This window comes from Eleutherodactylus coqui, chromosome 9 (genome assembly GCF_035609145.1).
Source record: "Eleutherodactylus coqui strain aEleCoq1 chromosome 9, aEleCoq1.hap1, whole genome shotgun sequence".
NCBI lineage: Eukaryota > Metazoa > Chordata > Amphibia > Anura > Eleutherodactylidae > Eleutherodactylus > Eleutherodactylus coqui.
Window position 1 is genome coordinate 101,408,179 of NC_089845.1, and position 69,766 is coordinate 101,477,944.

The 69,766-nt window shown below is 44.1% G+C and overlaps 1 protein-coding gene across 1 annotated transcript; it reads left to right on the forward strand.

Annotated features, from left to right (window-relative positions):
* Window positions 1-16,022: 16,022 nt before the first annotated feature.
* EPPK1 (epiplakin 1) lies at window positions 16,023-59,415 on the forward strand. Its single transcript, XM_066578154.1, has 2 exons — window positions 16,023-16,090; window positions 36,922-59,415. The coding sequence occupies exon 2, from the start codon at window positions 36,989-36,991 to the stop codon at window positions 58,772-58,774; it is 21,786 nt and encodes a 7,261-aa protein (XP_066434251.1). The 5' UTR covers window positions 16,023-16,090; window positions 36,922-36,988; the 3' UTR covers window positions 58,775-59,415.
* Window positions 59,416-69,766: the final 10,351 nt, after the last annotated feature.

Here is a 69,766-nt window from a genome sequence, read left to right on the forward strand (position 1 = left end):
GTCCATCTGAACTAATGCATTGTAAACCATTGCATCAGATGGGCAGTGTATACCGTCTGTCCGTGAAAGCGCGGCCAATATACGCTTGTGTGAATGAAGCCTCACTGTCGGAAAGTTTTTTGTAATAGAATTGTTTGTCAAAATGTGTTAGAATTATTAAAAAAAAACACTTTCTCCATATTTATAATAAAAAGTCAGAACAAAATAAAACCAAAACATTTGGCATCACTAAATCTGTAAAAATATGATCTATCAAAGTAACGCACTATTTATCCCACACAATGAACATCGTCAAAAAAAAACAAAACAACACGACGCCTGAAACTTTTTTTTTTGTCATCATGTCTCCAAGGAAAATAGCAATAAAAAGCTATCAGAAGGTCATATGTACATGGGCCAGTGGGGCAATTCCCCTCTCGCCTGCTGTCCTCCACGCTTACTCTCTTCGTCAATATGAGTACTTCAAAGGGGCGCTCACTAGCGGGTCTGTTTTTAGATGCGACTCGTGATCTTCTAGATTTATATTATCCATGTTAATTCTCTTTGCTCAATTGAAGTAACTATTGAAGGGGCTTAGTTCTCTTTCTGTACACCAAGTTATCGTGTTTTATGTACCAAATTTCTGTTTGTTGAGCTTTGCTTGTATGTAGAATGTACATACTTCAATTAAACAAGTTTTTAAAATGTATGTACCGTATTTTCCAGCGTATAAGATGACTTTTTAACCCAGGAGAAACTTCTCCAAAGTCGGGGGTCATCTTATACTCCAGGTATAAGCTGTAGAAAAAAACAAAAAAACAATACTCCCCTCCTGCGGCGTTCTGCGGCACTGCTAAAGGCTGACGCTTCCTCCTCCACGCCGACAGAGTATTGCTTTCTGGATGCGGGGCTTGACTCAGTTCGGCGTCAGCCAATGAAAGCCGGCGCTGCGTTAGCCAATCACAGCCATTCAATGACATAATTGAATGGCTGTGATAGGCTAACACAGCGCCGGCTTTCATTGGCTGACGCCGCACGAGTTAGCCAATCAGAACATTAGCTTTCTGGAGGCGGGGCATTCAAGCCCTGCATCCAGAAAGCAATGCTCTATTGGTGAGGAGAAGGGAGCAACAGCCTGCAGCAGCGCTGTGGGGGTGAATATTTAATTTTTTTTTCTACACCGTATTCCCAGCATATAAGTCGACAGTTGGGGGTCGTCTTATACGCCCAGTCGTCTTATACGCCGGAAAATACGGTACTCCCAAATGGTACCAAGAGAAAGTACAGAACATCCTGCAAAAAACAAGGCCTCACAACTATGTCGGCAGAAAAGTAAAAAAGTTATGGCAGTCAGAAGATTGCGGCAGAAAGCAATTTCCTTTTTTTTTCGAAGATATTTTATTTTTTTTAAGTAATGCAGCAAAAAAAAAATGATAGATTTGGTATTGTAATCATACTGACCCAGAGAATAAAGTTATCATGTCATTTTTGCTGCACTGCTTACGCCGTAAAGACAAGACCTCCAAAAGGTGGCGGAATTGTTTTTTTTTCAATTCCACTCTACTTGGTAATTTTTAAAGGTTTTTCATTACATTACATGGTACATTAAATAGTACCATTGAAAAATACACATTGTCCTGAAAAAACAAGCCCCGGTACAGCAACGTCGATGGATAAAACATGAGATACATTTTTTGATAGTAGGGAAGAAAAACTAAAAATGAAAAAAGGTCTGCATCATTAAGGGGTTCAAGATGTGCTATAGGCACATCTTAATAGCAGAAATACAAGGCAGCCATGGGGGCCTTCAGAAGCCCCCAGACTGCCTTGACACCCAGATGGCACCCCCACGATCTTATCATGGGCGGATCGTTCAGGACATTTAAATGCCGCTGTCAGAATTGTCAATGCCCATTGTGTATGGAGCGGGGTCGAGAGCCGAACTCGCTTCATATAACACATATAGTGTGGACGGCTATATACGTGCGGTATGTGCAGTTAGGACGTATACAGCCATATGTATGTTAGGAAGGGATTTATATATAAACAGCATACAAAAGTCGTTGCGAGACATGTTTATAAAGATCCTCAATAATGTCTGAAAAAAATTACGATAATACCCGTGTACAGTAGGCTTTTACAAATCCATGAAAACATTGTTGATAAAGTGTTGGTACGTGGCTGAGGCATTACTAAGTCCAAAATACGTCAAGATATCTAAAGTGTCCCTAGCACATCCTGAAGGCGGTCTTCATACACCCCCAGGATGAATTCGAACAAGGTTAGATGCTCCTCTCAGACGGAGCTTAGTAAATATTTCAACTGTACAAAGCCTTTCAAGTAATCAAAGGGAAAGGGTGCCACTTTGTAACTGCGATGGCACTCGGCCCCCTATAATCAACGCCAGAACATAATGTGGAAGCTTCCTTCTCACCAAAGAACAAACATGCCCCAGCTGGAGATACGGATAAAGCCATTTTTATTTTTGTCCAAACATTCCCGTAAGACCTTTAGTTCTGGTTCAGAAGGAGAGTACATATGAGGAAAGGCTCTTCTGGCTCCAGATAACTGCTCTATTGTGTAATCATATGGGCGCCGTGGAGGTGGATTATCTGCATTCTTCATATCAGAGACATTCTAATGTATTATGGAGATAAAGTTCAGAAAATGAATGTACTCTCAGGAAGTGAGGACTAGGCTTAGGCAGATGACAGCATTCAGAGGCGAGCTATATACAGCGAGAGCCCCAGTTATTGGATGGATTGTGAGTGCCGAGACAAGGAATGCCCCAAATAACTGGAAATTCCAGAGAAGTAACCTGTGCAAAGTGGATAGCTTCATGAGGATCAGACTTGATGATTACTTGAAGCTCATGAGTAACCGGTCCTGACGATAACGGTGGTCCAACATTTTTCCATGTCTGAAAATTGTACAAGAGAGCAAAAAAACTCTGCTCTTTCCCTGACGAAGAAGCCAGTTTTAGATTTCGTAACTTGTAGGAATTTTTTGGGCAGCAGCGGTCATTGTAGCCAGCCACCTGACATCACACTTAAGCTCGCAGTTTTCCTTCACACCATCGCTTCCGGCCAGAGCGGTTTGTGATTTTGCGAGTTAGTGCCAGCATGCATTCCTTTAGTACTGTACCTAGCACGCAGTGATAACCACCCCTAACAAAAACTGTGAGGATCAGTTCACACCAGACTTCTTTCTTCAGGGGGGTACAAACTGGAACAACATCACTATACAGGACTTCTCTAGAGATGAGCGAGCATACTCGCTAAGGGCAATTGCTCGATCGAGCATTGCCCTTAGCGAGTACCTCCCCCTCGGGAGCAAAGACTCGGCTGCCGGCGGCGGGCGGGGAGCAGTGGGGAAGAGTGGGGAGGAACGGAGGGGAGATCTCTCTCTCCCTCTCCCCCCCCCCCCCCCCCCCCCGCTCATGGCCGCAACATACCCGTGCCAGCAGCAGAACCTTTTCTTCCGAGCGGGGAGGTACTCGCTAAGGACAATGCTCGATTGAGCAATTGTCCCGAGTATGCTCGCTCATCTCTAGATTTCTCCGAAAGGCATCTCCCTGGTGACTAATGTCCATGGGAGGGTGGGAACCGTATGCGAATGTTCGCATCAGGAGACCCGCGGAAATGAGTTTTAATTAATTGTGGGAGATCGCAGCGCTGTTTTGGCTCTGCTATGCATGCAGCGCTGTTTGGGCTCTGCTATGCATGCAGCGCTGTTTTGGCTCTGCTATGCATTCAGCGCTGTTCGGGCTCTGCTATGCATGCAGCGCTGCTTGGGCTCTGCTTTGCATGCAGCGCTGTTTCCATGACTGCAAGTCCTGATGAAAGTGGTAGTCCATCAATTGTTTCTATGGCTGCAGGTCCTAATAATAGTGGTGGTCCAGCAATTGTTTCCATGTCTGCAGGTCCTGATAATAGTGGTGGTCCATTAATTGTTTCCATTTCTACAAGTCGTGATGATAGTGGCAGTCCATCAATTGTTTCCATGTCTACAGGTCCTAATGATAGTGGTGGTCCATCAATTGTTTCCATGTTTGCAGGTCTTAACAATAGTGGTGGCTAATCAATTGTTTCTATGTCTGCAGGTCTTCATGATAGTGGTGGTCCATCAATTGTTTCTATGTCTGCAGGTCTTCATGATAGTGGTGGTCCATCAATTGTATCCTTGTCTGCCGGTCTTAACGATAGTGGTGGTCCATCGTTTCCATGTCTGCAGGTCCTGATGATAGTGGTGGTCCATCAATTGATTCCATGTCTACAGGTCCTGATGAATGTGGTGGTCCATTGTTTCCATGTCTACATGTCCTGATGATAGTCGTGATCCATCAATTGTTTCCATGTCTACAGGTCCTAATAATAGTGGTGGTCCATCAATTGTTTCCATGTCTGCAGGTCTTAACGATAGTGGTGGTCCATCAATTGTTTCCATGTCTGCAGGTCTTAATGATAGTGGTGGTCCATCAATTGTTTCCTTGTCTGCAGTTGCTAATGATACTGGTGGTCCATCAATTGTTTCCATGTCTGCAGGTGCTAATAAAAGTGGTAGTCCATCAATTGTTTTTATGTCTACAGGTCCTAATGATAGTGGTGGTCCATCAATTGTTTCCATGTCTACAGGTCCTGATAATAGTGGTGGTCCATCAATTGTTTCCAGCAAGTCCTGATGATAGTGGTAGTCCATCAATTGTTTCCATGTCTGCGGGTCCTAATGATAGTAGTGGTCCATCAATTGTTTCCATGTCTACAGGTCCTGATGATAGTGGTGGTCCATCAATTGTTTCCATGTCTACAGGTCCTGATAATAGTGGTGGTCGATCAATTGTTTCCATGTCTACAGGTCCTGATAATTGTGGCGGTCCATCAATTGTTTCCATGTCTACAGGTCCTGATGAATGTAGTGGTCCATCGTTTCCATGTCTACAGGTTTTGATGATAGTGGAGATCCATCAATTGTTTCCATGTCTGCAGGTCCTAATAATAGTGGTGGTCCATCAATTGTTTCCATGTCTACTGATCCTAATGATAGTGGTGGTCCATCAATTGTTTCCATGTCTGCAGGTCCTGATGATAGTGGTGGTCCATCAATTGTTTCCATGTCTACAAGTCCTGATGATAGTGGCAGTCCATCAATTGTTTGCATGTCTACAGGTCCTGATGAATGTGATGGTCCATCGTTTCCATGTCTACAGGTCCTGATGATAGTGGTGATCCATCAATTGTTTCCATGTCTACAGGTCCTAATAATAAAGGTGATCCATCAATTGTTTCCATGTCTACAGGTCCTAATAATAAAGGTGGTCCATCAATTGTTTCCATGTCTGCAGGTCTTAATGATAGTTGTGGACCATCAATTGTTTTCATGTCTGCAGGTCTTAATGATAGTGGTGGTCCATCAATTGTTTCCATGTCTACCGGTCCTGCGGATAGTCATAGTCCATCAAATGTTTCCATGTCTGCAGGTCCTAAAGATAGTGGTGGTCCATCAATTGTTTCCATGTCTGCAGTTCCTAATGATACTGGTGGTCCATCAATTGTTTCCATGTCTACAGGTCTTGATAATAGTGGCGGTCCATCAATTGTTTACATGTTTACAGGTCCTGATGAATATGGTGGTCCATCGTTTCCATGTCTACAGGTTTTGATGATAGTGGTGATCCATCAATTGTTTCTATGTCTACAGGTCCTAATGATAGAGGTGGTCCATCAATTGTTTCCATGTCTGCAGGTCTTAATGATAGTTGTCGACCATCAATTGTTTCCATGTCTGCAGGTCTTAATGATAGTGGTGGTCCATCAATTGTTTCCATGTCTACCGGTCCTGATGATAGTCATAGTCCATCAAATGTTTCCATGTCTGCAGGTCCTAAAGAAAGTGGTTGTCCATCAGTTGTTTCCATGTCTGCATTTCCTAATAAAAGTGGTAGTCCATCAATTGTTTCCATGTCTACAGGTCCTAATAATAGTGGTGGTCTATCATATTTCCATGTCTACAGATCCAGACAATAGTGGTGACCATCAACAGTTTCTATGTCTAAAGGTCTTGATGACAGCAAGGATCCATCATCTGTTTACATGTCTACATGAAGCAGAAGTTGGGGGGGATCTGCACACCGTAACTGATTGTAATCGGCACTAGCAGCTCCTGGATCTCCCATTTGGTCATTGGTTACTGATGGAGCATTTTGGTCCATGCATGTAGGTGAAGACCCCTCAACTTCCTAACCTACACAAGATCGGGCTACAGGACAGCAGGGACTGTTTTATCTATGATACGGCTGCAGACTGTTCCCATTCAATGACAGCAAGCAGACATCTTGAAAATAGTGACGAATTTTTAAAACAAAGTCTATTAGAAAGTTGCAGAATGTTTCCTTTTACCACCATAAGGTTTAAATTACATAGGACTGCACCACCCATTGTAGTGAGGGTTCATTAATGTCATGGCCTGGAATGAGCCCTATAATAATCTGCCCCTCCTCCCATGCTATTGCATTGGCACTGTGCTATGCCACAAGTGCTCTTGGCCTCCATGGGTAGTGGGTATTAGACTCTGGGGTGACTTTCTCCAGGGTTCACGTTACAGACAGTCACTGTCTGCTTTCACATTTAGCGTTGCGTGACTCGTGTACGTGAAAATGTGCCCCACCCTCGCGTGGGGGAATCGATAGTGAGAATTAATTAGAGCTAATGAGACTTTCACCTTCGGCCCATAATCATTTGCACATATTTGGATGTGATCCCAGGAGTATTACATCAGATCGCTCCACTCTTAAAGGGACAGGCGCACTGGGAGCACATACCGCTCCTCATGTCAGATCACTCATCACATCCTCAGACGGTAACTTTTCTTGAGGAGATTGATCGCTGCTCCAAGACCCTCAGAGATCCATGGAGTACTGAGCCCTAAATATGGCCGTGTGACCCTCCAGACGCCTTCTATCCTCATATCTTCTGGACCCGAAACGCGCAGTTTATGCAGCATGAAGGAATAAGAACCGGAGGAAACCCCTCAGCATTCACGCAGGGGGTTTGTCCGTCGATGTAACTGACGAAATACGGACAGCACCAGGACCCCCGCAAGTAATTTGGTGTATTCAGCTGTTAGTTTTTATGTGGACTGATGGTCAAGGTAAAGAAAAACAAAAAACTGCAGAATTGTGGCCCGTATTCAAGGACCAAGACCGCGCAAAAAAGTCTATGGGAATGTAAAAAAAATGCACTGAACATGCGTGTGCGCTGCGTGTTTTTATGCATGCTGCCAGAAGACAATGATCACAAAATGACGTCACCGGGGTCTTCTTGCGTTTTTTTTTTTTTTAATACGTGAAAAACAAATGACACATGGATGTTAGTCGGTGACTGCAGCCGCGGCGTCTGCTACAGTAAGGTCACAGTGATGGGACACCGGCGAGGACTACTACTCCCAGCAGTTCACTGCGATGCCCTTCCTGCCCCTTAGGGGTCACATCAGAGACCGTCTCCTCTCCAGTGGCGGACAGTTTACGGCACTTCTGTTTCGCCGCTTACCCTTTAATCAGGGCTATCCCAAAAGGTTCCAGCAGAGGTGTGACAAGCGCCCGACACAGCACCTGGGAGCCCCAACATGAACGGAAAGGGCCCCTCACACTGACAGGGCGGCAGCTATATGCGCCCTGAGGGAATGCACAGTGTTATACATGGCAGGAGCGGCCTAGAGTGTAAGCTCCTGGGCCCAGAGGGTAACTGCAGAAGATAGGACCCTCCCAGGACAGATATGAGGGCTCCTCACACTGCACGATATCATCTGTTCTAGGGACCCACAGTTAACCCTTTTTTCATTAGGGTCTACAGATTTAACCTCTTCCTCAACAGGTTAACTCTTTCCGGGCAGGTCAGCTTCTTGCAGCCGCCCAGCCCTGTTGAGGAATGTGCCGGCGGAGACACGAGAAGCCCCCCGCCTGTGTCCGCACCCCTCTCAGCCTGAGTTGACAGTCAACGCGCTGCTGCCCCAATCACTGTCTACACCTGGAGACTGACACTAATCAATGTTATCCAGAGCGCCCCCAGAGGTCACCGTGAGCAGCTCACCCTCACCTGTCCGCAGACCCGCGCCCCCTGCTGGCAGTCATCCAGGGGCGTGGCTCACCTGGTGGGGGCGTGGCCAGCAGTGAGCGCTCAGATATAATGTCCAAGGAGGCCACTGAGGAGATGAGAGAGGAGACGGGACCGCGGAGAGAGGTGAGAGCCGCTGGACCGCAGCTCAGGGGATGAGATACACTGTACCGCCGCTCAGGGGATGAGATACACTGTACCGCCGCTCAGGGGATGAGATACACTGTACCGCCGCTCAGGGGATGGGATACACTGTACCGCCGCTCAGGGGATGAGATACACTGTACTGCCGCTCAGGGGATGGGATACAATACACTGTACCGCCGCTCAGGGGATGGGATACACTGTACCGCCGCTCAGGGGATGAGATACACTGTACCGCCGCTCAGGGGATGGGATACACTGTACCGCCGCTCAGGGGATGGGATACACTGTACCGCCGCTCAGGGGATGGGATACACTGTACCGCCGCTCAGGGGATGGGATACAATACACTGTACCGCCACTCAGGGGATGGGATACACTGTACCGCCGCTCAGGGGATGAGATACACTGTACCGCCGCTCAGGGGATGGGATACAGTGTACCGCCGCTCAGGGGATGAGATACACTGCGGAAAGAGATACAATGTACCGCACGGCAGCGGATGAGATACACTGTATCGCACGGCAGCGGATGAGATACACTGCTGACTGTGATGCACATGAGATTAGATACAGTACCGCCTGTACCACACATGGAAGGATTACATACACTGCTGATTGTTCCACAAATGAGAAGCTTGGATACAGCTCTGACTACCATACAAGCGGGGCTTAGATCCATCCCTTCCCGTATCCCACATCGGAGGCTTAGGTACAGTAATGCCCATACCACACACAAGTAGCTGAGATCACAGAGTATTACACATGTGGGCTTAGATACATGACTGTTAGGGCTCGTACACAGGCGTATGCATTTTTGCGTAACCTCAGCGCTGTGTATTTGCGTCTTGTATGAGGCTTTTTTCGTGTGCGTATCGGCGCATCTTACTGTCTTCTCTGCGCCCGCAGGACATGATCATTTGCGCAGCAAACAAACGCGCCCCAATATTAATAGCCGTTTACCTTAATTTGTTCCCAATCAGTTCTTTTTCCCGCTGAATTCCGCATCTCTTCGCGTATTCGCTCACCTTTCCCCGCCGTTGACTTCTATGGGGACTTTTGGTGCCCAAATGCACACGAAAGTAGAGTATGCTGCGTCTTTGTTCCGAACGCGCGGAATGCGCACGCAAAAACGTGAAATATGAACGAGCGGGTTGAAATCAATGGGTTCTATTCTTTGCATATTACTTAATTACGCAGAAATGCACGCTAATACACCCGTGTGAAGGAGCCGTGGATCCCCCATGTAACCCGCTGCATGATGGGGGTTGTAGTCCTGCACTGTGGACTCTCCTGCTGCTCTGCTGTACATAATCGTTATATAATGTTACAGTCTCTTCCTCTGGAGTTTCGTTTCCCGCTCACAGCTGAAGGCTCGTTACAGTGTGTTCCGGCTCACAGCCTGCAGGCGTCACACATGCATTATATGTGGTCACTCAGCAATATAATGAGGGGGAGGCCGGGATCTGGGGACTCCCATCCACTGACAGCAAGCAGAGGTCTCAACAATGGGGAAGAATTAGCTGAGCGCTGTAATCCCCATGTAGTGTGCACCGTATACCTCAAGAATGGGATCCCCGTCCCGGACCCCGCGCCCCTCCGGGGTCCACACTCACTATGCAGGAGCCCTGTGAGACTATAGCTCAGTCACATGGCCGCATTTTTGGTCCGTATTACACGCAGAATACAGACTGCATAAACTCTACTGACCGCATTGGCTTGTGCAGACGTGTGTATATGCAGTGCGTTCTACTTTGGTCCGTATCTCGCATCCTGGACCAAAATTGCTCATAAAGCCTATTGGATCGCGTAAAAACGCAGCAAATACGCAGTTGCTTGAGTATCCACTGCGTTGTTATGCGCTTGGCGGGAGATCGTTATGAAAATAAGCCCTTTTGTGTTTTTTGTTTTTTTTTTACGTGCGTGAAAAAAATGTAGTGAATATGTGCGCAAAAATAAAAAAATGCAGCAAATACACCCATATGCACATAGTTACAATGCTGTGTATGTGGTGCCGGTGTGAATGAGCCCTAAGGCCATAGCAATCCACTAAAAAATCAGATTTTCTGTGCAATTTTCATTCTTTTTAGTTTGTTTCCAAATGTTCCATCCATTTTTGAAGCGCATTAAAAAAAAAAAAAAAGGTATTTCTAACTTTTGACTCTCTTTTTTTTTTTTTGTTAAGGGGCTCATGTTGAAATGTTAAAAACGGATCGCCCGTGCATTATGCGAAAGCAATTCGTTTTTTTACATTCTCTTCTTAAAATCAGATACAAATAGGTCATGCTGTGTTTTTTTTGTTTTTTTTTTTCACCCTGATTGTCCGTCTGATTAGAAAGCGCCCACCTGTGTATCCGCATGCAAATCAATGTGTTCTATTTCTCTGCGATTTTTGGCCCAATTTTTTTTTGTTCTGAAAATCGCATGAAAAAATCGCCTGTGTGACTGCAGCCCAGGGGCGCCTGTGTGACTGCAGTCCAGGGGCGCGCGTGTGACTGCAGTCCAGGGGCGCGCGTGTGACTGCAGCCCAGGGGCGCGTGTGTGACTGCAGCCCAGGGGCGCCTGTGTGACTGCAGCCCAGGGGCGCCTGTGTGACTGCAGCCCAGGGGCGCCTGTGTGACTGCAGCCCAGGGGCGCGTGTGTGACTGCAGCCCAGGGGCGCGTGTGTGACTGCAGCCCAGGGGCGCGTGTGTGACTGCAGCCCAGGGGCGCCTGTGTGACTGCAGCCCAGGGGCGCCTGTGTGACTGCAGCCCAGGGGCGCCTGTGTGACTGCAGCCCAGGGGCGCCTGTGTGACTGCAGCCCAGGGGCGCCTGTGTGACTGCAGCCCAGGGGCGCGTGTGTGACTGTAGCCCAGGGGCACGTGTGTGACTGCAGCCCAGGGGCACGTGTGTGACTGCAGCCCAGGGGCGCGTGTGTGACTGCAGCCCAGGGGCGCGTGTGTGACTGCAGCCCAGGGGCGCGTGTGTGTGACTGCAGCCCAGGGGCGCGTGTGTGACTGCAGCCCAGGGGCGCCTGTGTGACTGCAGCCCAGGGGCGCGCTCACGCAGGCGTAGTTTTTGTCTGTATATTTCCCTGGTCTATTATAACTTAGGAGGCTTTTCACACGGACTGATAGTTTGTCCTATTTTTGCCGGACTAGAGTCGGCCACGTGATGGTCACTGCCATGGGGGATGGGACAGGCGTTGTCTGATGCAAGTTGTGCCCATGTGCATCCGGCCTAATAGTGATGTCATCGGTTGTGTCTAGAGAGTGGTGATGTCACTGGTGTCACATGACTCGCATTGACTATACAACCCATGAGGTGTTGTTATTCGGTGCCCTCAGGGGTCCTCTGTCCTTCAGGACTGACTGGTGACTCCACAACCAACCTTTATCTAAATTCATCAAGTAATGCCGGTCCTCAGGACGGGCAGGACTTTCCTGTATGGCCTAAGATAGTGGCTGCTCCCAGGGGTCATTGCAAAGAGTAGCATTCCTAAAGAAACATATTCTAATTCTAGTGTTTTCTGTTATCAGCCAGTACAGAACAGAATGTTTTTCGTTGAAGTCTATGGATAGTAGAGGGGAGGAGAAGGCAGAGAGTCTCTGCTGTAGCTTGTAGTAAGTGTTTTCTCTCACCCCGCTGCTGGATTTCCAGCTACACTGCTCAGTACTGCTGTATTGCTGTTCTGGGATAAGACATGTTTGCACATTTTCGGATGGTTTATGATATCGCCATGTAGCTCCGCCCCCGGAGCCTGATCTGTGTTCACACTTCACAGTCACAGTTCGGTGGATTTCAGCCACTCTCTGTACAGCTCTGTGGCTTCTGTTATTGATATTGGTCCTATGTGCCATGCATAGTTTGTGACCCCCCCCCCCCCCCCCCCAGAATGTGACTTTGACCGCATGTCACGTGTTGTCACTGCAAGCTGATGGCGCTCATCAGATGTGACTAAAACGTAGCACATGATGTAACGTTAAAACTTGACCGTGGCTTTAGATGTGACTAGAGGACGAGGCATGATATAGCATTAGAATTGTGGCTGCAGCTCTGGATGTGACTGGAGTATGACATGAGGTAACTCCGGATCAGTACAAGGTGTGTACATAGCTCCTCGCTGTTATCTGGCGGTTATCTGTGGATTGGTGGTTACAAATCATTCTTGCTGCCTGTCAGCGGTTGTTATTAGTTGTGCTGATGAATGATTGATCAGCGCAGTTATTACTCCGGTCGGTGGGTGTAGCTCGTTCTTCCAACGGTGACTGTGTGATCTATTACAGAAGAAATGTGCATACGACCCAGCGGCGAGGGCGGGGGGGAATGACAAACTGATATATATATCATGTGTGTGCTGTATCTGGAGGGCGGTGATGTCACGGCTGGAGATTATACTGATACTGTATATAAAATGTGTATTTAGTATCTGGCGGGCAGTGATGTCACAGCTACAGATTACACAGGATATACACTCACTATCAGCACCAATCCCTCCCCTAGAAGTTGTCGGAGGGAATGAAACTTTCTCTGTGTGATTGTAACGTTGATACAAGTGATTACACTATCAGAGCAAAAGCATCATTCATTGTGGAGGACTGACCTCTTGTAGGGAGGCTCTAGTACCCTGTTGTACCACCTCTAGCTTGGATACATGATGTAATACGGGTGGGCATAGCTGCTCTAGTACCCTGTTGTACCACCTCTAGCTTGGATACATGATTTGATATGGGTGGGTATGACGGCTCTAGTACCCTGTTGTACTGCCTCTAGCTTGGATACAAGATGTGATATGGGCGGGCATGGAAGCTCTAGTACCCTGTTGTACCAGCTCTGGCTTGGATACAAGATGTGATACGGGTTTGGCATGGAGGTGTTGGTACCCTGTTGTACTGCCTCTAGCTTGGATACAAGATGTGATATAGGCAGGCATAGAGGATCTAGTACCCTGTTGTACCACCTCTAGCTTGGATACAAGATGTGATACAGTTGGGCGTGGAAGCTTTAGTACCCTGTTGTACTGCCTCTAGCTTGGATACAAGATGTGATACAGTTGGGCGTGGAAGCTCTAATACCCTGTTGTACCACCTCTAGCTTGGATACATGATGTGATACGGGCAGCATGAAGGCTCTAGTACCCTGTTATACTGCCTCTAGCTTGGATACAAGATGTGATACGGGCGGGCATGGAAGCTCTAATACCCTGTTGTACCACCTCTAGCTTGGATACATGATGTGATATGGGTGGGTATGACGGCTCTAGTACCCTGTTATACTGCCTCTAGCTTGGATACAAGATGTGATACGGGCAGCATGAAGGCTCTAGTACCCTGTTGTACCACCTCTAGCTTGGATACAAGATGTGATACAGGCAGGAATGGAGGCTCTAGTACCCTGTTGTACCTCCTCTAGCTTGGATATAAGATGTGATACGGGGAGAATGGAGGCCAGACAGTTCTGCTCTGTAGCGTCTGGTCTGATTGTTCACAACATCACTGCATACAGAGGCGGCTGTGTGTGTCAGAGTCCGTACATGTAATGGATGTAATGGGGACCGTGAGACCAAATATTCTTCAGCCAAGAGCCTGGAAATGGCACCGACAGACACCGGGGTGTAACGATGGCGTCACCTGTCTTTGGATGGCGGACAGCAAAACAGTTGGAGCTGCTGGTCCTTGTCAGTCGATCAGACTATCCTCTCTACTGGTGGTCTGTCGGGGGTCCTGAGCCCGGTCACCTTGTGTGCCCCCACACATCTGTTGGTCCCAACACCTCCTACCAGTCTGGTCAGAACGGCCGGTGGGGGACAATTCATGGATACGACCATCCAGCTACTCGCATCCCAATAATGCGCTCCTCTCAGAGGGGTAACGGGGTGACATCTCCTCTCTGCGGATCTGCATCAAAAATTGCTGCAAAATTTGCATGATTGGTGATGATGATGCGGATTTTGACTATCTTTTTAATGTAGATTTTGGTGTGGATCTTCACCATTTTCACTCTTACTGGTCCTGATGCTTCAATCACAACCAGAGCTGCATTCAGAATTCTGCTCCTGCATGCCGTAGTCACATGTAGAGCTGCAATCTGTTATATCATGTCTTAGGAACCATGTATATAACATGATGTAACTCGGGATTCCCACAGTAGAGGATTTACATACTGATTGATATTGATGTCATTAGTGGCGGCACCTCTGGATGAGCACATAACGAGCTGGTGATGTCACTGACACTCGGGCGTCTTCTCGGTGGTGAATGAAGAACATTCTTTTCCGTGAGTCAACAGATTTATGTCAGAAACCTCCTATCTTGTACTGAAGTCACATCCAGAGCTGCGGCCACAATTCTGCGGTGACATCAGGTCTCATGCTCCAGTCACATCCAGAGCAACAGCTATCGTGTCTTCTCCAGTCACATCCAGAGCTGCGTAGTTCGGTTGCTTTTCTATAAGCATAGAGTCGTGCATTGTGGGAGCTCAGATGACAGTTGCACGGACCGTTAGAACTAAGCTGTTGGGTCACATGACAACTAGATTTCTGCTTCCAAGGGAAACCTGTAGAGTCTTGTATGCAGCTTTGGCTGTGACTGCAGTAGTTACTGTTGCTCATTCCTTTTGTACACTGTTTGTACTGTATTAGCTCCATAATTATACGGTCTCAGACACAATAAAAGGAGACGACCGGGTGAAAGCGGCGGTTCTCTCGCCCTCGTCACCGCGCCCTGCCCCATTCTGAATCACTACACTTTGTTCCCCATATTTACCCACAGACCGCAATAACCGAACAAATTACAGTCTGCCACTTGTGCCTCGGCAGCTGCCAGCATCAACACCACAGGGGCGAGAGATCTGGCAACGGATCGCCACCCTGGGTCCCCCTGCTGACACGGCGCGTCCAGGTATAATGCCGTGGCTCCTCTGGTCACACCCCGATTAGGTAATCCAGCAGGTCCCGATACTGAGATCCGCAAGAACAGTGATGTCATCGCCATGATCGCACTGGCGTCGTGTTATATTGTTATAATAACACACCTGATACTGGGAATGCTACATCCCATAATACACTGGAAACATGACGTTCCTTAACCTTTTGCAATCCAATTTCCCTCCCACTCCCCAGCTCTTACTTATTTTAGTTGGGAAAGTGCCTTGTGGATTTCCTGGAATTACTCAACAGAAACGCGTAAAAATGACGTAATGATAATTTTATTAGCAATTGTTCGAAAATGAACAATTTCCAATCCAGTGTCGGCCCTCGTCCAACATTAAGATTTCCCTGCATAGCTCCGATATCGGACGAGATCAGACATGTCTCTAACACTATGCAGGACAGCGCTCCGATGTTAATGGTTTGATGGAGCGCTGTGGTGCATAGTGTTAGAAACATGTGTCTGACCTCGTCCGATATCGGAGCTATGCAGGGAAATCTTAATGTTGGACAAGGGCCGACACTGGATTGGAAAGGGGTAATACACTGACCGCAACCCGATAGTGGGAATACTACATAATATAATAGGAATATTATATCCCATAGTCCACCGTCCGCAACCCAATACTGGGAATATGGCATCCCATAATATACTAGGAATACTACATCCCATAGTACACCATCCACAATCTGATACTGGGAATACGACAGCCCATATTATACCGATCACAGCTTGATACTGGGAATACTGCATCCCATAATACACTAGGAATACTACATCCCATAGTACACCATCCACAACCCGATACTAAGAATACAATATTCTATAACCTGCTGACCCCCAGAACTTCTCCGGTTCTTGATCACTTTTTCTGTCTTGCAGGACCCCCGGACCCGCTCGGTATCTAGCAGCTCCAGGAACGGATGGTACCGCGATCCCTCCCTGATACAGGTAACCTCCGTGTGTAGATACTTGCACTGCAGATGAATGGTACATGTGTGCTCACACAGCTGAGGATTTGTTACAGTGTATCAGTAGTGATGAGAGCTCTGGGCTTGCAGGCCAGGCCAGGAGAAAGTGCCTACACTGATACATTGTTACAAACGCTCATCTGTGTGAGCACAGCTAGGTCAGGATGACTTCTAAGATCTCTGGAAAATTTGAAATATCAAGTCTATTAGAAAGGTGTAGAACTTCACTACAATAATTAAGCCCCTCCCCTTTCAGAGCGCCGTCGCTGCCGGTCTCATCCCCGGCCCTCTGTACACAGGAGCAGATGTAACCGCCGTGCTCCGCAGCTGTTCACCATATCTGATATCTCAGGCTGGGTTATTTGTAATACAGAATGGTAATAAACTCTGTAATGAGGGCACAGCTGGCGGGCACAGATATGGTGGCGCAGGCTGTGTATACGACCGCGGGTCCAGAACACTCATTACTGACAACCACTCTGGACTCCGTTGTGGAGTTTGCCAGGTGTCGCTTCACTTCCTCCTCTAGTCCTGGAGAGAAAAGCTTGAAGGCCTACTCACGCGAGTGTTTGCTAATTGTGTATTATGCGCATAAGCTTTGCGCCCGTAATGCACTGTAACAAAATCGCATGGGCAGCCATGTTGCCACTAACACAAATTGCAAATATTACGCGTATAGGAAAAATCGCAGCATGTTTTATCATGCTGTGTATTACGCATGCATACACGCCAAGATAGCACATGGCAATGGATGTGTTTTGTTTTTATAATTTTTTTTCATGCAAATAGGGGCAAATGTGGAAAAAAGTTTTTACACTGAATGCTAACGTTCAAATTCTACCAACTTGGCGTTTTTTTTTTTTTTTTTAAACTATAAGGCCCCCCTCACACAGACGTTTGCATGCTGCGTTTACTGCGGTTTCAGCAGCGTTGTCATGCATTTTGCCAGCGTTTTGGCTGTGTTTTCCGCACATCACTCGAGGAACCAATCAGAGCAATCTCTTGCTGGAGGCGGGGTCTTAAAACCCTGTCACTAGCAAAAGTTGCTCCGTCGGTGATGACAAGTACCCGGCGAGCAGCAGCAGGGACCCGGACGGCGCCTGCTATGTGAGTATTGTTTTTGTTTTTTTTCTGGTAGTGCAGCTAACACTTGCGTTTAGCGCTGTGAAAAACGTGGTACCAAATTGTGTCACATTTTCAGCAGTGCTGAAACCGCTGCCCATTCATTTCAATGGGTGATGCAGGGCTGAAAACGGCCAAAGATGGAACATGCATCACTGTCAAGGCGCAGCGTTTTGCCGCTTGTGTGAGCAGCCCCATTGAAATGAATGGGAGCGTTGTACAGCATTTAGTGCAGCGCTGAAAACGCACTGCTGAACGCTGTACAAAAATGTCTGTGTGAGGGAGGCCTAAGCATTCCATCTGAACGCACCTAAAACACAACCCTTTCTATGTATGGAAACACTTCCCCAGAAATCCTAAGGCCATGTTCACACGAACATCTCATCCACATGCTGCGGAAAAAATCCACACAAAAGCTGTGGGGAAATTGACATGCGGTGCGAAATTTAAATCCGCAGCATGTCAGTCTTATGGCCACCTCTTCTCAATGAGGGGTTAAATTTTGCACAAAAATCTGCATTAAAAAAACACGTGAAAATCTGCACCAAATGGTGTGGGTTATGATACTGACTTTCAGCTGCAGACATTTCGCAGTGAATCCACCCCATGTGAACATAGCCTTAAACTGAAAGGACTGGAATAACGAGATTTCCAACCCCCGACCCTTCTGAGGCCGATCATCAGCTATCAGGAATATTCGTTATTGAATTTACAGAAAACAAAACTGAAAGAAGAAAATTCCTATTCCAAGACTCCAAACCTGCCCTGTGTTCTCATAACCTCTGTATCCAAGGGGATACTCCAGAGCTGCACTCACTATTCTGCTCGTGAAGTTAATGTGTACATACATTACATTACTTATGCCACGCTGATACTGATTTGCATCCTGTATTATGCTTCAGAGCTGCCCTCCCTGTTCTGCTGGTGGAGACACTGTGTACATACATTGCTTATCCTACAGTGATACTAAGTAATGTATGTACTCAGTGACTCCACGAGCAGAAGGGTGAGTGCAACTCTGGAGTATAATACAGGATGTAACTCAGGATCAGTACAGATCATTCTGAGCTGCCCTCCCTGTTCTGGGGGAATCACTGTGTTCATACATTACTAATCTTGTACTGCTCTTGAGTTACATCCCATTTTATACTCAAGAGCTGTGCTCACTATTCTGCTGGTGGAGTCACTGTGTACATACATTACTTATCCTGTACTGATCCTGAGTTACATCCTGTATTATGCTCCAGAGCTGCACTCACTATTCTGCTGGTGGAGTCACTGTGTACATACATTACTTATCCTGTACTGATCCTGAGTTACATCCCGTATTATACTCCAGAGCTGCACTCACTATTCTGCTGGTGGGTGGCTCACTATTATTGAGGATCTGTGGAGGATACACTTATGGGGGATCTGCGGATAACACATTGTTATGGGGGGGGGGGTTGTGATTGATTTATGTAACCTCTTTAGTTTAGTACTCTGCAGCTTCTACAATAGCAAAATGTGAAATAGTGAGGTGTGTAGGTATGTGGCGCAGTCACCTTCAGCCTTTACATTAGGAGGCAGTGCTGGTTGGGGGTTAGCTTTAGGGTTTGGACATTTAGTTCTGTAGATAAGATGTTGGAGGTTGTGCTCCCCGGGATTATCATTAACCTCCCGTGCCCCCCCACACTGATCTCGAAAGTGAAAGCTGGGTAGGTTGTCCTGCCGGTTCTGCCCTCTCACCCTGATTTCCAGACATGTTGAGTAAAGTTCATTGCTACAGAACTCTGGCCGGATCCCAGGGATCCCCGTCCAGCTGTAGTCACATGGATGAAAACTTCTGAGATCCATCAAGGCTGACAATGGCAGGAATGTGCAGAGAATGCAGGGAGTAACCAGGAGGAGTGCTGCAAGGAGAGGCTTATTGTGTCCAAGATTCCTCCCTCCTTGAGTTATTACGGTCATTAAGTTGTCTGAATTGTTAAACTAAGTTATTGTCTGTCTTATTTGAAGATGTAATTGTAGTGGCCCAGTACATGCTTTCCTGGCCCCCTCCATAATGTCATACATGTAATGTATTGTGTTGATGCACTGTGCAGAAATGTCTTGTCATTCTGTTATGTGTGTTTATGTGTGTTATGTGTGCTGCAGCGTGTGATGGGTTAAGTATTTGCAGAATATGATATGACTGTCCGTGAAAGTATCAGTTTATGTCCTGTCAGGTGGTATGAAAGAAGCTATAAATGTGAGTGCTTGAGAGTGGGAAAAGGTCTTAAATTTGCCTTCCATCTTGGGTTCCACCTAAAGCACAGAGGCACATGGGGGCACCTTCAGCCCTCGTGGGTTGAAAATGGAGGAAGAGGAGAGATTTCCAGCATACCACCAGAAATGCTGCTAGAGGAGTGAGCCCCCCAAAAGAGAGAGCGTGTGAGTTGAGCGTACGTGTTCTTGTGACAAGGCCTAGTGCAGAGGTACTTTTATCTAATTAATACCCGCACGTCTTACAGTCTGGGACCACCAGGTGGAGGTAGTTCAGTTTCATTGGTCACACTCAAGCGTCTTAAAGTCTGAGTCCTGCTGAGGGGAGGTACTCTTCTTTACTTAATCACACATTGGCGGCCTAAAGCCTGGATCTGCCGTGTGGAGGTACTTTGTGTCATTTCATTCCTGCACATTGTAAACTTGTCATTTATGCCTTGTACTGATGAAGTTTCAAGTAAAGTTTATTCCAGGCCCTGACCGTTCACGGGGACCTGAGGTACTATATAACTGTTTGTGGCTCCATTATTTACTCGCCGATGTTCATGCCGGTGGGTACAGGAACAGTGGCGTCACCCGTGACAACCTCTTCTCCTGTCCTAATGTTTATTGGGCATCCCCATGCCGATGGTGTCCGGAAGAGGCCCAGCGCTGCCCTGGCCTTGGCTGCATGCGTCCCTCCAGGAGAGAGCTGCTAAGTGTCGCCGTGACAAGCCAGCATCTTGACCTCCCAGCTCCTCAGCGTATGCCATGTGTCCATGGGTCACCCTACGGGACGCTGCATAATTATATTACTATTAAGTTATATCAGTGATGTCATCACCTGGGGCGGGGCTGTGACAAGTTCCCAGACATGATATGCAGACTGGTTGTCCGCAGTAATAGATGAGTAGCTATTACATATATAACATTGTAGGTGGGCAGTGTATGGCGCTATATAGCTCTGATATTGGGGCACAGTACGTTTCTATTAGGGACAGCCGATCATTATATAGTATAGTGCTATTAATCTGCACTATAGGCAGTATTTGAGATTGTTGGGTATTGTAAAGTATAGCTCTGATATTGGGGCACTGTATGTCGGCATTATTAAGGACTATGGGCATTGCACAGTACAGCTGTGGTATTTTGCTGTTGTGGCAGTATTATTTTGTACACTAGGCAGTATTTCAGACTGTTGGGCATTATACAGTATATCTCTGATATTGGGGTAGTATATGTCCATATTATTAAGGACTGTTGGGCATTATACAGTACAGCTCTGGTATTTGGCTGTTGTGGCGGTATTATTTTGTACACTGTAGGCAGTATTTGAGACTGTGGGTATTATACACTATAACACTGATATTGGGGCACTGTATGTCGGTATTAAGGACTGTTGGGCATTGCACATTACAGCTGTGGTATTTGGCTAGTGTGGCGGTTTTATTTTGCACACTAGGCAGTATTTGAGACTTTCGGGCATTATACAGTATAGTTCTGATGTTGGGGTAGTATATGTGGATATTAGTAAGGACTGTCGGGCATTATACAGTACAGCTCTGGTATTTGCCTGTTGTGGCGGTATTATTTTGTACACTGTAGGCAGTCTTTAAGACTGTGGGTATTGTACACCATAGCTCTGATATTGGGACGATGTATGTCAGTATTAAGGACTGTTGGGAATTACATTAATTACAATCAATTTAGCTACTGCGGCAGTATTATTTTGTACATTGTATGGCAGTATTAATTTGGACACTGCAGGGAATGTTTTGCCTAAGGATCTCCACAGACGGTAGACATACCGGGACCGCTTTCTTGTCAGGATGAAGAATTATAATGATCCTGAATATAAGGTTACGTGATGCGATTTTTCACTTCTTGTTGTAAATGGTGAGCTAAAACCTGCGGCTGGCGGGTACAGGGCGGCTGTCATCGTGGTGTTGGGTGGAGTGACACTTATTCTCGTTATTTCCAGCTCCTCAGACGCCGTGTACCTCGTTCTCTCCGCTCTCACATTCCTGACATTTAGCAGACTTGATCTATTTTCACTAGTACTGGGCGTGGTGTTCACTCAGTGTTCCAGGATCTCCGGCAATCGGAGGGGAACATCAGGAACATTCCACAACGATGTTACAGAATATGCCGTTCCAGAATTCCACACCAAAATCGTCTAACTGCAGATTTTGATGTGAAATTGCAGGCAGAATTCTGCTATTTTCAATTTTGCATAAAAATCTGCAGATTTTGGTGCTGAATGTTCCGCAGGAGGGCGTATCACAACGCGGTTGCAGAATATTCCGTCCCGTGTGAAAGGGCCCTTAAAGAGCAGCTTAACCTGGATGTAAAACCTCCACCAATGTTACCTGTGCTGCAGCTTTTTTAACCCTGTAGTGACTGCTAATAGGCCCATTTACACGGAACGATTTTATCTTTCAAAAAATTGTTGGATCATACAAATTTAAAAGCTATTCAGTGTAAAACAGGCCAATAACTGATCGATGTCGGCATAACCATTATCATTTGCTCATTTACATATTGTGTATAAACAGCGATTGCTTTTTCATTCACATTTACTAGTACAGCGAATGTGAATGACTGAACGATTTGTGAGCAAACAATTTATCTGCCTGGGCAAATAGTGAACCAGGGGATAAGCAAATTCTGCCCTGATAAATCACTCAGTATAAAAGGAGCCGTTTTCACGCAGCCCAAAAAAATTGTGCAGAATTTGTGCTTTGCGAGGCGCACGAATATGAACTCATACACATGAGCATTTTTTTTTGTATTTTTTTTTTTCCTGCATCACATCGCACTGCATAACAACCCATCAGCATTCTGCGACACAATTACAAAATGCTGATGGGTTGTTATGACAGTTGGAGGCCAAACCTGGTCTAATAGGCCTATAGAATGCACTGCAATACTTCAGTATTGCAGTGTTGTCTATAAACGATCATTGTAAGTAGAGATGAGCGAGTATACTCGCTAAGGCACATTACTCGAGCGAGTAGTGCCTTAGCCGATTATCTCCCCGCTCGTCTCTAAAGATTCGGGGGCCGGCGCGGGTGACAGGTGAGTTGCGGCGGGGAGCAGGGCGGGAGAGAGGGATCTCCCCACTCTTCCCCGCCCCCCGTCGGCCCCCGAATCTTTCGAGATGAGCGGGGAGATATTCGGCTAAGGCACTACTCGCTCGAGTAATGTGCCTTAGCGAGTATACTCGCTCATCTCTAATTGTAAGTAATAATCAAATTCCATAGTGGACCAAGAAAATAAATTGAAAAAGGGGGAAAATGTTTTTTAAAAAGTTAAATAAAAAAGCCCACTTATGTAAAACAAACAAACAAAAAAAACAAAACGGAAAAAAACCTGAAAATTGGGATTGCTGTGTTTGTAGTGAGCCAATCCAAATGTATCATGTTAATTATTAATTAGCCCACGCGGTGAATAGGGTGGGTTAAAAAAGCAAAATAAAAAATGGTTCCAAAATTGCTGAATTTGCATATCCTGCCTCACAACAAAACATAATAAAATGTGATCAAAAAGTTGCATTAACCACAAAATGGTAACAATAAAAAGTACAGCTTGTCCTGGAGAAAACAAGTCGTCACAAAGCTTCGTCAATGGAAAAATAAAAACCGTCTTTTAAATGTGGCAATGTGTGTTTTCTTTTTACTGTTGTGCAAAAGCAGTTAAAGCATAAAAGAAAACTAAATTTGTTATTGCAGTAACCGTACCGACCCAAAGAATAACATTAGCATTTTATTCAGATTGTAAACAATAAATTAATTACAAGGCCAGGACTGCAGGTTTTTATTCATCAAAAATGAAATGAGATCAAAATGTTTTATTTCCCCCAAAAAATGGTATCCTTGAAATCCACGTGAAAAAAAAGCGAGCTCCGGCAATGGGGAGATTTTTTTTAAATGTAATGGCGACAGAAAATGATTTTTTTTCTTATTGTAAAATGGAAATAAAACTCTAAATGTAATATTGCCATAATCGTAGTGACCAACACAATAAGTCTGCTTTCACACCTGCGCTGGGGATTCTGCTTTCATGTTCTGTTCGTTACAAGCGGGGGCCAACCCAATTTACTATAATGGGGTCCGCCCGAATTCCACCCAATTGGCCGACTTTTGGTATTTTCAGCCACATCTGTGATGGAACCTCCGGCCAGAGGTGATTCCTCCCTTACACTATCACGGTATTTATGCGCACTGTGAACGCTTTAAAAAATAAATAAATAACCCAAAAACCAGTCATGTAATTTCGGGGGGGGGGGGGGGGGTGTTGTTCCCATTTGATCCCCATAAAAACACAAGTAATACAGAACATTACCTGGCTTACTAACTATTTCTCCAGAGAATTATTCTGCGCCAGCTGTACACGGATGGATAATTGCTGCAAAATCCGTAGCAAATACCGTCTAGAACATGCCATGTAAAAGCGAGTTGCGATTTCCGCGGAAGCAAAATCACAGCATGTTCTATTCTTGTGCGGATTTCACACCGATGGCTTCCATTGACATTGCGGATAGGTTGCGGGCACCAACGTCATCGCTTAGCGATGGTGCAGGACAAACAAAGATTTAAAAAAAATCCGTACTGCACATGACCGACAGTGAGCCTCCTTCAGTACAGAAGAAAACGGGTACGTATTGTCGCCAGGTGCGGTTTGGTGCCGGATTCCGTGGCGGCTCCTGCATGTGGAATCCGACCCGCCCGTTTTCAGCCCGCCTTACATGCTTGTGCCACACTTATGTGTTTTTAGACACTTTCAGACAGGTTTTTCTAGCTTGTCTAAAAAAGGGACACCACGTGGCCTAAATTGCGCCAAATGTTTGCCACGATTTTTAACGTAAACTAAGCGAACTAATAGGTGGTCTAAATTAGACTACAGAGTCTTAAAATTTGACATTCGGTGACAAATATTGCACATTTAGACCACACGTCCAACTTTTAGACAGTATTAGTAAATGACCCCAACATGTCGACGGCGATGGAAAAGTTACGGCTCTTGGAATGGTTGGTCATTAAAGGGCTAAAGCTGAGCGCATCCAATGTAAGCGCCAGTCTTTTTCAGTGCAATGATAAGTATTCTCACTCCTCCACTGCGATGCATGTAGGTTCATATATTTGTATGTGGGGACCTTCATACATCTTGTAGCAGTACGTCCCTCACAGAGGAGAAAGTTTTGCGGGACTCCTCTCTCAGAACCTGTGTTCGGCTCAGGGCTGTGGTTGGGACATAAGTTGTCATGCAGGTCCCGACTCGTTCTCAGCACACAGGACAGCGTGTAGGATGTTGGCATAGCTGAGCGGGGTGAGGCCTGTCAGACGGGTGATGACTCTCGCTCACATTGTCCTTATTGACACCTAGTGTTTATAATGTTAAACTATTCCACTGACTGTCTTGATTCCCATGAAGGCCGACTATTATACAGAGATCCCTGCCTGAGCTGTACTATGTAGCCTGCTATATCCAGGCTTTAGAGCTGCCCAGTACATACCCTGGCAGGGAATGTGCCATACTCCACCTATGTCCAGATGACCTCTGGCATTGCCCTTGTACAGCGCCCTCCTATCTGTCTCCTGGCAGATGGGTGTTGCCCCTGAGCCCCAGGAATGTGCCCTGGACATTCCACCGGGTCACCTCCCATCACAGAGCCTAGAATCAACAGGGCAGCTCTGAGCTAAGTGCCCATGGAAAACACACAGCGCAGGTGATATTAACCCTTTAATTGCCAAACACAGTGCCAGCATATTAACCTCCTCCTTTCCAGTCGTAGAACCAAATATCAAAACCCCTTTCCCTGCCAGTAAGTCCCAGCATTTTGCTGCACTGATCCCTGCCAGTCATAGGTCTAGATAATACTATCTCCAGGGTGCAGGTTTTCTGCACAGCAGCCGGTAAGGTAAAGGCACTTGTGCACTGGCAGACATTAGTGCTCGTTTAGCCCCATTGCATCGTTGGTGCAATCATTTGGGTTTATACAGTGTCATTATTGTCAGCAGCAGATCACTGTTTATACGAGGAGATATACTGCTGCCAACCCATAATCTTTATGCTCACATTAAAAAAATGCAGCCAATGACACACGAGCGTTTGCTCATTTATCAGTGGACCACTGGGTAGTTTTACACGGGGCACTGGTCAGTAATGACCAATTGGTGGCCCGAACCTCAGCACATGTAAATGGACCTAAACACAGAGGCATGTGCATAGCAAATGATATTAGGGAGAATAAGAGATTAAAGTTACCTAAAGGTCTAATGTGGACCCCATGGCGGTACCTGCAGACATGATCCCCTCAGGGCTTATTCAGTACACATGTATTATCGCAGTGAGAGTGTTTAACATCTAATTGTTATTCCTCCCTAGTTGTAGTTTGTGACTTATCATTGGGTGGGGTTCACTAATGAATAATTACCAGACTGCAGCAGATAAAGGCGCCGATATCAATTAGGGATGTGATGGGTTAAGAAATATTTGCATTGCGTGATAGCTTGGCTATTATTGTTATGTGTACTCTCATCCACAATGCATTGCTCTATTCTACCTTTACTTTTCATATAAACAAATCGTAAGCCAGAGAAAGGAGTTTTCTGCTCCTACACCCAGCTGACCTTATGCAACACCCAGTGATTATCAACGAATGTGCCTATAGAACCCAAGGCCCAGTTCTGCATGTTCATACACAAACTTGCAAAAATCTTATACAGTTTAAGGCCCCCTGTCCACGGTGATATTCCGCTGCGGGGGATGAGGGGGAGAGCTGTCAGCTCTCTCTCAGTGGTGAGCCTCTCTGACAGACAGGCTCACCACAGAGAATCGCGGCATGTCGCGATTTGAGTCCCGTGAGCGGGGAATCTCTATGATTCTCTGCTTGTGGACAGGGGTCTGCGCTTTCCATAGCAATGCTATGGAAAACGTGCACTGCGTTACCCGTGGCCAGATAATCGGCACGAGTAACGCAATGCACTATCGCCCGTGGACAGTGGACCTAAGGCTGATTTATACATAACGATTATCGCTCAAAATTCGTCCAAACAATGGCTTTTGAGCGATCAACTTTGTGTGTAAATGTGTGCCCATCGTGCACTTGCCATGCATTCTTCATCCATGGCTGACTTCAGCTCAGCATAAAAACCATCCTCCCTGATAAGAGGGACTGCATGCTGAGTTCTTGCAGGCAGCTCTGATAACATAGTTATTAGCAGCAGCCCCAAAGCAGAACAATGGTCATGAATTTAAAGAACAGAACACCTGCTGTTCTGTAAATATATCTCCTGGCAGCTGATTAACATGCAAATGATGTTAATTAGATGCTAATGGACATTAGCAGCTAATTAACATCATTAGTACCTAAAGCAAAATGATCGCTCAAAGCTGTTAAGGCTGGTTAAAGGCCCATTTACACTGGACGATTTTCGCAAAAAATTCGCTAACTGGCGATTGTTCTAGTGATAATCGGTGTGTGTAAATGGGCGCGGGGCACCCGCATTTCGGGCACTTTTTGCTGATCATTAAAATCAAACTGACTTGATTTTAAGATCACTTTTATCAGTCATTCTCCACGGGGAGTGCTTATAGAATTGTTTCTTTATGGAGAACAAAGAATCTGAGCGCAGATAATAGGCTATTAGCCTGCACTCAGTGAAGGCTTCATTTACATACAAAATTGGTATTTAAGTAGCTGAGTAGCTACTTGAATACCAATTATTTCAATTCTTTTTTTTGCAAAATAATCGCTCAAAGCTGTCACTCAAACTGTCCATTGAGCAATCTTTGAGCGATTATCTGCTCGTGTAAATAGGCCTTTACACGGGCATATGATCACTCAAAGACCGCTTAAAAGGACAGTTTGAGTGACAGCTTTGAGCGATCATTTTGCATAAATACTTGGTATGTGATCATTGGTATTTAAAGGGGTTGTCCCGCGCCGAAACAGGGTTTTTTTTTTTTTCAATAGCCCCCCCGTTCGGCGCGAGACAAACCCGATGCAGGGATAAAAAAAAAAAACGGGTAGTACTTACCCGAATCCCCGCGCTCCGGTGACTTCTTACTTACCTTGTGAAGATGGCCGCCGGGATCTTCACCCTCGGTGGACCGCAGGTCTTCTGTGCGGTCCATTGCAGATTCCAGCCTCCTGATTGGCTGGAATCGGCACACGTGACGGGGCGGAGCTACGAGGAGCCGCTCTCTGGCATGAGCGGCCCCATTCAGAAGGGAGAAGACCGGACTGCGCAAGCGCGTCTAATCGGGCGATTAGACGCTGAAGATTAGACGGCACCATGGAGGCGAGGACGCTAGCAACGGAACAGGTAAGTGAATAACTTCTGTATGGCTCATAATTAATGCACAATGTACATTACAAAGTGCATTAATATGGCCATACAGAAGTGTATACCCCAACTTTGTTTCGCGGGACAACCCCTTTAAGTAGCTACTCAGCTACTTAAATACCAATTAGGTATGCAAACGAAGCCTTCCCTGCAGGCAGTTAATAGCCCCAGGCAATTATCTGCAATCAGATCCCCCCACCATGGAGAACTACTGATAAAAGTAAATAACGATTTTTAGGTTGGACTGAATTTAATGATCAGCTTGCAGTGCCCGAAAAGCGTGCGATGGGCGCACATTTACATGCACCGATTATCGCTATAATGATCACCGATTAGCGGGGTTTTTTTTTCCTTAAAGCGATCATCGACTGGTGTAAATGGACTTTTAGTGTGTGGCTGTGTATGTATTTGTATATGTGTATGTATATATTATATATACACATATGCACACACACAATGTGAGGCAGGGCCTGCAGATACCGCCATGGGGTCCACATTGTAGTGGCCCAGACACCATTCTGGTCCCCTCCGTAAATGTCATACATGTTTTGTCCTGTTTAGATGCACTGTGCATATTTTGTCATATCCAGTGTGTGTTGCACAGCTGCAGCACTTGAAAGGTTAACTTTAGTAAAATTACTGCTTGCATGTAAACGTGTCCGTTTGTCTTGTCATGTGGTACAAGTGAAGTTATAAATGGGAGTGCTTGAGAGCGGAAAAGAGAGTTAGGTCTTCCATTTTGCCTGCTACAGAGTGCGAACACAGAGCCACATGGAAGCATTTTCAGCTTCCATATGGTTGAAGATGGAGGAAGAGGAGCGATATCCCGTAGCATTTGGAGTGTAGATATGAGTCCCGTCAGCAGAGAGAGACAGAAAGAGAGTCCTACCAAAAGTTCCCAAACAGGTACTTGTTCACACTACAGGCTTTTCCTGTGCGGCCGTCCACAGTTAGGATCACTGCACAGAGGTACTTTATAGTGACACCCACACATCTGCCGTGTGGGGTGTGTACTGGCTAAGCTTTCTTTAATAATTGTCTGCCAGAGTGTCTGCGGAGTGACCCCTACCCTCCTTCCTCCTCTGGCGTGCTCCCAATCCAGGACTGGTGACATATGGATAACGTGAACTGTAGGGCTGTATTCATCCTGTGTATTCTCCCTACCTCTGAGCTATAGCCTGCTAATGTTCTACCGTGAATTGTACCTGCATTACATGTTGTAAAAGTTTATTACCCAAGTAAATTTATACCGGGCCATAACCGTTCTTGGGGACCCGAGGTACTACACTCAAGTCTCCGTGTTCATTTCTCCGCCCCATAAAATACCGGTGTGTGGGAATGGTGGCGTCACGAGTGATAAGTACCACTACTCCCCCATCCCGTTTATTGGCCTTTCCCTATCATAGGGGTGTTGAAGCTGGCTTGCGATCCTACTCTGGCCTTGGCAGCGTGTCATCCCTCCGGGACCAGAGCATTGTAAGTGCCACCGTGACAAGTCAGCACTTATCCCTCCCAGCTCTTCACGTTAGCCAGGTGCCCAGGGTCACCCCTCTGGGGTGTTGCAACATGAATCCATTATAACCCCCAGAGATAATATATGTGTAATGGATTCCCTCCAGAGTGACAGGATTCCTGCTTTTGCAGCTGATAAACCAGTCACAAGGACTCACAAGATGCATGCAGCATTGAGTAATAATTACAGAACGGCACAGCTTGCGATTGATACCTATAAATTAGACTCCGGGTTGTCTGATGGACATATTTGCTTATACAGGGGAGTATACTCGGCCCCTAGTGACAGGATTGCCACAAGAGAGTTCAGCACTACTATAGGGGTGTCTTCACAGAAAGTGGAAAATCTGAAGTATTGCTACGTCCACACGTAGCGGATTTTCAGCACCGTCATTTTGAGATGAACTTCACTCACCCTCATTTGAAGAGGTGACATTCGCGCTAAAAATCCACAGCGTGAATTGACATGCTATGGATTTGAAATCCGCCCTGCAGGTCAATTTCCATTACAGATTTTTTTCCATAGTATTTAGATGGGATTTCTTGAAATCCCTTCTACGCTGCTGGTGCTGTAAGGTGCTGTCTACACTGCGCAATCTGTTGCAGAAAGATCTGACATAGATCCGCCTCATAATCTGGGGCTTCCCGGTGCGGATTTGCACGCGGAATAGCCTTTCTTTAACCACATACAAATTTCTTGAAAACCACATGGAATCCTGTTCAAGAAATGACACTTTTTTCGGATTTCAACTCTGCATGTAGATAAAACCAATGCAGCACAGTCTACACTGCAGATTTCTATTCAAATGAACGGTACACTTTTGGACGTGGATTTTATGCAGAGTTGGTGGATATCTGTGGTGAAATCCGCCATGTGAACTGGGCTTTAGGCTATATCCACGTGTAGCTCTTTTTGGTTCTAACTTCATTCCCTCATTTGAAAAGCTGAAATTGCGCCTTATATTTGCGTTGTGGATTTTTTCTGCACCATGTGGATGTGATATCTTGAAATGTAAAATGCTCTCAGATTTTCCGCTATGTGTGAACAATTCAAGCGCTATTACAGATTTTCTACTGCAGCCCAAAGTTGTCTGTCTGCGATCTAGAGATTTAATATTCTCTCATCTCAGTGATCATCACTAGTCGAAACGTATAAACTACAGACCTGACCGATATCTTATTACAATCCAAGAACTTTTACCGAGTACAAAGATTCCTGTCCGTTATTAGCCATGGAGTCCCCTTTAAGGAGCGGCCATTGTTTCTGTCAGACTGTCTCTTTCCCCACTTCTGACTTCACAGCTGGAATGCGAACAGGTTCAGACAATATCATAATACACCGTGGTATTCTATTACATACGAGTAACTCTTTTATCACCGCATGGTGATTCGCTGGAGCGTTTTTCTTATCAGCGAGACTCCGCATGTAAAGCGACACTGCTGGGACTGCCGTAATTTTGTATGTATTTTAGTGCATTTTTTTCCCTTTTTTTTTAGAATTTGCCTTCAATAGGGGAACAATGCAAACACAAAATGTGACTGCACGGTTTTGGCTCGTCGTTTGGCCACTATTTACCAGTAGGAAAGATTTCTGGGACCAGGTTTGATATTTATGTTTACATATGAAGCAACAATAACTTAGTTATATGTAAGCTACAGTATGAAGCTGGCCATACATGAGGTAAAAGTTGGCCAAACACACAGATTTTGGTGGAAATGGTCAACTATCTCATGTATATGGGGGTGTTCCAACTTTCCCCAGGTGGCATATGTTGAGGGAAAGAAAGGTCGGACATGTTGGATTTTGCTTAATCGTTTGTTCCTGCAGTAGATAACATGGAGGGGTGACTAGAAGAAGTGGGGCAGAGGGGTATTTAGAGGAGGAATTAGAGGAAGTTTGAAAGGGAGACAGAAGGGTTTGGAGGAGGAAGAGAAAAACTGAGGGATTTGGAGGAAACTGGAAGGAGGGGGACCAAGGAGTCTGGAGGAGGAAGAGGATAACAAGCGATCTGGAGGAGGAGGCAAGAGTCTGAAAGAAGAGGGACAGAAGGGTCTGGAGGAGAACGGAGGTGGACTGAGGGGTCGGTAGTAGGAAGAGGATAACAAGGGTTCTGGAGGAGGAGACAGGAGTCTTAAAGGAGGACAGGGGGGTCTTGAGGAGGAAAAGGAGAACGGAGGAGGACAGAGGAGTCGAGAGGAGGAAGAGGATAATAAGGGATTTGCAGGAGGAGACAGAAGTCGTAAAAAAAAGGGACATAAGGGTCTGGAGGAGGGAAAGGGGGACAGTGGGGTCTGGAAGGAAGGGGACACGGGTCGGGAGGAGGAAGAGAATAACGGTAGATCTGGAGGAAGAACACGATGACTATAGATCTGGAGGAGGAGACAGGGGTCTGGAAGAAGGACAGAAGGGTTTGGAGGAGGAAAAGGAGAAAAGAGGGGGACAGAGGGGTTGGGAGGAGGAAGAGAATAATGAGGTATCTGGAGGAGGAGACTGGAGTCTGGAAGGAGGACAGAAGGGTCTGGAGGAGGAAAAGGAGAACAGTGAGGGACAGAGTGTCTGGAAGGAGAGGACTAGAGGGTTTTGGAAAAGGAAAAAGAGGAGTTTGGAAGAGGGGACACAAGAGTCTCAAGGAGGACAGATGGGCCTAAAGAAAGCAAGAGACGTTTGGAAGGGGGGTAGAGGGGGCTGGAGGAGGAAACAGAAGTCTGGAGTAGGGATAGAAGGATCTGTAGGTGGAGGAGGAGACAGGTGTCAGGAAGGGGGGGGGAAGGTCTGGAAGAGGAGGACCTTAGAGTCGGGAGGAGGTGGACAAACATTCCTAGAAGAGGACATCGGAGTTTGGAGGGGACAGAAGGTCCTGGCAGTGGCTTATTTCCTTCTACGTGCTGTAAAAAGCTGCTGACTTGAGCATGCATGTTTGTGGTGGAGTCTTATAAATGGCGCTCAACCAAACAAATCGGTTTCATTCTGCTATTCTGCCGCTTGTCTTTCCAAGAAATCATTAGTTTTCAGCTATTTCCATATCAAATATTAATTAAAGGATTGTGTAATATGTCTGTGATCTCCGAGTTCCACAGATTAACTGTCATCACAGGGCCTGCGGCTTGTTCCTAGGAAGATGCGGCTAGTTAATTTAATTCTTCCTCTTAATCATTAACTGTAGTGTACAAATAGATCTGCAGATAAATACTCTAAACATGTGAAGTCAGCTCCAACCCTTCTGCAAACAATGTAATCTCATCAAGCTATGATCACATTCCTGTCTAGGCCAGGGGTATGCAAACTTATATCCACAAAGTCTTGATTTTCATGTAACTGTGGGGTTCTGTCTTTTTATATACAGTGGTGCCTTGGGTTAAGAGTTTAATTCGTTCCATGACGGAGCTCTTAACCCAAAACACTCGTACGTCAAATCTATTTTCCCCATTGAAATGAATAGAAAAGCCATTAATCTGCTCCGGATCGCAAAGCTCTCCCACTGATTTCAATGGGGATGGCGTTGCCCCATTGAAAGCAATAGGACGCCGGCACCCCCGCAGTGATTTTGGGGGAAGGGCTTTAAATATAAGCCCTTCCTGAAAATCATCCCTAGCTGTAGTAAAAAAATGAAAAATATATATACTCCCCTGTCTGCCGGGGCTCAGGTGCGTCTAGCCGCTGCTTGTTCTCCCTGCACTGCTCTGAAGCTTTTCAAGGGATTTAATCTGAAGGGATTAAAATGCAGGGAGAACAAGCAGTGGCTAGACACGCCTGAGCCCTGGCAGCGGCGGACAGGTTAGTATATATTTTTTATATATTTTATACATATTTTTTGCGACTGATGCTGCCAACTACCGACCCATCTCTAACTTCCCCTTCATCTCCAAACTACTAGAATGCCTAGTTTACTCCCGCCTTGTAAGCTATCTATCAGAAAACTCTCTCATTGACCCCTTACAGTCTGGCTTCCGACCCCCAACACTCGACTCAAACTGCTCTTACAAGGGTATCCAACGACCTACTGACAGCCAAATCGAGGGGCAATTACTCCCTACTGATCCTCCTCGACCTCTCCGCAGCATTTGGCACTGTTGACCACAAACTCCTCCTCAGTATGCTTCGCTCCATCGGCCTAAAGGACATTGCTCTCTCCTGGTTCTCCTCCTACCTATCTGACTGCTCTTTCAGCGTCTCCTTTGCTGGCTCTACCTCTCCTCCTCTTCCCCTTGCTGTTGGGGTCCCCCAGGGCTCAGTCCTCCGCCCCCTCCTTTTCTCTATCTACGCAGCCGCTATTGGACAAACCATCAGGAGATTTGTCCTCCAATACACCTCTATGCTGATGACACCCAGCTATACACCTCTTCCCGTGACATCTCTGCACCTTTCCTCCAAAATATCAGCGACTGTCTCTAACACTGTGTCCTCTCTCTACCTAAAACTAAGCCTCTCTAAAACTGACCTGCTGGTGTTTCCACCCTCCACTAACGGAACTCATCCTGCCATCTCCATCTCAGTGTGTGGTGCCACCATAACTCCTAGACAACATGCCCGCTGCCTTGGGGTCATATTCGACTCCGATCTCTTATTTAGCCCCCTACATCCAATCTCTTGCCTGAACATGTCAGCTGCACCTCAAGAACATTGCAAGAATCCGCTCTTTTCTCACCATAGACACGCTAAAAACACTTACTGTTGCCCTCATCCACTCTCGGCTCGATTATTGCAACTCGCTGCTGATCGGCCTCCCCTGCACTTGACTCTACCCCTTCCAATCCATCCTGAATGTGGCAGCCAGGCTCATTTTCCTGTCCAGCCGCTACTCGGACGCCTCTGCCCTGTGCCGGTCACTGCACTGGCTGCCCGTTAAATACAGAATTCAATTTAAACTTGCTACCTTCATCCACAAAGCCCTCCACAGCGCAGCGCCCCCCTATATTGCCTCCCTCATCTCAATCCATCACCCAGCCCCGGCTCTCCGCTCTGCTAACGAAACTAGACTGCGCACCCTTCTAACTCAAACTTCTCATTCCTGCCTCCAAGACTTCTCCAGAGCAGCACCAGTCCTCTGGAATGCACTACCAAAGGATACCAGGGCAATCCAGGGCTCGAAAAACTTCAGGTGTGCACCTCTTCAGGGAGGCATACCGAATTCCCTAAACAAACTCCTTTGTACCCCCCTGATAACATGCACCCTGACCTACTGACTGCAATCCCTGCTAGCCATCATAAACCGCTCCTGCAGTCATACCGATTCTGCCATCGCACAGCTAAATGTGTGACCATTGTCTATGTGTATAGCATCCCTCACTCTCCACCTCACCATACCGTGCACATCTCCAGCCCCTTTACCTTCTGTATCACCCTATTACTTGTAGTATGTAAGCTCGTTGGAGCAGGACCCGCACCTCTATTGTTTCCTTCAACAGATTACTATGTAACCACGGTTCTGTAATTTTTGTACTTTTGTCTTTCTGTATTCCCCCTGTCTCTGGAAGCGCTGCGGAATATGTTGGCGCTATACAAATAAAGATTATTATTATTATTTTACTACAGCTAGGGAAAATTTTCAGGGAAGGGCTCATATTTAAAACCCTTTCCCGAAAATCACTGCAGGGGTTGCCGGCAGGCCATCGCTTTTAATGGGGCCACCGGCAGCAGCAGCGGTCTTATTGAGAGCAAGGTTCGTAACCCAAGTTTTTGCTCTTAAATCAGAGCAAACATTCGTGAGAGAGCCTACTCTCAAGTCACAAAGCTTGTAAGCTGAGGCACTCTTAACCCAAGGTATCACCGTATTTATATATCCACCCCCCCAAAAAAAAAAAATATATATATATATATAATATTTTTTTTTTCCTGCCCTTCTTTTGGCTAGACCAGTATTAAAGGAGATGTCCCGCGCCGAAACGGGTTGTTTTTTTTTTTAAACCCCCCCCCCCCGTTCGGCGCGAGACAACCCCGATGCAGGGGTTAAAAAAACCACCCGCACAGCGCTTACCTGAATCCCGGCGGTCCGGCGTCTTCATACTCACCTGCTGAAGATGGCCGCCGGGATCCTCTGTCTTCATGGACCGCAGGGCTTCTGTGCGGTCCATTGCCGATTCCAGCCTCCTGATTGGCTGGAATCGGCACGTGACGGGGCGGAGCTACACGGAGCTACACGGAGCCCCATTCAGAAAAGAAGAAGACCCGGACTGCGCAAGCGCGGCTAATTTGGCCATCGGAGGGCGAAAATTAGTCGGCACCATGGAGACGAGGACGCCAGCAACGGAGCAGGTAAGTATAAAACTTTTTATAACTTCTGTATGGCTCATAATTAATGCACAATGTACATTACAAAGTGCATTATTATGGCCATGCAGAAGTGTATAGACCCACTTGCTGCCTCGGGACAACCCCTTTAAGGTGAACGTCAACGCACCCTAAAATTTCGGCCTGCCAACCACCAGAGAGCGCCCTTGATCATGCCGCTCTCAGTCCCCCCAAATCTTAGCTTGTCTTAGGTGCAATGTTTACTAATGTCATTAATATGATAAATATACATAATCTGGGCTAATGCGGTTTACAGTCTGTAACCTGCTTATCATTGCTAAACAACAGTGACCTCTACTGGTGACAATTTATACTGCAGCGCTATCTTTGATTTTTATTTCCTCTTACTTATGGGCTTTCCCCACCTTTTTTCAAATCCCGCAATGTCACAAGTCAGTCAATGGATGTAACCCGTATATACAGCTGTGTATAGTATCTAGGGGTGTACTTTGCACTTATGGGGACCCATAGCAATACTCACAATTGACCCCTCCCCCATTTCTCTCCTAGAGAAAAAAATAGGAGACAGCATATCTAATAAAACCATTTTTATAGTTGGCGGGCTTAGATACTGTGGCTCAGCTCTCATTTATCTCTACAAATAGCACGCATTCCGCACAGTGATAGTGATTACAGTGCCGCTATCTCCAGTGATCGCAAGTGGTCTTCTGTGATTGAACTTGGCCAGTTTTGTTTTTCTTCTCTATCTGGGCCCAGACCACCACGGCAACTTCTTCTAGCCATGACTTGCTTCCCAAGCTTTTTTCCATCTGGCCGCTATCCCCACTGCCCTTCTAAGTAACCACCCAGAAAGAAATAGTGCCCCCTCTGTAGCTACACAATGAATAATGCCCCCTGTGTGTGTGCCACTCTAGACTAGCAGTAGCACTCTCTACAGTACCACAAAATGCTGCATGGCTCCATGCAGTACATAACTGGACTCCTCCACCTTTCTCCTCTCTATACTGATGCACTACTCATAGCATCCCATCCTTTCTCACAGTAGCATATCTCCAGGCATTGTACCATGTAAGGTCATATTTGGAGAACATATGAGTTTTAGTTACTTCGGAGTATAACCAGTTCACTATGTTCTTGTCTGTAGTTATACGTGGTATGTGGGATTTTTCATTTTTCAAGCATCATAATAAATGGAAGGAGGTGTTCTATGTTTTATGGCAATGCTATACACGATCAAGATGTTAAAGCATATACAAGCAGCCATAGTATAGATTGTATATGTAGCATTCAAGAATATTATGGCAAATACTCCAGTTTTGATCTCAGATTCATGATTCCTTTTTTTTTTTGCAGAGACCATCGCTGCTTACCAAAGAGGAAACATTCAGTATTAATCCAAGGAACAACAAAACCCACAAGAATGGAGCGAAAGATCACTCACACAGTGAAGCAAACTGTAGTATCCCACACTGTGAAACACACGTACAGTGAAGTGGAGTCCTATAGGGTGGAGTCTCATCATTCTTCCCAGGCCATGAGCTTCCATGAGTCCAGGAATGGTGTTGAATCTGCTGAGCACCATGGTAATGGATTCCTGAGCCATCATGAGATTCTAAAAACCATTGAACCTACCAAAGTTTCTTCCAGCATTGGAGGTTTTATAGTACCTCACACAAAGGACAAAGTGACGATCTACCAGGCCTTAGTTGCAAACCATGTGTCTGAGGAGGTGGCGATGGCACTGCTGGAAGCGCAAGCTGCCACTGGTGGCATTATTCAGATGTCAAATAACCAGAAACTATCTGTAGAGGTAGCGGTACAAGAAGGAGTTGTCGGACCCGAGTATCAACAAAAGCTGATCATTGCAAGTAGTGCAGCGCTGGGCTATAACGACAAAGAAGAGACGTTGTCTCTCTATAAAGCATTCAAGAAAGGCTTGGTTAGTAAAAACGACACAGTGCGTTACTTGGACGCCCAAGTAGCTACTGGTGGGATCATTGACCATGTGAATGGCAACCGCATATCGATTTCCGAGGCTCTGAAGCTTAACTACATAGATGAACATCTGCTGAAAACCCTTACTGAAAGTTCTGATCTATCCAAATGCTACATTAACCCCAACACACAAGACCATTCCACATACCGAGAACTCCTGTCCAAATGCTCAACAGATGTGGATACCGGGTTGCTATTGTTTCCACTACATGAAACTCTGCAAGGACTGAGAAAGCCTGTAACGGCTGAGCAACTACTTAAGGCCAATATCATTAACCAAGTTCAGTATGATGAAGTCAGTCAAGGCAAGCTGACCATACAAAGCCTGGGAGGACTTCCAGAGGTGCATCAATATTTGCAAGGTCAAGCAAATATTGGAGAAGTCTACATAGAGAGCACCAAAGAAAAAATGAGTGTGTATCAAGCCATGAAGAAAAACTTCCTTCCACAAGACACTGCAGTTGCCCTTCTGGAAGCCCAGGCTGCCTCAGGCTTCATTATTGATCCAGTAAGGAACAGACGATTGACTGTCACTGAAGCCATTCAGGAGGAAGTAATAGGCCTTGAGCTTAAAGAGAAACTGTTGACTGCTGAACGAGCTGTGACTGGATTTAATGATCCTTACACCGGTAATAAGATTTCCCTTTTCCAAGCTTTGAAGAAAGAACTAATTGACAAAAAGTTGGGTGTTAATTTACTTGAAGTCCAAGTTGCGACTGGAGGCATAGTTGACCCAGTTCACAGCCTCCACATCCCATTAGAGGTTGCCTTTCAGCGTGGATTACTTGATAAAGAGATGGCAAAAATAATATTTGCCCCAACTAATGACTTTTCTGGGTTCCTGGATCCAAATACTAATGACTTAGTTACTTACCAGGAATTACAGAAGCATTGTACAATCAACCCTGACTCAAATACTTACATATTTCCCATCAAACTTACTTTCAATGGCTTAAGGGGAAAAGTTACAAGTGATGAACTGCTGGACTCCCTGATCATTGATAAGACCACTTATGAACATCTACAGCAGGGCAAGATCTCTGTTCAAGATGTGGCTGAATGGGAGAATGTAAGCCAATACCTACAGGGAACTGGATGTATAGCAGGAGTTGCGGTACTATCTACTAATGAAAGAAAAAACATTTATCAAGCAATGAAAGAACATCTTCTCATGCCAGGGACTTCCATAGCTCTGCTAGAAGCACAAGCTGCCACTGGGTATTTGGTTGACCCCATAAAGAATCTGAAATTCTCTGTGGAAGATGCTGTGAAAAATGGACTGATTGGGACAGAGGTTTATGAAAAACTTCTCTCTGCAGAAAAAGCAGCCATGGGCTATAAGGATCCTTCTTCTGGTGAAAACCTTTCCCTTTTTCAAGCCATAAAAAGGGGATTTGTGATGAAGAATCATGGTAGGCATCTTTTGGAAGCCCAACTTGCTACTGGTGGAATTATCGATCCCACAAAGAAGCATCGAGTTCCAGAGGAGGTTGCTTACAGGCGCGGCATCTTTGACAAAGAGATGAATAAGTCCCTTCTTGACCCCACAGATAACGTAAAAGGATTTTTTGATCCAAACACAAAGCAAAATATGACCTATGGACAGTTACTGGAGAGATGTCTGGTGGACTGTCATACGGGACTCTATCTGATTCCAGTATTTGACAATACCCACGATGTTCAGAAGACTCCTCATTCCTTTATAGATTACCAAATCAAAAAGACTTTAGATGGTGTAAAAATGACTGCAACATCTGGAAAATTCAAAGGGAGAGTGGTTACCATGTGGCAGCTTCTTTTTTCCGACTATTTCACCACTGAGTTCAGAGAATCTCTCTTTAAAGAGTATACATCGGGGAGTCTCTCGGTAGAAGAATTGTCTAGCAAAGTTGATGCTGCCATTCGAGATCTGGTGTCCACTACTAAAGTCACCTTCGAAGGGCTGAGAGAATCCGTTACTCCTGGGCAGCTGCTTGAGTCTGAAATTATTGACAAGGATTTATTCAAAAAGTTGCAACAAGGTGAAGCTTCTGCTAAGGATGTTGTGAATATCGACACAGTCAAGAAATACCTGCAAGGTACAGGAAGCATCGGAGGACTCATCTTAACTGACACTCAAGAAAAGATTAGCATTTACCAAGCAAAGAGAAAAGGCTTCCTAAGACCTGGGACCTCCTTAATCCTTCTTGAAGCTCAAGCAGCAACAGGTTTCATCATTGACCCTGTGAAAAACAAAAAATATTCTGTTGATGAAGCTCTGAAGGCGAATATCATTGGTCCAGAGTTTTACGAAAAGCTTCTTTCTGCAGAAAAATCAGTCACTGGTTATAAGGATCCTTACACTGAAAACATAATTTCTCTGTTTCAGGCTATGAGCAAGGACTTGATTGTCAAGGATCATGGCATTCGACTTCTAGAAGCCCAAATAGCAACCGGAGGAATCATAGATCCCATTAATAGCCATCGGATTCCAGTTGAAGTTGCCTACAAACGAGGATATTTTGACAAGAAGATGAATGTAATCCTCTCTGATCCCAGTGATGATACAAAAGGCTTTTTCGATCCGAACAGCAATGAAAACCTCACTTACCTGCAACTGAAAGACAGATGCATCACAGACCCTTCCACCAGCCTCTGTCTTCTTCCACTGTATAGCAGAAAGCGTCAGCTCTATATTAATGATTATATCAAAGATTCCTTCAGAAACCTGAATATATACGTGAGACATGGAAGATTTAAGGAGCAAACAGTCTCTGCCTGGGTTCTCATAAACTCTGAGTATTTCAGTGAGTGGAGAAGACGAGAGATTCTGGAACAGTTTAGGCTGAGAAAGCTGACTGTAGAACAAGTCACTATATTGATTGAAGAAGAAATAAAGAAATGGACAGAGATCTGTGTCCCCGCACTGAGAGGCCAGGTAAACTTTTACAACTTGTTGGAGTATGAGATCATTGACAAAGATCAATTCGAACAAGTTTTAGAGGGTAAATTAACAACCGATGATGTATTTAAAATGGAGAATGTTCAGAGGTGCTTGCAGGGGTCTGGGGTCCTTGGTGGAGTCCTAATCGAACCCTCAAACCAAAGAATCAGCTTCTATGAAGCAACAAAGAAGAATATCCTACAGCCTAGCACAGTATTACCTCTACTAGAAGCCCAGGCAGCCACTGGAAATATCATAGACCCAGTCAGCAACCAAAGACTGTCCGTTGATGAAGCTCTCAAAGCAGAAGTTATTAACCCAAATATTTACAATAGACTTCTTTCTGCACAAGAAGCTGTAACTGGTTACAGGGATCCATTCTCGGGAAAGAAAATCTCACTCTTCCAAGCCATGAAGAAAGGTCTTGTAGAAGAAAAGCATGCCAAACAGCTTTTAGAAGTACAGCTAGCCACTGGTGGAATCATCGACCCTATACACAGCTTCCATATACCAAGTTCAGTGGCCAAGAAACTTGGTTATATTAATGAGGAAATGTATGAAAGCCTATCTCACCCTACTGAAGACTCAAAGTCCTTTTATGACCCTCACACCAAAGAAAACGTTACTTACTCAGATCTCCTCAGCCGGTCACAGAAAGATGAATCCACTGGTGTGTACTTACTTCCATTGCACCAAGACTTTGCAGAAGTTCCAGCACAGAACATTTATACTGATGAGGAAGTACAACAGGCTTTCAGAATCACCAGAATTGAAGAAAGAAATACAACTATTTGGGAATTGATTCATTCTGGATACTTCACAGAAGAGCAAAGGTTTGAGATTCTGGAAAAATATAAGTCAAAGAAAGAGTCTATGGAGGAGCTGATTACAGAAATCTTGCAAATAGTCAAAAACAATGAAATCAAGAAGACAACTCATATATGTTTTCAAGGGCTGCGAGGAAAAGTGCCGGTGGTATGGCTTCTGGATTTGGGAATCATCACAAAGAAAACATTTGATGAACTTGTTCAAGGTATCAAGTCTGTTGAGGAAGTCTCAGAATTGGACTATGTAAAGAAATGTCTACAAGGTACAGGGAGCATCACAGGAGCATTTCTACCATCCACAAAGGAAAAGATGAGTATTTATCAAGCCATGAAAAAGAACCTCATCATGCCAGCCTATGGTGTCCTACTTCTAGAAGCTCAGGCTGCAACTGGATTTATCGTTGACCCGCTAAAGAATGAGAAGCTTACGGTGGACAGTGCTGTGAAGTCTGGTGTTGTGGGGCCCGAACTCCATGAAAAACTCTTGATTGCAGAAAGTGCAGTGACTGGATACACTGATCCATATACAGGAAACAAGATATCTCTCGGAGAAGCCATAAACAAAGAACTTATCCCACAAAAGGAAGGACTTCCACTTCTACAAGCTCAGCTAGCTACTGGAGGAATTGTAGATCCTCTTTATTGTCATTATGTACCATTGCAAGTCGCAGGCAAGATGGGCTTCATAGATGAAGAAATAATCAAACAAACAGACACCCTCAAAATCTACTTTGATCCAAACACAAAAGAAAAACTGAATTACCAGCAGCTGAAAGAAAGATGCTACACTGACCCCGAAACAGGTTCATTGCTTCTGCCTGTTTCAGAAAATGCTGCCTTTTATGCTGAAGAACATTTCATCGATGTGTTAAAATCTGTTATGGTTAGTGTCAACGCTGGAAGATTCAAAGGCCAAACCGTGTCTGTGTGGGAACTTCTGAATTCGGAATATGTGAGCATTGATAAACTGAAAGAACTTCTTCTTCTATACAAAAACAGCAGTTCTGAGGTTATACAGGAGATCATAAAAACAGTCACGTCCATTATAGAGGAAACTAATGCAAGCAGCACAAAAATCAAATTTAAAGGTCTTCGAAAACAGGTGTCTGCAAGCGACCTCTTCCAGTCAGATGTCATAGACAAGAGAACTCTAGACGAGCTTAATCTAGGGAAGAAAACCATAGTCGAAGTAACAGAGATGGACAATGTCAAACGCTATTTACAAGGTACAAATTGCATTGCAGGAATTCTCCTGCAGTCCACCAACACCAAGATGAATATCTACGAGGCAATGCTCAAACGCATCCTGAGACCTGGAACGGCTCTGGTCCTCTTAGAAGCTCAGGCAGCCACTGGGTTTATTGTGGATCCAGTTAAGAATAGGAAACTATCGGTGGATGAGGCTTTGGCTGAAGGTTTAATAGGAATAGATGTACATGCTAAGCTACTTTCTGCCGAACAAGCGGTAACTGGATACACTGATCCATATACAGAGGGAAAAATTTCCCTATTTCAAGCCATGCAGAAAAATCTAATAGTAGATTGTCATGGAATCCGTCTTCTTGAAGCTCAAATTGCCACTGGTGGTATTATCGATCCCGTGCACAGTCACAGAGTCCCTGTAGAGGTCGCTTATAAGCGTGGTTACTTCGATGAGGCGATGAATAAGATCCTTTCAGATCCCAGTGATGACACTAAAGGTTTCTTTGACCCCAACACTCATGAGAACCTGACGTATCTTCAACTTGTAGAACGATGCATCCAGGACCCGGAAACTGGATTGTATCTCCTACAGGTCGTAAAAAAAGGAGAAAACTACTTTTATATCACTGACCAAATGAAGTCTGATCTAATATCGAGACACATCAGACTTCAAGTTGGAAAATTTGCCAATCAAACTGTAACCATCTGGGAAATACTCTCCTCCCATTACTTCACAGAGCTAAAAAAGAGAAAATTGGTTAAACAGTACACGGAAGGTGTGCTTAGCATAGAACAGCTGATCTCCAGCCTCCTCACCATCATCGAAGAGTATGAAGCCAAAAGTAGTATCTTGAAATTTCAAGGAATCAGGGGTGAAGTAAGCGCTACAGAATTGTACAACACAGACATCATTGACAAAAAGACTATGGATGACCTGAAGGAAGGCAGACAAACTATTGAAACCATTTCGCAACAGGAAAATGTTAAGAGGTACCTAAAAGGAAGTGGCTGTATCACTGGTGTCCTAGTTTTACCCAACAATGAAACCATCAGCATTTTTGAAGCCATGAAAAAAGGTATTCTATCAAGAGATATTGGATTATCGCTTCTGGAGGCTCAGCTATCAGCAGGATTTCTAGTAGATCCCTCAAACAATCAAACCTTCTCTATCTCCAAGGCATTGTCTGCAGGCCTGATTAGTGAAGAGGAGCATCAACAACTGGAGATTGCTGAAAAAGCATTTAGTGGATTTACTGATTTGGAATCTAGCAGAAAAATCTCTCTCTTCCAAGCCATCAAGAAAGGAATTGTATCCAAAGACCAAGGAATCCCTCTCTTAGACTCTCAACTGGCTACTGGCGGTATTGTAGATCCGAATTATAATCACAGACTTCCTTTACATGTGGCCTACAGAAAGGGTTATTTGGATGAAGACTTTTACATTCTGATATCTGATTCTGTTAATGGAAGGAAAGGATTTGTGGATCCCAACACCCATGAAAGAATTACATACAAAGACTTGCTGGAGAGATGTGTCAAAGATCCAAAAACGGGAATGTACATGGTGCAAGTGGCTGAGAAACGTGATGATTACTTCTACATTGATGACCCAACGAAAAACATTCTCCAATCAACTGCTGTGAAGATGAATGAAGGCAAGTTCAAAGGTCAGGATATTTCCTTGTGGGATCTTTTGTGCTCATCCTACATTTCGGAAGAAAAACGAAAATACCTAATTAAGAAATATAAGTCAAACACATCAACTACAATTAAAGAGATAATTAGTATAATTCTTTCAATTATCGAAGACCAGGAGAAAAGCCAGAACGACATCTGGTTCCAGGGATTGAGAAAGCAGGTCACTGCAGTGGAACTGTTTGATGCAGGTATACTCAACAAAGAGACTCTTGATGGATTACAGCAGGAGACAAAGACAGTGGTTGAAGTAGCAAAAACAGACTTGGTCAGAAGATATCTTGAGGGGACCAGTTGCATTGCTGGTATACTTATCCCATCAAAACATGATCCCACCAAGAAGGAAAAGTTGAACATTTACGACGCCATGTTGAGACGCTTACTGAGACCCGGCACAGCTCTGATTTTGCTGGAAGCACAAGCAGCTACTGGGTTTGTAATTGATTGTGTACAAAACAGAAAACTTTCAGTTGATGAAGCTTTACTGGCAGGACTAATTGGCCATGAAATCTATGAAAAACTTTTATGTGCAGAAAAAGGAGTTACAGGCTACACAAATCCCTACACAGGTGACAAAATCTCCTTGTTTCAAGCGATGGAGAAAAACCTGATTGTTAAGGAACATGGCATTCGCTTACTGGAAGCCCAGATTGCTACTGGTGGCATTATTGACCCAGTGCATAGTCACCGTGTCCCTGTGGAAGTAGCATACAAACGAGGTTACTTTAATGAAGAAATGAACCAGATTCTTTCTGACCCTACTGATGACACAAAAGGTTTCTTTGATCCAAACACCCAACAGAATCTCACCTATCTCCAGCTCCTCCAGAGATGCACTCAGGACACAGACACTGGATTATATGTGTTGGAATTAAAATCTAGCAGGTTCTCCCTATCCCACATCCAAACTACATTACAAGCCAAAATAATTCAGGTCACTTCTGGAGAATTCCAAGGAAAGAGTGTTTCCATCTGGGACCTCCTTAATTCCAAACACATTTCGAAAGAGAAAAGAGAGGAGCTTCTGAGGAAGTATGAGTCTGGAACATTGACTATTGAAAACATTATGACTACGGTCATCAAAATCATGACAGAAGAGAAGATAAATGTGTCCCACGTCGATACAACAGACTTATCAGATCAAGATGCACAACTTCAGGAGCTCCTCCAAGCAGAAGTGGTGGAAGTATCTGTGGGCGACTTCACAGGACAGAGCAGATCTCTATGGGAGCTTCTGCATTCACGTTATTTTTCAGAAGATAAAAAGATAGAAATCCTACAGAGGCTGAAATATGGGACATTAACTATTCAGGAAACTATTACATATGTCATTAAGGTCATTACCGAGGCCGAGTCTATCAAGACTAATGCATACCATTCGGTAGAAGAATTGGTAGCAGCAGAATCTTCAGTACAGGAGGATGAAATTCGGCGAGCCCTTCAGAGTATAAATATGTATGTCAAGAAAGGGCAGTACACAGGACAAACAGTCTCTGTGTGGGATCTTCTTAACTCCAGCTACATCCCTGGGGAGACACAACAGGAGTTGTTAGAAGATTACAAGTTAACAGTCCAAGACATCATGAAGATGGTTATACACTCAATAAAAGAGAATGATCAAGCTTTAATGCTCCAATATAATTTGAAAGAGGAAGTTTACAACACCCTACAGACAGTCAAGATGGATGTCAATGAAGGCGAATTCAAGGGGCAAACACATACACTGTGGGATCTACTCAACAGCAAGTACTTTTCAATAGAGAAGAAACAGGAGTTTCTTGACCAGTTCAGTTCTGGGGTAGTAAGTGTCGACAAACTGATCAAAATGATCATTACCATTATTTCCGAGACAGAAGAGCGTAGCAAAAAGTTGAAATTTAAGGGCCTCAGACGACAAGTTACAGCAACTGAACTTCTTGTGTCAGAAATCATTGACCAGAACATTTTGACAGACCTGGCTCAAGGAAAAAAGACTGTGGAAGAGGTGACCCAAATAGACAGCGTGAAGAGGTACCTGGAAGGAACAAGCTGTATGGCAGGAGTGCTTGTACCATCTCTGAAAGATCCTTCAAAGAAAGACAAAATGACTATATATAATGCCATGTTGAGGAACATCCTTAGACCAGGGACAGCACTTATCCTTCTTGAAGCTCAAGCAGCCACCGGGTTTATCATTGACCCCATTAATAATAAGAAGCTCTCCGTGGATGAAGCTGTTGGTGTTGGTATATTTGGAACAGAACTTCACAAAAAGCTCTTGTCTGCAGAAAAAGCAGTAACTGGTTATACTGATCCATATACTGGTGACAAAATATCCCTCTTCCAAGCCATGCAGAAGGACCTCATTGTGAAAGATCATGGTATTCGTCTTCTTGAGGCCCAGATTGCCACAGGAGGCATCATCGACCCAGTACACAGTCATCGTGTTCCTGTGGAAGTTGCTTATAAGCGAGGTTACTTTGATGAAGAAATGAATCAGGTCCTTTCAGATCCCACAGATGACACTAAAGGATTCTTTGATCCAAATACCCATGAGAATCTCACCTACCTGCAGCTGCTCAGTCGATGCATTCAAGATCCAGATACAGGACTCTATATGCTGGAGATGAAAGTTAAAAAAGCTTTACCAACAGGCAAAACCTTGGAAGCTTCCTTGAAATCACAAAATATCCAAGTTAAAAGTGGCCGGTTCAAAGATCGGTCTATATCCATCTGGGTGCTCCTCCACTCTGAATATTTTACAGAAGAAAAGAGACAAATGCTCCTGAAACAATACAAATCAGGAACCATAACCATAGAGGAGCTCATTACAACAATTGTGAATACCATTGAGGAATGGGAACAGAAAACAACTGGCCAGGTCGTGAATGGATCCAGTGCAATGCAATTAAAGCAAGAAGTAAGCCACATAAAGTCTGAGTCATTGGAAAAAACCAATGTCAAGTTGCAGGAGCAAAAGGTCTCCGAGACTAAAGAGAAGATAATGACTTCTGAGGAGATTGATGGTGCTTTGTCTCTTTCCAATAAAGTAGTGAAAACCTTTACAGATGAAGACCTCCATAAAACATTAAATATCTTTACTATCCATGTGAAAAAAGAAGAATTTGAAAGCAGAAGGGTGTCTCTATGGGAAATCCTTCACTCCAAATACATCTCAGAAGAACAGAGAAATACCCAGCTGAATAAATACCAGATCGCTTTAGAAAAAGTGAAACAAACCATTATAAAATTAATTGAAGGTTCCGAAACAAAAAGTGATAAAGATATACAACAGGAATTAGAAGATGAGCTCACTTTGATCACTGCTGGAGAATTCAAAGGACAAAACCTTTCTTTATGGTTTCTTCTTCACTCTAAATACTTGACTGAGGAAAAGAGGGAAGAACTACTACAAAAGTATAGGTCAGGGGCATCCACCATAGAGGAACTTCTGAAAATCATCATAACCATCATTGAGGAGACAGAAAAAAGTCACAGTTTGAAGTTCAAAGGCTTCAGGAGACAGGTGACCGCCACCGAACTACTGCATTCTGAAATCATTGATCAAACTACTTTGAATGAACTGACCCAAGGCAATAAGACTGTTGAAGAAGTCACTCAAATGGACAATGTTAAGAGATATCTTGAAGGAACTAGCTGTATCGCTGGTGTGTTTGTGACCTCAAAGAAAGATCCTTCCCAAAGCCAAAAAATGACCATTTATGATGCCATGTTGAAGCAGATACTAAGGCCTGGAACGGCTTTAGTTCTTCTCGAAGCTCAAGCAGCTACTGGATATGTTATTGATCCTATTAATAACGAGAAGCTTTCTGTAGATGAAGCATTATCTGCAGGACTGATCGGGTATGAGATTTATGATAAACTGTTGTCAGCAGAAAGAGGCGTTACCGGCTACAAAGATCCATACACAGGTGGGAAAATCTCCCTATTCCAGGCTATGAAAAAAGACCTTATAGTGAAAGATCATGGAATCCGTCTTCTGGAAGCCCAGATTGCCACCGGAGGCATCATCGACCCAATACATAGTCACCGTGTCCCTGTGGAGGTTGCGTATAAACGAGGTTACTTTGATGAAGAGATGAATCAGATCCTTTCTGACCCTACAGACGATACAAAAGGATTCTTTGATCCAAACACTCACAAAAACCTTACCTACCTTCAGCTCCTACAGAGGTGTGTGAAGGACAAGGATACTGGCTTTAGCATGTTACAAGTTGGTGCAAACAAGTTTCCTTCTACTCAAACAGCCACAGAAACTATATTAAAGTCAAAAACTATTACAATCACACAAGGTCGTTTTAAAGGAAAGGACATTGCCGTCTGGGAAATTTTGAATTTTGAACACATTTCAGTAGAACAAAGAGAAGAATTGTTTAAAAAGTACAAATCTGGGACTTTGTCCATTGATGAACTTATCACTGTGCTCCTAAAAATCGTTGAAGAAGCAGAGGAAACCTCATCTACAGATACCAATATTCAGACATTACTCCAGTCACAAACTCTTGACATGTCTGTGGCTGACTTCAAAGGACAGAATGTATCTGTGTGGGAACTTCTGAATTCCCATTATGTCTCTGACGACAAAAGAAAAGAGATAATGGAGAAATTACAATCTGGTTCTCTCAGTGTACAAGAAGCCATTACAATGCTCATTACAATCATCACTGAAACTGAGGATCTGAATACACTGACGGTTCATCAAGATTTCACAGCAGAGCAGCCAGCAGAGTATTATCCTTCCCTACAGGAAGGTGGGATTCAGAAGGCTCTGCAAAGCATCAACATTGATGTCAAGAAAGGACAGTATGCCAGACAGCGGATGTCTGTATGGGACCTCATTCATTCTAGATACATACCGGAATCCAAAAGGCAAGAACTTCTAGGCAACTACATTGTCACTATAAAAAACATAATACAGATAGTTGCAAAGTCTATTGAAGAGGTCAAGCAAAAAATCCACGAATCAACCCTTACAGAATACAATCTGAAGGCAGAAACCTTTAATACTTTACAGATGATACAGACTGAAGTAACTCTGGGGAACCTTAAGGGGCAGAAACATTCATTGTGGGATCTGCTTAACACTAAATACTTCTCAGAAGAAAAGAAAATTGAGCTTCTTAAAAAAGCTGATTCTGGAGTAATTAGTATTGACGAACTTACTAAGATTATTACCACCCTTATAGAGGAGACAGAAGAGCGGAGCAAAAATTTAAAATTCAAGGGCCTCAGAAGACAAGTGACAGCGACTGAACTTCTCGTGTCAGAAATCATTGACCATGATACATTGTCAGAGCTGGCACAAGGACAAAAGACTGTGGAAGAGGTGACCCAAATGGACAGTGTAAAGAGGTACCTGGAAGGAACGAGCTGTATTGCAGGAGTGCTTGTACCATCTCTGAAAGATCCTTCAAAGAAAGACAAAATGAGTATATATAATGCCATGTTGAAGAATATCCTTAGACCAGGGACAGCACTTGTTTTGCTAGAAGCTCAGGCAGCCACCGGATTTGTCATTGACCCCATTAATAATAAGAAGCTCTCCGTGGATGAAGCTGTTGGTGTTGGTATAATTGGAACAGAACTTCACAAAAAGCTCTTGTCTGCAGAAAAAGCAGTAACTGGTTATACTGATCCATATACTGGAAAAAAAATATCCCTCTTCCAAGCCATGCAGAAGGACCTCATTGTGAAAGACCATGGTATCCGTCTTCTTGAGGCCCAGATTGCCACAGGAGGCATCATTGACCCAGTACACAGTCATCGTGTTCCTGTGGAAGTTGCTTATAAACGAGGTTACTTTGATGAAGAGATGAATCAGGTCCTTTCAGATCCCACAGATGACACCAAAGGATTCTTTGATCCAAATACCCATGAGAATCTCACCTACTTGCAGCTGCTCAGTCGATGCATTCAGGATCCAGATACAGGACTCTATATGCTGGAGATGAAAGTTAAAAAAGCTTTACCAACAGGCAAAACCTTGGAAGCTTCCTTGAAATCACAAAATATCCAAGTTAAAAGTGGCCGGTTCAAAGATCGGTCTATATCCATCTGGGTGCTCCTCCACTCTGAATATTTTACAGAAGAAAAGAGACAAATGCTCCTGAAACAATACAAATCAGGAACCATAACCATAGAGGAGCTCATTACAACAATTGTGAATACCATTGAGGAATGGGAACAGAAAACAACTGGCCAGGTCGTGAATGGATCCAGTGCAATGCAATTAAAGCAAGAAGTAAGCCACATAAAGTCTGAGTCATTGGAAAAAACCAATGTCAAGTTGCAGGAGCAAAAGGTCTCCGAGACTAAAGAGAAGATAATGACTTCTGAGGAGATTGATGGTGCTTTGTCTCTTTCCAATAAAGTAGTGAAAACCTTTACAGATGAAGACCTCCATAAAACATTAAATATCTTTACTATCCATGTGAAAAAAGAAGAATTTGAAAGCAGAAGGGTGTCTCTATGGGAAATCCTTCACTCCAAATACATCTCAGAAGAACAGAGAAATACCCAGCTGAATAAATACCAGATCGCTTTAGAAAAAGTGAAACAAACCATTATAAAATTAATTGAAGGTTCCGAAACAAAAAGTGATAAAGATATACAACAGGAATTAGAAGATGAGCTCACTTTGATCACTGCTGGAGAATTCAAAGGACAAAACCTTTCTTTATGGTTTCTTCTTCACTCTAAATACTTGACTGAGGAAAAGAGGGAAGAACTACTACAAAAGTATAGGTCAGGGGCATCCACCATAGAGGAACTTCTGAAAATCATCATAACCATCATTGAGGAGACAGAAAAAAGTCACAGTTTGAAGTTCAAAGGCTTCAGGAGACAGGTGACCGCCACCGAACTACTGCATTCTGAAATCATTGATCAAACTACTTTGAATGAACTGACCCAAGGCAATAAGACTGTTGAAGAAGTCACTCAAATGGACAATGTTAAGAGATATCTTGAAGGAACTAGCTGTATCGCTGGTGTGTTTGTGACCTCAAAGAAAGATCCTTCCCAAAGCCAAAAAATGACCATTTATGATGCCATGTTGAAGCAGATACTAAGGCCTGGAACGGCTTTAGTTCTTCTCGAAGCTCAAGCAGCTACTGGATATGTTATTGATCCTATTAATAACGAGAAGCTTTCTGTAGATGAAGCATTATCTGCAGGACTGATCGGGTATGAGATTTATGATAAACTGTTGTCAGCAGAAAGAGGCGTTACCGGCTACAAAGATCCATACACAGGTGGGAAAATCTCCCTATTCCAGGCTATGAAAAAAGACCTTATAGTGAAAGATCATGGAATCCGTCTTCTGGAAGCCCAGATTGCCACCGGAGGCATCATCGACCCAATACATAGTCACCGTGTCCCTGTGGAGGTTGCGTATAAACGAGGTTACTTTGATGAAGAGATGAATCAGATCCTTTCTGACCCTACAGACGATACAAAAGGATTCTTTGATCCAAACACTCACAAAAACCTTACCTACCTTCAGCTCCTACAGAGGTGTGTGAAGGACAAGGATACTGGCTTTAGCATGTTACAAGTTGGTGCAAACAAGTTTCCTTCTACTCAAACAGCCACAGAAACTATATTAAAGTCAAAAACTATTACAATCACACAAGGTCGTTTTAAAGGAAAGGACATTGCCGTCTGGGAAATTTTGAATTTTGAACACATTTCAGTAGAACAAAGAGAAGAATTGTTTAAAAAGTACAAATCTGGGACTTTGTCCATTGATGAACTTATCACTGTGCTCCTAAAAATCGTTGAAGAAGCAGAGGAAACCTCATCTACAGATACCAATATTCAGACATTACTCCAGTCACAAACTCTTGACATGTCTGTGGCTGACTTCAAAGGACAGAATGTATCTGTGTGGGAACTTCTGAATTCCCATTATGTCTCTGACGACAAAAGAAAAGAGATAATGGAGAAATTACAATCTGGTTCTCTCAGTGTACAAGAAGCCATTACAATGCTCATTACAATCATCACTGAAACTGAGGATCTGAATACACTGACGGTTCATCAAGATTTCACAGCAGAGCAGCCAGCAGAGTATTATCCTTCCCTACAGGAAGGTGGGATTCAGAAGGCTCTGCAAAGCATCAACATTGATGTCAAGAAAGGACAGTATGCCAGACAGCGGATGTCTGTATGGGACCTCATTCATTCTAGATACATACCGGAATCCAAAAGGCAAGAACTTCTAGGCAACTACATTGTCACTATAAAAAACATAATACAGATAGTTGCAAAGTCTATTGAAGAGGTCAAGCAAAAAATCCACGAATCAACCCTTACAGAATACAATCTGAAGGCAGAAACCTTTAATACTTTACAGATGATACAGACTGAAGTAACTCTGGGGAACCTTAAGGGGCAGAAACATTCATTGTGGGATCTGCTTAACACTAAATACTTCTCAGAAGAAAAGAAAATTGAGCTTCTTAAAAAAGCTGATTCTGGAGTAATTAGTATTGACGAACTTACTAAGATTATTACCACCCTTATAGAGGAGACAGAAGAGCGGAGCAAAAATTTAAAATTCAAGGGCCTCAGAAGACAAGTGACAGCGACTGAACTTCTCGTGTCAGAAATCATTGACCATGATACATTGTCAGAGCTGGCACAAGGACAAAAGACTGTGGAAGAGGTGACCCAAATGGACAGTGTAAAGAGGTACCTGGAAGGAACGAGCTGTATTGCAGGAGTGCTTGTACCATCTCTGAAAGATCCTTCAAAGAAAGACAAAATGAGTATATATAATGCCATGTTGAAGAATATCCTTAGACCAGGGACAGCACTTGTTTTGCTAGAAGCTCAGGCAGCCACCGGATTTGTCATTGACCCCATTAATAATAAGAAGCTCTCCGTGGATGAAGCTGTTGGTGTTGGTATAATTGGAACAGAACTTCACAAAAAGCTCTTGTCTGCAGAAAAAGCAGTAACTGGTTATACTGATCCATATACTGGAAAAAAAATATCCCTCTTCCAAGCCATGCAGAAGGACCTCATTGTGAAAGACCATGGTATCCGTCTTCTTGAGGCCCAGATTGCCACAGGAGGCATCATTGACCCAGTACACAGTCATCGTGTTCCTGTGGAAGTTGCTTATAAACGAGGTTACTTTGATGAAGAGATGAATCAGGTCCTTTCAGATCCCACAGATGACACCAAAGGATTCTTTGATCCAAATACCCATGAGAATCTCACCTACTTGCAGCTGCTCAGTCGATGCATTCAGGATCCAGATACAGGACTCTATATGCTGGAGATGAAAGTTAAAAAAGCTTTACCAACAGGCAAAACCTTGGAAGCTTCCTTGAAATCACAAAATATCCAAGTTAAAAGTGGCCGGTTCAAAGATCGGTCTATATCCATCTGGGTGCTCCTCCACTCTGAATATTTTACAGAAGAAAAGAGACAAATTCTCCTGAAACAATACAAATCAGGAACCATAACCATAGAGGAGCTCATTACAACTATTATGAAGACTGTTGAGGAATGGGAACAGAAAACCAGTCAGGTAATGAATGGATCCAGCACAATACAATTAGAGCAAAAAGAAAAGCTGGAAAGTCGACTAAAGTCCGAGTTTGTGGAGGTCATCAAAGGAAAATTTCAGAAGCAGAAGATCTCAATGTGGGAACTTCTGTACTCTGACTACATTACAGAAAATAAAAGGAAAGAGATCTTACAGAATTATTCTTCTGGGGTCTGGAACCTGGAGCAAATCATCAGAATTCTCACTGTGATTATCACAGAGACTGAAGAGAACTTCCTTTCTATTGAGAAGACAGAAACTGATGGAACCTTCTCCACTCCCCAGTTACATGAGAATATGTCCAGTACTAATGATGATCTTTGCAAAGCTCTAAACGCCATTACTATCAATTTCACAGCTGGCGAATTTCAAGAACAAAATCCATCTCTATGGAAAGTCCTCCATTCCAAGTATCTCTCGGAGGACAAGCGGAAAGAGCAACTGAGCAAACACCAGGTTACTGTAGAAAAAGTGAAGGAGACTATTTTACAATTAATAGAAGATTCGGAACTAGAAAGTGAGGAAGAAATACAAAAGGACATGGAACTGAAATTCACCGAAGTAAGTAGTGGAGAATTCAAAGGGCAACATGTCTCAGTATGGTTCCTTCTTCACTCCAAATATATTACAGAAGAAAAGAGGCAAGAACTCATTGAAAAATACAGGGCAGGGGCATTAACCATGGAGGAACTTTTGAAAACCATCATAACAATCATTGAGGAGACAGAAAAAAGTCACAGTTTAAAGTTTAAGGGCTTCAGAAGACAGGTGACCGCTACTGAACTGCTGAAATCTGAGATCATTGATCAGAATACCCTGAATGAGCTGACCCAAGGCAGTAAGACCGTCGAGGAGGTCACTCAAATGGACACTGTTAAGAGATATCTTGAAGGAACTAGCTGTATCGCTGGTGTGTTTGTGACCTCAAAGAAAGATCCTTCACAAAGAGAAAAAACTACCATTTATGATGCCATGTTGAAGCAAATACTAAGACCTGGAACAGCTTTGGTTCTTCTTGAAGCTCAAGCAGCTACTGGATATGTTATTGATCCTATTAAGAACAAGAAGCTTTCTGTAGATGAAGCTTTTTCTGCAAATCTGATCGGGTATGATATTTACGATAAACTGTTGTCAGCAGAAAGAGGAGTTACCGGCTACAAAGATCCATACACAGGGGGAAAAATTTCCTTATTCCAAGCCATGAAAAAAGACCTTATAGTGAAAGATCATGGAATCCGCCTTCTAGAAGCCCAGATTGCCACCGGAGGCATCATCGACCCAATACATAGTCACCGCGTCCCTGTGGAGGTTGCATATAAACGAGGTTACTTTGATGAAGAAATGAACCAGATCCTTTCTGACCCTACAGACGATACAAAAGGATTCTTTGATCCAAACACTCATGAGAACCTCACCTACCTGAAGCTCCTCCAAAGGTGTGTGAAAGACCAAGAAACTGGTCTGTACATGTTAGATGTGAAGGATGGCAAACAATCAATCCAGGTAGAACAAACTATCAAGTCTGTTCTAAAGTCTAGAACCATCCGTGTTGATGTTAGTGTATTCAAAGGAAAAGAAATTTCAGTTTGGGATCTTCTGTATTCTCAATACATCTCAGTAGGAAAGCGAGAAGAACTATTGAAGAGGTACCGTGCTGGAACTCTGACCATAGAGGAGCTGATAACCATCATGACTGCAATAATTGCTGAGACAGATAAAACTTCTGTGTCCTCAAGTGAAGGAAGCTCAGTGAAGCAGCAGCTACAGTCTGTTACAGTAGAAATCTTTAAAGGAAGTCTCCAAGAAGAATCTATATCTCTCTGGGACCTGTTACATTCTAAATACATAGCTGAAGACAAAAGAAAAGAATTGCTTGAGAAGTTCAAGTCAGGAACATTGACAATTGAAGAAATCATCAATATAATCTTATCTATGATCCACAAAACAGAGCACACGTCCTCAAAGACTGAAGTAATTGTAAAGGAGGAGGTCAACGTAACATCTGTGCCTGTAACTGCGGATCATTGGCCATCAAAGGATCAACTCCAAAATGCTCTAGAAGTCATTCCAAGTGACTTGTCAGAAAAAGCATCTCAACAAGAGAGGGTTTCAGTCTGGGACCTTCTAAACAGCGAGAACATGCCAAAGGATAAGAAGAATGAGCTTCTACAAACGTTTACATATTCTGTCAGAGAGGTTATAAGGACCTGTAGCAGCATCCTCAAAGAACATTCTAAGGAAGCATCTGATGTTATCACTATGAATGAAGAACAGAGAAAGACATTACAATCCACCATGACTCAGATCTCCAAAGGTCATTTTAGAGGACAGACTCTATCTGTCTGGGATCTTCTATATTCCAACTATATTACACCTGAGAAGAGGGAAGATATTCTGTTATTGTATAGTGCAGGGAAATTGACCACTGAGAACATTATTAAGATGGTCATAACTGTCATAGAGGAGACAGAGGAGCGGGCCAAGCATTTACAATTCAGAGGTCTCAGAAAACAAGTTTCTGCCATGGAGCTGCTGAGTTCTGAAATAATTGACCAGAGAACACTAAATGAACTGGCTCAGGGCAGCAAAACCCTTGAGGAGGTTACAAAGATGGACAATGTCAAGAGATATCTGGAAGGCACTAGCTGTATTGCTGGAGTATTTGTTCCATCCAAGAAGGATCCAGCAAAGAAGGAGAAAATGAGCATTTATCAAGCTATGTGGAAACAACTGTTACGGCCCGGAACTGCCCTTGTGTTGTTAGAGGCACAAGCAGCAACAGGTTTTATTATTGATCCAATCAACAATAAAAAGCTGTCAGTGGATGAGGCGGTATCTGCTGGAGTCGTTGGAAAGGAGCTTCATGCCAAACTTCTGTCTGCTGAGCGTGCCGTCACTGGCTACAATGATCCTTATACAACGGGAAAGATTTCTCTATTCCAAGCAATGAAGAAAAATCTGATTGTCAAAGACCATGGTATTCGTTTGCTGGAAGCGCAGATTGCTACCGGTGGCATCATCGATCCAGTGCACAGTCATCGTGTTCCAGTCGAGGTGGCATACAAACGTGGCTACTTTGATGAAGAAATGAATGAAATCCTCTCCGATCCATCCGATGACACAAAAGGATTCTTTGATCCTAATACTCATGCCAATTTAACCTATCTCCAGTTACTTCAGAGTTGTATCCAGGACCCAGATACTGGACTTTGCATGTTGGAAGTTAAAGACTCCAAGTCACCACTTTACCAGTTAGATCAAGCAAAGCAGAATATCTTGCAAAAACAAATGGTAGAGCTCAAGATTCAACAATACCAAGGCCAAAGGTTCTCTCTTTGGGAACTGCTCAGTTCTCACCACTTTGTAGAAATAGAAAAAGAAAGACGAGGGCTGCTGGCCAAATACAAAGCAGGAACTATAACTCTTGAAAACCTCACAACTAGCACTGTGTCCTTAATTCAGCAGATGGAAATGAAAAGAAGCACCGATGCTCTAGAGCGCGCCACCACCAGCTCATCTGTCCATGAAAGTGAAGTCGAGCAGGCAAAGAAGAGAGTTCAGATCCAGAACTTTCTCCAGTCTGTGGACATCAGTGTTAAAGGTCACAAAAGTTCCTTATGGGAATTGCTGAACTCTTCCTATATTTCTTCTGAGAAGAAGAATGAACTCCTTGCGGGGTATGAAAGTGGAGAACTTTCTCTTGAGAATCTTACAAAATGTATTACGGAGATCTTTATAACAGCAGAGAAAGCTGACCCAGAAGTGTCCATTCCTTGTACAGTCACAATATCACCTGAGAAGACAGACACCGAGTATCCAAAGGCAATCCAGAACTCACTACAGGTGTTTACTCTTGATAACTGTAATGAATTCACTGGACAAAATACTTCATTGTGGGATATGCTACAATCTAAAGCCATTACCCCAGGCAGACGCTGGGAACTGCTCCGAAGGTACTACACCACTGTCAAAAGCATAGTTACCACACTTACCGATCTGGTGCATAACAAAGTCCCCTCAGACCACTCTAATACCGCTACATCCCTCAAATCAATCAAAGTACCGGTCGTCATTGGTGAATTCATGCTCGAAGGCAAAACTCAATCTCTGTGGGACCTCCTTCACTCAAAATATGTCACAGAAGACAAAAGAAGGGAGCTTCTTGAGAAGTATGAATCCAAATCTATAAGCTGGGAAGAAATGTTCAAAATAATTACTACTCTCATAGAAGAAACAGAAGAGAAAGGCAGAAATATTAAGTTTAATGGTCTGCGGAAGCAAGTGTCTGCCTCCGAACTATTGAAATCGGAAATTATCGACCAAGACACACTTTTTGAATTAACTCGTGGAACCAAAACTTTACAAGAAGTGACCCAGATGAACACTGTGAAGAGATATCTAGAGGGAACCAACTGCATTGCTGGTGTTCTTGTTCAACCTAAGACTGACCCTACCAAGAAAGAGAAAATGAGCATCTATGATGCAATGTTAAAGCGTATTTTAAGACCAGGGACAGCACTGGTTTTACTCGAGGCTCAAGCAGCCACTGGATTCATTATCGACCCAATAAAAAACAGTAAACTCACCGTAGATGAAGCAGTTGCAGCTCGTGTATTTGGAAAAGAACTACACTCAAAACTCCTGTCTGCCGAGAGGGCTGTGACCGGCTACAATGACCCCACCACAAACCAGAAAATCTCCTTGTTCCAGGCAATGCAGAAAGACCTCATCGTCAAGGATCATGGTATCCGGCTTCTGGAAGCTCAGATTGCCACCGGTGGTATTATTGATCCAGTGCACAGTCACCGTGTCCCAGTGGAAGTGGCCTATAAGCGAGGTTACTTTGATGAAGAAATGAACCACATTCTTTCCGATCCTTCAGATGACACCAAAGGCTTCTTTGACCCGAACACGCATGAAAATCTCACCTACCTACAGCTGGTCCAGAGAGCTGTCCAAGACCCTGATACAGGACTGCTGATGTTGGAGGTGATTAAGAAATAAGTGTTCATGAGGCAATCTGAAGATTAGACTTTAACATTTCCAACCATAAAGTTTGTTGTGTCCATAAGAATCAGGGTCTTACTAACAAAAGAAAACAGTTCTACGTCGCTTGTGTTTATGCAACATCTAGAGCTTTCTTTGAGGGTGTTCAGGCTTTTTCAGCTCATTTGGCTGTGGTTTAAAGCGACGTCTCAGCAGGAATTACTGACTTGTGCTTGGTGGATTGCCTTTTATACTTCAGTGCCAGAATGTAACCATTTTGCTTCCTAAAGATATTCCTTCTTTTCATCAATACATCACCTGAAGTTGGATGTCTTTCATTAATTGTCCTAACGTATCTATCACACAACACAAAGTAATAAAGATGCATAAGCAGGCATGGCTGGCCCAAGATTTATCAGTTTTAGCACCTTATGGAAACCTTACATTTGAGCCGCCAATGTCAAACAATTGGCCCAGTTTCCCTTGTGTCTAATAGGCTGATTTCAAACCTAGAAATATGGTTTGCTTTTTGTTGGTGTTAAATAACGTTCTCATATTGCATGAGAGGCTAGACTTAAAGAATGTAAGTGTTCACTGTGCTTTACACTACTCGTCCTTGACATTTTTCTACTTGAATTATTAATAAACTCGTAACTTGATTTTCTCCTGTGATGTCCCGTTCATGCACTGAAGGTCCAGGGTACTTTTCCTGAATTCTCTCATTTCTCTTCTGTGAAGACTTTACAAGTATAGGAAGATGTCAGAACCACTGAACAATAACAATCCTTGGCCACTTTTCCTACTAATTGTCCTCGCACTGAAAGGAAGAAGCCTAACCTTTATTATATATACTAATAATTTCCCAAGTGTAGTACTGTAACTAAAACCAAAGTTTGCCACAGTTCTATCAAATATTGGGGTACTCCAACACAGAAGGTGTTATGTCACAAATAGAGAAAATAACATACTAGAGGGATACACTGACCCTGGATTACCCTTGTCTAATACCTAAGATAAATACACAGTCATCACCCCGACAAGGGCGGCCCTGTTCAGAAACCTATCTCTGTCACACGCCGCATTACATCCTGATGGGCAAAGGATAGACCCCAATATGATCAACAATGTCACAGAACACTAAATAGACCAGTTCATCAAACTGACTTAATTATAAATTTGTGTTATACATACACGCATTGCAAAAACAATCCCTCCCCTAGAAGGAGTTGTCGGAATTGAATGAAACTTTATGTATGTGTTGGTAACGTTGATATAAGTAAGTGATTACAGAATAAGAGCAAAAGGATCATTTTTTGCAGAAAATTGACCTCTTGAAGGGAGCCTCTAATATCCTGTTGGGCCGCCTCTAGCTTGGATATAAGATGTGATACAGGTGGGTTTGGAGGCATACAGGTAGTGATAAATATGGTGACCAGGTGAGTTTATTCTGCTCCAGAGCATTTGATCCAGCTTCTATTTGCCTGCTATTGCTACAAGACTTCTCACTACCAACTCCTGGCTTTTCTTCCTGGCTATGTTATCCACCTTATCCATTGTACTGCAACTGAGACTTCCCAATATCGACTCCTGGCTTCCATCTGACTACTTTCTAGTGCCCTGTACTGCTAATACTCCCACGGTTCCTCTCCAGCGCCAGTAAGACGTTACACCTCCTGTGGGATATTTTGTGAGCTTGAGAGGAGTCAAATTCCAGGGACATAACACCTTTGTGATGGATGTGTTGCAGTTCATTTTGACTCATGTCTTTTAGTTTGATGGGAAATGGTACCACCAGCTGAGGGGGACCACAGTGAGGAGCCCTTGTACCCACTTGTATGTGAATTTCTTCCTGGGCTGGTGGGAGGATACCTGTATATTCACAGTAGACTGTAAGAGGTAGTTTACCCATATAACATTATGAGGTAGATTTATTGACATCTTTAAACTGTAGTCAGGCAATAAAGATAAATTTGAGTTATTTATGGAGGAGATTAACACAAATACTGTTGGTCTGACATTTACTTACACCTGTAATTATCAATCTACTCCTTTTTTGGATCAAAGAATATATAAGAAGAATGGTAGCCTAAATAGTAGTCTGTATAGAAAATCAATGTCTGCCAGTAGTTTTTTGCATTAGGAGAAACGTCATCCTAGAAATTTATACAGAGGCATCCACAAAGGGCAATACTTGGGAATTCGGTGTAATTGTACAACTGATGATGAATTCTTTAGAGAAGTGAGGGGATTCCATCACTGGCGTAACTATAGGAGATGCAGTTGCACCCGGGGCCAGGAGCCTTATGGGGCCCATAAGGCCTCTCTTCTCCATATAGGGAGCCCAGTACTATGAATAAAGCATTATAGTTGGGGGCCCTGTTACAGGTTTTGCATTGGGGCCAAGGAGCTTCAAGTTACGTCTCTGCGTTAAGGGGTTAAGAGAAGTTGGGGGGGCCCAAGGTAAACTTTTGCACCCGGGCTCATGAGCCTTCAGCTACACCCCTGGATTCCATGATAGTGCTTGAGGTTATTCCAAATATGTAGATGAAATATTCTAAAACACTAGGAAACAAAATACAAGTGATTTTTCTCCTTCTGGGACAAAAGAAGATAAATGACAACAAAATTAGGATCATTGGTACTTCTGATATGGCAGAAAGGTGGATCTATGAGATCCTGGAAAAACACTGGGAGATCCTGAGAGCAAACCCTGATGTGAGAGAAGCAATTTCCAATCATCCCTACATCACATATAGAAGAGGGAGGAATTTAAGGGATAGACAATATATATTCATAGTCACTATGTGAGATCAAGGGGAGCTGGAATTAGGCTGGATCGAAACATTTCTGGCAGTTTTAGGTGTGAAGGTAATTTTATGAGAAGTACTAAGAAAAACACTTGTTCATATGCAGGAAAACCTATTTTTTTTAGATATTTTGCCAATTTTCAGACAATAGGAGTTAGTTATTTATTTGGCACAATTTCAATGCCCTAAGAACTATATTGGCAAGACATTCCATGAATTCCGGACATGGATTAGGAAGCATTTCAATGAGAATGAAAGGAACAACCTGATTTCCAGACATGTTCACAAATGTCAGAATTGAGACCCAAGAGCTATTACTTTTTCAGCTTTGGAATAAACGGCTTCTTCAGAAAGAAGTCCAGTCGATTTACCGTTTCATGTTAGTACAACCAATTCGTTTAAGTGAATCACTATTATTTAATTGTTATTTATGATGAGAATACTTTATTGGGACAATTTTTGAGGGACCAGTATTGAAATAATTGGAATATGACATCATCTGCTATTCTGTAGAATCAGCAGCAAACGATATATTGAATATTACCACCAAAATATTGCTGGTTATACTAAAGTTGGTAAACTGAAGAATAAATTGATATTGTATATCTTTGAATTGTAATCTCAGGCGTATCCCAATGAGTTGGTTACCTGAAAATTGATTAGCTCAGTAGAGGAAAAGTGTATATAAACAATCAATTGTGGATGTATGCATTTACTTATCCTATAAAAATAGAAATGTGTCCATAGTTATGGTCATTGGGAGATTGACTCCCCAATGAATATTGTAATTTAGGGTAGTCTTTATGAAAGGGAATCCTATATTGAGATAGAAGGCAGTTTTGCAAGTGAAATATGTAGGAAATAATCAGCAGATGTGCATCCAGTATGGGACTGTAAGTAAACGGACGGACTTCAGCGTGTGGGCATTAGGTATAGCAAGAAACAATGGATGCATGTGCTCCCGGGATGGGACTGTCAGTAACCGGATGGACTTTAGCTCATTTGCAGTAGGTATAGCAAGTAACAATGGGCGCATGTGTATATATCATTATTGGAATGGATCTGGAAGTATGGAGGAATAAAGAATAGAGATTAGCGAACCTGCTCGTTTAGAGCAATTACTCAATCGAGCATCGCTTTTTTCGAGTAACTGCCTAATCGGGCGAACAGATTCGGGGGGTGCCGTGGGTTAACGGGGGGTTGCGGGGGAAGTGGGGGGGGGGGAGAGAGAGAGAACTCCCCCCTGTTTCCCCCTGCTACCCCTGGCGCCCCCCGAATCCTTTTGCCCGAGTAGGCAGTTACTCGAAAAAAGAGATGCTCGATCAAGTAATTGTCCTAAACGAGCACGTTCGCTCATCTCTAATAAAGAAGCATTTAATATAGGCACCTAATATGCTGTCACTCTTTCCAGATACAGATCTTTGCACATGAGTCTTGGGCTCAGACTCCTCAGTGACGGGCATTCAGGATCTAAATGATCTAGCTATTGAAATCAAGCCAATGAAGTGCTGCAGGCTAACTGTGTTTGGATAACTGGGTAGCTACTATCAATCACAGTGGCCTAATGCCACAACATGACATAGCAGTGTCCAAACACTGTACCCACCGGTGTCAGTCTAGGGACGTCCTTCCCCATCAGACTTGTGGTATTCCTAATGCTTGGTCCACACTGGACCATAGACTTTTAGCCCTCTCAGCTCCTTTTGAGCTATCTATCTTCCTTCAGCAGTGTGGTTGGAGGTTTTAACTCCTCCAACAACACCCATACAGCTGTCCCAACTAATTTGCCTCAGTTTGCCTGCTTTCGGGGCCCCTAAAAGCCATCTTGTATACTGCATTACAACAATAGTCATGTTCACATGATTTATGAGCTGGAGCAATCTATCCATATTCATAGGATTTATACGCTGATATTTACATTTGACTTGTGATCATGGTATGATATGCTATTTGAAAAGGTTTGGTGATGCATATATATCTCTCTGTATATTCATATGATTTATCAGCTGGGTCAATGTATCCATCTATATATTCATGTGATTTATGAGATGGTGTTCAGATTTGACTTTCCTGTGGATATGGTATGTATATGCCTACATGGTTGGCATTTAATTTAACTTGTCTGTCTGCAGTAGGGCAAATATGTATGCCCTTACCATACTAGAAATGTATTTTTGTATCTCATTTAGACGACAGGCATCTGGGTAAAGTGTGCATAATATAAATTTATAATAGAAGTTAGTGAATTGGTCTATTTAGTGTTCTGTGACATTGTTGATCACATTGGGGTCCCTCATTTGCACATCAGAATGTAATGGGGCATCTGACAGGGATAGGTTCCTGCACGGGGTCGCCCTTGTCGGGGCGATAACTCTATTTATCTTATGTGTTAGATGAGGGTAATCCAGAGCCAGTGTATCCCTCTAGCATCTTCTTGTCTCTATGGATACTCTATGTGTGAGATAACACTTTCTGTGTCGGCGTATCACAATATTTGATATAACTGTGGGAAATTGTGGTTTTGGACGGTGGTAGTACTACAATTGGGAAAGTTATTAAGTATATATAATAAAGGTTATTTTTTAGGCTTGTTCCTTTCAGTGAGAGGAAGATATCAGCAGTCCAATTTTAATTGCTTATATTTTAGGCAGAGAAAGGAGGTATAGAAATGGGTTATGTATGATTATGGAAAGGAATATAGCAGCATCTAGGAAGATGGAGATGTGGCCATGTGCAGAGGACTCGTTTGGAGCTAATTATGTGCAGCTTTGAACAACCTTCTTACACTTTCTCTGGAATGTCTTGAGTTATATACACGGACCAGCCACTTTATTAGAGCCCCCATCTAGTAGTTCATTGGACCTCCTTTGTCATTCAGAACCACAGCAATTCATTGTGGCGGCTATCCATAGGTATCAGAGGACCCACGATGTGCCAAGAAAACCTTCCTCATACCATTACTGCACCTCCATCAGCCCAACAGGAACGGTTTATCGATTCATGCTGCTTGTCCCATATTATGACCTTTCCATCAACATGATGCAACAGAAATCTAGATTGATTTGACCAGGCAAAATTTTTTAACTGCTTAATGGTCTAATTTTTGCATTTTTACTCCCTCTGGAGTCCCACCTTTCTGTTTCTTTTAAACACAATGGCACTAGAACTGGTTGTCTGCTGTTATAGCCTAACCATGCTAAGTAATGAAGAGTTCTGCATGTGGACACGTTAGTTGGAGCACCAGCGTTGTATTCGGCTGCACGTGACTATGCAGCACCTGTTGGTCAGAAAGATTCTTAACATCCTCCTCTGACCCCTTTCTGTTATGAGATGCTTCCAGCCACAGGATCTCCTTTTGATGAATGTTTTTCCTCGATCACGCCATTCTTTGTATACTCTTCCCACCACTGCACAAGAAAACCATACAAGGTTGGCAATGAAATCTTGGCCCTGGCTAGTTTGCCACTGATGACGAGGCCTCATCAGAAATCGCTCAGATCGCTGGATTTTCCCATCAAATGTGTATTCACCGTGACACTAATCCACAGAAAACGTGTCTTGTGATTTTATTCTGCACTGCAGGGTTACGGGTCCTATTTTCAGTACGTGGAAGCTCCAATGGGGGCTAGTCACTGTATACAGAGGGTTCCTGATTGCCGGTCACAGCAACTGTAGCTTTTGGGATACTGGGGAATGGTTTACATTGTCCCGTATAGGCAGTTCTAGACATGGAAAGGGGAAATATCTGGCTAACAAGTACTCATTAGATATTTTAAAAAACCTCTAGAACATATTTTCCTTCTGATATATAAAGTCTGCAGACTCTATGCATTAGCTCTCGCCTCTGTACCTTGCACCTTATCTTCACCAGTAGGTGGCGCAACTGCATATCGAATGGCGTTGAGAATATCCTGTGTAAAAATATCTCCAGGACCAATCTATAAAGCACAGAATATCTATTCCTCGCCCACATCTTGCTTGTCAAGTAGATTCCATGATGTAGGAACACTTGTTATCCCCCTCAGCTGTCTCTTTCCCTGGCACCAAGCTTTCACAGAGTTGGTCTCAGCAGAAGGACTTTTCCCAGGTGCACCATCCAGGAACTGGACCTGAAGATCATGATCACATTACGTATGTGTATGAAATTAGAGCAGGATATGTGATATGTCCAGCAGCCAAGGCCAGGGTTCACCTGAGGTCCGTGCTCTCCAGGGTGCACCAAAGCTTCATGGACCCTCCGATGACCCAATAGTTATGGAAGAGTTAAATTAAAGGGCGAATAACCCTAAAATCCTGATCAGCGGCTTCTTGAATTGAGTCGTCCAAGTAGGAACGGACAGTAATATCCACTGGATGTGCCATGACAGTCTAGAATCCAGAAAACTGGAGGCAGTGTCAGTCAGTATAGGACAAGGTCACCCTCCAGTATACGGGAGATATGGAGACAGCCAAGTGGATGGATTTTGTTGTAGGCATTGCCCAATCAGGACTACTCAAACATATGACCTAACAGAGGGGCCACCCCTGCTTAAGGCCTCCTGTATCAGCTATCACTATATAGTTCATTACCATTCATGAGCAGAACACTGGGATTTTACTTGTTCAGCCTTACTAATATAATACAGGCATTTTATCAATAATCACGAGCCCCTGAGTTGGATAGCAGTACAGTAATCATCTTGGCACTAGTAGCAATTATATATGTAAATTTTTATCCAAATGGCACATACTGTATGAAATACTTCCCTGAGACACGTTTCTCTTTCTTCCACCTCTTCACGTCTGCTGGTGCAATACACACATATTTAGCAATGCATTTTATATATGTGATTTATTCTATAAAGAATGTCTATACAGTGGAGCTGCGACATCCATACATTAGCAGATGGTTCAGTTGCAGAAATGGTCACATTCCCTCCAATTATATAGCAGACTCATCAAGCAGGACCATAGCAGAAGTATCATTGTTTGTGAGACTCTTTCTAAAGGTATTTTATTGCACGTAGATGTAGTGCACTTCAGAGACAAAGTCTGAAGAAGCCGGAAAAAGTAGCGCAGCTCCTGGGTATCGTAGAACACAATACTTTTTTGAGAACCTGTCAAGTAGATTCCATGATGTACGGATTTCCATATACAGTAAACTTCCCCAGACTCCATGTGCAGCACCTTGTGTATACATGAACATGTGCAAAAGTAAAAATGATAGGTGTACAGACCCTCATGGGGTACAAGGGTGTACCTAAAGACTCATGGAACCTAGTGCAACCCCCCCCCCCCCCCACCCCCGTACACACAGACACGTAACTTCTTCTCATGGCACTGGTTGCAGTACTTTTGTAGACTCTTTAAAAAAAATACAGATGCACAGCTCTGAAGACACATACCTCCCAACTTTTCGGATGGTCAAAGAGGGACATTTATAGTTCATTTGGTGACAGATCCATTTTTCCATCCATATAATACAATTATTTAATTACTAGCACAAAACGCATTGAAATCTAGACATTTTTACAATCCAAATTGCACCATATGATAGAATAATATACAGAGTAGGGTCTCAGATACAGTTAGGAACTATACAGAAAGTTTAGTGAGCAATATGATAAGCTTTGCTCCAAAAAAGGGACACGTAGGTTGTATGGAAGACATACAACATGTCCCCCCACCCAAAAGAAAAAAGTTTATACACCGAGGACAGCATCAGACACTTTTTCTTATTTTCTTTATGTGGACCCAGACTGCCATGAAGAGTTCCTCCAGTCATGACTCGTCTCTGCACACAAACTCACCCTCCTGCTGCTACCTCTGCCTCTCTCAGAACTAATGCCCCCTTTTGTATCCCACAAAGTAATCAACTTTTTTGGCCCCCACAAGCTAACAGTGCCTCCTTAGTGACTTACAAAAGTTACCGGTGCCCACTTGGTGGCCCCCACAAGCTAAAGGTGGCCCAAAAAAAGCTAACACTGCCAACCTTTGTGATCCTCACAAACCTATAATGCCCCCTTAATGGCCCTGACAAGCTAATAGTGCCCCTTTAGTACATTCCACAAGCTTATGTTTCCCATTATTGGCTTCCACAAGCCCATGGTGCCCTCTTAGTGGCACCTACAAGCCCATAGTGCACTCTTTGCAAGTCCCTGGACCCTGGCTGCAGTGTTTTAATATGTCCCTCACATCACAAATTCCCTCACTTTCTACATGCGGTTGCGGTATCTTCATGTGCATCTCAATGAATCATCCTCCCTGGCCCTTCTTTCCAGCGATGTTGAAGATGCCGCAACCGTGTGGAGGAAGCAAGGGGTTCACACAGAACAGAGGGAAGCATGGGGGAGTTATGTAATGCACCATAAATTTCTAAGGTCTTTAATGATGTAGAGTGGTATCAGCAATTTGGCCCCTAATGGTGGGTGATAAGTGGCAGCAGATCACAACGAGTTGTGCATTCTGACAAGTTGGCTGCACTTGACACTGCAGCACCTGCTAATAAGAACGATTCCTGACATCCTACTCTGACCCCTTTCAGTGACCAATAGTTCCTGTCCACAGGATCCGCTTTTGCCGGATGCTTTTCTTCAATCGCCATACTCCGTTAACTCTTCACATTGCAAAGTTAAAAAAAATCCACAAGGTTAGTTGTGAAATCCTTTCCCCAGCTGGTCTAGTACCGATGACCAGACCTCGTTGGAAGACTGATCCATGCAGAACTTCTCGCATGATTGTATGATTTTATGCTACACTCCAGAATCATAGCTCTGTTTTTTCCATACAGAGAAACTTCAATCGTAAGAGGGATGGAGTCTATAGGAAAAAAAAAATCTGGGGTCTTTAATAAAGGGGGTGAGTCAGCGTATACCCGTCAGTGACCACTGCTCCCCCCTATCACTCAATGGAGGGTAATGCAGGGCCAGTGTCTGAAATAAAGTGGTCATCAATGTGTGTATGTAGATATAATGAACGATTATATGTATAAGTATGTGTTTCTCAATACAGTTAAACCTCAACTAATGTCATTAATCCGTCTAGAAGCAATGGACTTTAGTAGAAATCAATGTTAGTTGAGGACATTATTTCCATAGGAATTAATGTAAATCACATTAATTGGTTCTAGATGTTCCAAAAAACACACCAAACCCCATTTAGTAGAGAATAACTCTGGTCTTTAATACCAAAAACAATAACAATACTGAATGAATATAAAACACAACTGTAAAGAATAAAATAACATTGCAGGGACATCATTATAGCAGTACATATCACTGTGTTATCTGTGGTTTGACATAGCACTGCAGGGACACACTCCTTCACTTCCAGTTGCAGGGTGTGGTTCAGTTGTGAGCAGGTGCTTGCAGCTCCAAGCCTCTCTCTTTCTCCTCCAGGGCCTGGGACTTTTGCTCTCTCCTACCCAGGAGGGAGTGAGGTCCTGGGCTATGGCTAGAGGGAGGACTACTACCCCCACTCTCCGGAGCCAGCCGGCGGAGGATGGGGATGCTTCGCAAGCGGCTACCCAGGAGGGGCTGAGGAGATCTAGCAGGAGACGCAGCGATGTGTCTCCTGCCCCCCTCCTGGAGACCACCCGAGGTGGCCGTCGGGCTAGCCAGGGTGAGGGACGGCGGCCCTCCGGGACCTCGGCTGCTGGGACTTCCAGCAAAGGCCCTCCTGGAGCCAGGCCAGGTACTCCTGGGGGAAACCCCAGTCCTACCATCGAGCACTGGGGGACACTGCAGCCTAGGAAGGATGTAACCGTCTTTGCTGCCAGGCTCGCTTCAAGGACCCAGGAGTACCGTGAGGCCGGTGGCACCATCAGAAGGCTTCAGGAGGAGTTAAAGGCAGCCAGGTCCCTTGCCAACAATTCAGGTGGGTCAAGGAGGGCCCAATACAACCAGGCTGTCCAGGAATTGAAAAGCGAGATCCTCACCCTGGTTGAGAGGAGGGCGGACATCTTAAGGGGTGCAGGTCCTTTCGCTGAGAAGTTGGTGAATGGTGACCGGTTTGAAGGGTCTCAGCCGGCTCTGGCTGGGGTCTGTGAGGATATGAAGGGCCTACTGTCCAAGATGGAGCAGGCCCCTGCTGGAGAACTGCAGACAGCAGATAGTCAGCAGTCCCTGTGCAGTGACCTTCCAGCTGGGCAAGCTACTATTATTTCAAGCTCAGACTCCTCTGGGGAAGATGGCGAGGACAGCAGTCCGGGGGGGGGGGGCAACTA

Excerpts from the sequence above, each read along its gene's own strand:
- EPPK1 (XM_066578154.1), top strand. The coding sequence starts at position 36,989 with ATGGAGCGAAAGATCACTCACACAGTGAAGCAAACTGTAGTATCCCAC.